This window comes from Thalia democratica, chromosome 4 (genome assembly GCF_965202585.1).
Source record: "Thalia democratica chromosome 4, ktThaDemo2.hap1.1, whole genome shotgun sequence".
NCBI lineage: Eukaryota > Metazoa > Chordata > Thaliacea > Salpida > Salpidae > Thalia > Thalia democratica.
The window spans coordinates 3,399,343-3,471,431 of NC_139168.1; the positions used below are offsets into that span (position 1 = coordinate 3,399,343).

The 72,089-nt window shown below is 24.6% G+C and overlaps 1 protein-coding gene across 6 annotated transcripts; it reads right to left on the reverse strand.

Moving 5' to 3' along the window:
* Positions 1-13,625: 13,625 nt before the first annotated feature.
* Positions 13,626-49,435, reverse strand: LOC145834674 (alpha-actinin-1-like). Of its 6 annotated transcripts, none has more exons than XM_082942165.1 (23): positions 49,331-49,435; positions 44,803-44,907; positions 44,125-44,254; positions 43,786-43,872; positions 42,922-43,009; positions 41,362-41,440; positions 40,954-41,035; positions 37,942-38,027; positions 31,983-32,075; positions 31,561-31,686; positions 28,714-28,895; positions 26,884-27,013; positions 25,738-25,829; positions 25,328-25,436; positions 24,568-24,708; positions 22,912-23,073; positions 22,459-22,617; positions 21,488-21,613; positions 19,856-20,056; positions 17,178-17,243; positions 15,040-15,198; positions 14,641-14,717; positions 13,626-14,229 (listed from the first exon to the last, which is right to left on the reverse strand). In XM_082942165.1, the coding sequence occupies exons 1-23, from the start codon at positions 49,415-49,417 to the stop codon at positions 14,148-14,150; spliced, it is 2,649 nt and encodes an 882-aa protein (XP_082798291.1). In that variant the 5' UTR covers positions 49,418-49,435; the 3' UTR covers positions 13,626-14,147. The 6 variants fall into 6 exon arrangements, with proteins under 6 accessions (XP_082798291.1, XP_082798289.1, XP_082798292.1 ...); XM_082942163.1 differs by lacking the exon at positions 17,178-17,243 and adding an exon at positions 18,574-18,657; XM_082942166.1 differs by lacking the exon at positions 37,942-38,027 and adding an exon at positions 38,709-38,794.
* Between the last annotated feature and the right edge of the window lie 22,654 nt (positions 49,436-72,089).

The window sequence follows — 72,089 nt, forward strand, 5'->3', positions numbered from 1 at the left end:
TAACTAAAATCTCTGCAATTTTTATTTACTTGTACATTATAATCACAAGACAGTAGTAACTACTTTTGTCAACGGTAGAAAAATGTAATTTATTTAATATATTGCAATTAAAACTGGCTGTAAAAATATAGCTAGCATTTATTACTGTTTTTCAGTATTTATATCAAACTTTGATTATTCTTTATGAAATTAAAACATTTTTTTACAGTAGATATTGTTGATAAAAGATAGTTTGAAATAGTGATATTATTATGGCTAAAGTTGAAAGTGAAAGTGAAAAAGGAATAAGACTTGGTATACAGTACTCTGGGGTTAGTAAATTAAATAATACTTAAAAATAAGTCTAGTGTTTTTACAACTTTTTTGTTGAGTTTTGAAACGGTTTATAATTTTTGTAGTTTAAAAACATTTGTTTATACTTCTTTAATTTTTGTAAAAAGCTTAGTATCATTCTAATTTAAACTTTAAGTATTTTCATTTAAATAGACGAAATTAATTATAAAAATAAGACAAAATTTAAATTTTCTTGCACCAAATTACAGTGTAACTTTTGTTAAACTTTTCAGACGGCACTCTTTGCGTTTTGCGTGTTTATACTGGGTGTGGAGTCTGCCAAAAGTCTTATACTAGGAGTGAAAAATGATGCGTATGTCAATAACAATGTTTCATTTTGGCTTCTACTGCTGGTTGGTTGTTTGTTTTCTGTTTTTAAAGTAAGCACTCTTGGTTTTTATTTATAAACTTATAACTATGCTTCTTGATTGAGACTTTTATAAGTGCTTTATTAAATAAATAAAAAGTAATACAATTATAAACAATTTCAGTCTTATATGTTATAATCATTTTATCATAGCCAATTATAATCATTTTGGCTTCTACTGCTGGTTGGTTTTTGTTCATTTTTTATTTGCTAAACTAAATATTGCTTTTTTTTGTTAATAAACTCATAACTATAATTCATCGAGAGATTGTTAAATTTAAAAGTACATTATTAGATAAATAAAAAGTAATACAATTATAAACAATTTCAGCCATTTCTAGTTGGGTTTTTTTCTTACATTATTGGAAAGGAAAAGTGCACTAGTTCTTTGGTTAGTTTTGTTTAATAAAAAATTAATAAAACTCAAACTACAGTTAGTATTAGTTTTAATATAAAGTTATTTTAACTTCAAATAAAAATATATTCTTTACGATAGCTTTGTTTTACTACTATTTATTAGTTACAAGCAGTTATAATTGTTCTGCAATTTTTTTTTTAATTTTTTTCTTAAAGGCAAGAGCAACCGCTTGGATCAGTATATTTAGCACAATTCCGATGGGATTTTACATGAAATTCGTGCTGTGGGCTTTGCAAGCCCTTGAAGTAAGTACTTATATATTTTTTTGTAACTTTAATGAACCTGGTTTTTATACTATTGTGTTGTAATTCGTAGTTTTATAGTTAAAACCAAAGTTAGATAAATTTATTACAACTTTTAAAACTGAGTTGTACTGATAGCGTTTACTTTCAATCGAAACTAGACTACCTGTTTATTATATATTTTTATGAAGTTTGTAGATTTTTAGTTAAAATTTAGTTTAAATTAATTTATTTTTATACGAAAACCTTTGAAGTTAGTTATAAAGTAAGTAAAACATTTGATATTTTATTATTAACCTAGCTTAATACTTACCAATTGGTAATAAGAACTTGTGTTAGTAGGTAAATGGATGTAGTAATTCTAAAAAGTATAAATGGCTACAACTACCACAGTTGCAATTTGAAATACTAATTGTGTTTCAGATCACAAGTTTAATAAAAAATGTTAAGACAGTATAAAATAAATAAAAATAATTATAATAAACTTTTTTATAAAATCTAACTAGTTTATGAAATATTAAGCAAACTAAAAATTGTGGCTGTTACGTAAAAGTTTCAACTTAATATTACTAAAATTAAGTTTTTAAAGTTGCTTTAGTTTTAGAAATATGGAAAAGTAACTTCCTCTTCTGCTAAAGGCTATACGATAAGTGAATAAATATTGACATAAGTATGCATTTTTATACAAAATATAATAAGATGTAGTTAACCAAATAAATTTTTACCTATCCCACTGAGAAGGGCGTTTAATACGTCATAATATCTTTAGTGGTTGTGGCAAAAAAGCTGCATGAAAAATATGCAAATACTTTCTTAAATTTTTCAAACAAATTGTATCGTATGTTGTATAATATATATTATTTTACATATTCTTATCATAAAATAAAGCAACAGCTAGTTTTCAAACGTTTTTGTGTGTATGCTTGTAATTTGGTTTTTATTGAGTAGGTTTTTTGTTAAAGAACTCGACTAAACGATGATACAGTTGTAAACCAAAAAAACCAAGTATGTTTTACGTACTTAATTCATGATAGTATTGTTTTACTTAATTAAAATTTTTAGGACAAGCCCTTTCCGGCCATGCACAGGTTTTTGTTTTTCTGCGGGCTTATTTGTGAAATTCTGATGACTGCAATAACAGTTTTGTGTTGCTTGATTACAAGAGTTTGCCTCTGCCAAGACGTTAGTTTGTATGTTATTGAAATAAAATAGAAATTATAAATGTTATCATTTTTTTTTAAGTTAAGCGTTTAGCAGACATTTCTATGAACTTACATAATCATTTTCATTATAACTAAATTTTATTTGTTAATGTTAGTTGTATTTGTTGATTTGTTCAGTTGCATAAAATTACTAATTTAATGTAGGTTTTTCTAACAACTTTTACTTTGTTTAAGGTTTGAGCAAATAAGACTTATACTGATAGTTTTGAGTAAATATTTTTTATCATTATAAAAACTAAATATATAATATGTTCTAATGTAAAATGCTTAAACTTATAGTTTATTATCACTTTTTAATTGCAAACGAATTACTTTTAAGTGCAGAATAAAAACATTAAAATAGTTTAAACGTGCAAAAAACAATAATCAAAATTGTTGTGTTTAAACCAACTAAGTAAAAACTCTCTTTAAAATCAATTTGCTGTTTTTATGAGTCTCATGATTTTAAAGCAATAAAAATAAAACTTTTAAATTTTTACAGAAAGTCATGTGAAAATTTTATTATACATTAATTGTTTTAATTTAACTTTGTAACTTAAACTGTTATACTAGTTTGTAGTTGTTAACATCATGTGGCTTTTTATGTAACACATCTAACACCTTTAAATTTGAAATTCAAAAGTCATATGCTATTAATATTGAAACAAAATTATTTTGTTTACACAACCATACATTGTGAGTTTATTTATAATAATAACTTCCTAAAAATATAATACTGCACAGTAAAAAATGTAAAGTTTAAACACAATTAGTGTTTTGTAAACAACATATTCATTCATAACAGATTTTTGGTAATTGTATTATATTTTTTGGATATAAAATATTTAATTTTTTATTATATTTTTTGTTTAGGTCGAGGCTAACATGACGGAAAATTCAAATGAAAACAATGAGTCGTAAAGTTCGTTTCAGAATAATTATTGTTTTTGAAAAACTATTCTTAATTTTTTTTGTACTACACTATGTTCTACTTTATTTCGACTTAAGTTTAAAGTATACCAAAATAAGTTTAAAAAGTTTTTACGTTTTGTTCTGTATTATAGCATTCAGGATTTTTGACTTAAACTAAATCTATTTTATATAATGAATAAAAGGTATATATATAGTTTACCGAGTTGTAAAGCTATATAATTATAATGACTAAACTTTTAAACAATTTATTGTTTTTTATACTTTTGTAATGTTTTAATTCATCATAACAAAAATGTATAGTTAATTTAAACTTATTAAAAACGAAATGATTCCATTAAATATTCGTAAAACCAACTGTTGTTTATAATTTTAAAAAACGATAGTTTCTTAATAAATATTTAACAAGTAAAAACCTTTATAAGAAAAGAAATACTTAAAATGATAGAAACATCTAAAATAAGAAAACAAACCTGTATAAAATATATAGTTGTTTGTATTTATTTTATTTTGTTTTTTTTACCTGTTAGTATTTAAAAATATTTTATGTATTTTAAAGTATCTACAGTTAACTATAAAAACAAGTTGTACAGCTAAGTTTATTTTAACTTAATTGTTAATTGAGCTTTTAGTAATCACTTTATAATTTAAGCAAGTAGCTGTCAAACAACTTTAAACTTAAACTCCACCAACATAACTTGAACAAACTTTTAATTTTTAGGTTGATGGGGACTTTTCATTACCAGCGGAGCCTTGTGACGAAAACGTTTATATTTAAAATAAAAAACACAGCTTCTTTTCACTAGTTTACAGCACATTTAGACTATATTTGTGAATATTTTTTGTCGTTACTCAAAGCTTCACTTTAACTTTACTTATTTTCATGTTTTGATTTTTCTTAATAAGTGTGTGATATTTTTAGTCTTTTTAAATACAACTTAATAACTAATTGACAATATTACATATACATACTGTTTGTCGAATAAGTATTAATTTGTGGAATTATATTAAACTTCTAAAACTTGGTAGCAAAATTATAACAAGTATTTTTTAATTATGTTTATTAACTTGAAACTAATTTCAATCACACTAGCTATTAGGCAAAATTTAGCACTGTTTGGTACGTCGACAAACAATGAGTTAAAAAAAAACTTTAAATATTATCTATTGAAAAGTTCATACCTTGTTATTCCATTATGTAACAATAACATTTAATATTCTAAACTAGGAATGGGCAACGTTTTTAGTTGGCGGGCCAGATAAAAAATGTTCTTATTCGGCCGGAGACTTAAGTTTTACTAAATAAACGAAAATTACTCTACTATCCAAACTAATTCCGACAAACGACTAATTCTTCGGGACATTTTTTCTTACATCTAATTAAAGTTTCGAACATTTCTTAAATTTTACGCAAAAAATTTTTTGCATTTATTTAATTATTAAAAAATCTAATGTAAATTTTAAATTTTAATTTAGCGTTCCAGACTTAAGTGGGCAGCAGCTTCAACTTACGCGGGCCGGATTCCACTTAAATTTTGAAGGAAAAATGATAAGCTAGTTATTTTCTTTTCTTGGGCCAAATAAAGACCGCGGACCGTACGTAACCCGCCCCTATTCTAAACTAACAAATAAACTTTATTTAAATTTGAAAGGAAACCAGTGTTTTATGTTACATTTATAGAGTTTTGTTATTATTTACAATGTTGTTTTGTAAAATATTGTAAATTGATTGCTGAAGAAGAGTTTGGTTAAAAATAAATGATTAGCTTATCAGCTGTGGTAATAACAGCGTTAAAGTTGTTCAACTACTTCTCAATAAAAGAAATGTTCACTTCCAAGTTGATGCTATTCATATATATTTTGAAGTCGCGATGTTATTTTGAACTTGTTTTGCAGTTGAGGAGTGCTTGGGCACAAAACTAGAGTTCTGCAAGTTTTTACGTTTTCAATAAACTCTAAAGCCGTTTAGGTGGGCTCTGTGTTAAAAACTTAATTTATTAAGTAAATTAACTTAATTCTATATATATGGAAATTTATGTGTTAGTTGAATTTTTTTATTAAGAATTTGGTTTTGTATAATTTGAACAAACTAAACTGACTGTCGTGGAAGCTCGTTGCATTTGTTTAAAAAGCGATAATATTTATCAGCTGTGGTAATAACAGCTTTAAAACGAACCCGAATGAGACTATGCGTACATTAACATACTTTATTGTTTCAGAATGTAAATAACCACACGCGCACGAGCGATCGCTGGTACAGCAGCATGACGTCACCACGGGTTTTTTATCGGAATTCGGTAAGCTTGATTGAAAATGCGATGTTTTTTTTTAAATGCGTCAATCTCATATGCAGCTCAATCATCTCACTTTAAGTTTTTACGGCGTTTTTTATTTAACGATGTAAGTATACTCAGCATAATATAAAAAATACTTGATTCTTTTTTATTTTTTGAAACTAACATGAAGCGTTAGTTAGATTTAGCTGTTTATTCATTTTTAGATATTTTAAAGGGGATCGAGTATAAATTGAACAAAGCCAAAATTACACGAGGGAACAAAATTGCACGAAGACGATTTTGCACCAAGGGACAATTTTGCACAAGTTAAATTTTAACACGAGATTAAAAAACAAAATTAAAAAAAATAAAAATAACAGATAAAAAAGGTGAGAAAGTTATTGACCGAGGGTAAGGGTTAGGGGTAACGAGAATAGTAAGAGCAAAAATAAAAAAATATCAAATGAAAACTAAAAAAAAATAAAAATAAATTAAATAAAAGCTACCGACTGAGGGTAAAGGTTAGGTGTAACAATTATAGCAAAAAAATAAAAATAATAGATTAAACAAAAAAAGTTTTAAAAAAAGTTAAAATATTTAAAAAAAAAAAGAAAATAACTAAAAAAAAGACTTACTGACCGAGGGTAAGAGTTAGGGGCAACAGTTAAAGTAAAAAACAAAAAAAAATTAAAAAAGAAACTAAAATTAAAATTGTTAAAAAAATATAAATATAATCAAAACATTTTTTGTGAAAAATTGTCTGCTCGTGCAAAAAAACCTTTCGTGCAATTTTATCTCCCTGCAATTTTATCCTCTCGTGCAAAAATGTCTTCGTGCAATTTTGTACACTCGTGCAATGTTGTAGACTCGTGTAAATTTGATAGGTACCCATTTTAGAGTATATGAGAGACATTTAAACAAAAATTAATAGTAAAACTTTATGGACTCTGCACTTGTAGTTAAGTAACAAATCCTCATTGTTGGTGAAAATAACGAAAATTGTGGAAAAAACTAAAAATAATTAAAATAATCTGTTACTTTAACATCAGGTGCTAAAATACTTGACAACACAATTTGTTTAATTAAGAACTTGTGTGTGTGTAAATAATGTTTTGTCAACTAAGTTACTTGCAATATTAAGAATACTAGAAGCGCCAAATAGATATGCAAAAAAAAAACTATTTAACCATTATTATTACATTATATAACTATAATTAACTCATGATTACCTTATTCGGTCATATACAAAACATGATTACCTTATTTCGTCATATTTGAAACGTTATTAGTTTGAACGGTACTTCTTTAAGATTAGTATTTATTTTTCATCTGAGTAGGTATTTATATTTTTTGAGTATAATAATTGGGCTTCAATAGCATTGGTGCAGTCTAGTTTATAGAAAGTTTTAATATGTGTATTTCTTTCTGTTTATAGTTTGTTAGTGTATTATTTATTAAATTTGTACAGTCCACATTTCATCTATGTAAATAAAGTAATTAATCTCTATATATATTTTTGCTAAAAAAAAAAAGAAGTTTTGAGCCTTAAGCTTAATTTAGAGATAAAGTTTGAAACTAGTAATAGGTTGACTTATTGAATGATTATAATTGTTTTTTCATTTTATTTTTTAATTTTTTTTAAACTTATTAATTATTGTAAATGTTATTTTATTTTTGTTTATATTATTATTTTGATATAATTAAACTCTTGTATTTAGGAGTTTGTTCAAACTTGTAAAAACTGATAGTTCTAATAAAAAGGATATATTTATTTTATACTTATTGTTTACATTAAGAAAAAAAAAATATTTTATTGGATACAGCTTTGTTTTGCTGTTTTTTTGTTGAATATTGCAGTTTTATATACCTTTTTATGTTAAATTTTTATTTTATTGTTACTTATTTTAATAAGTTAAGTATATTAGAATATATATTATATATTAAATAAATAATGTATTAGAATCCAAATTCTTCAACATACTAATTAAAAATTCATATTTATCTATTTATCTGAATTAATTTTTTTAAACGTCATATAAAAGTTTAAATTGTTTGGTAAACTTATTGACAAATTAAAAATTTAAAACATTTCAATTTAAAACTTCACCTTTTAATGTAGAGCTCAATATATGTTCAATATGTTTTATGTGTGTGTAATGTTAGATACTTTTATATAAAAGTTATTTATCCTTCGTTGGATATTTTTGTTTAGAATTAAATTTAATGTTGTAAAGTTTTTAAGTCTCATTTTTAATAGAGTTTTTCGTTTCAGAGTTTAAATTTTGACTGTTAAGTTGTATTTTTCATTTTTAGCTCACTATAATTTTGATTAAGTTGGGTATACAACTCGATGACCGGGTGTCTTTTTGTGTATCCAGGTCCTTGAACCAAAAAAATTTTTGAGCAATTTTTTGTTTTTGTTCAATAAACCTCAAGATATACATTATATTATTTACTTAACTCAGCAAACCGTCGTAAATTTAAATTTAATATGATTGCTTTTTAAACTTGAGTCTAAATAAAAACAAATGTTCGCATGATATGAACAAAAACTACTTATTCAAAAACTAAAAAAAATATGTAAACGAACATGTTAATTCTTTATGAATGTTAAATCATCACACTTATGCTAAAGGCATAAGTAAATTTTCGGATAAAAAAGTATTTTTTTATTATAAGCAGAGTACAAATATAAATACATCAAAGTTTTGAATTATATGGTTTGTAGAACACGTTTTTATGTGCGATTTTAGAACACTAACAGCTCTCTACTAAAAACTACTATAAGAAATAACATATACATATTACTTTTATATAAAAGTAAAACAATAGTTTTAGTTTTACAGATTTAAAGAAACAAAGTTTTTCATCTTTCAGTTTATTTGTTCTGAATTTTAGAAACGACTAACGTTTTACTGTATTTTATGCTAAAAAGTACTTCAAACTAGTTACGCTGAACAATCTCTAATACAAAAAAAAACTTATTATTTATATTTTGTAAAATTAAGTTTCAATAAGTTTTAGTTCTTACTACTCTTGTAAAACTTTGATAGATAAAATAAAAATTTTGTTTGTTTAAATTGTAAAAAACAATTTGTATGCTTGACAAAACTTAACCAAAAATGTTTTATTAAAACTTTGTAAAAGTTAAAGAAAGTTAAGTATGGAAAGTTATATAGAGCTTGTGTAATTATTAGCAAGTTTTAGTCTTTTTTTTTAAAGTTCTTAATCTTTTTAAAATGTAAAAAAAACAAGTTCTTGTGTTAATTAATACGGTATATGACTAATATTAATAAGTTCGTAACAGTGTATATTGTAACACCCAGTAGGGACATCGATAAGATGCACACCTTGAACACAAACATATATGAATCTCAGTTAAAAAGTGCAGTTTTGAGGAAAAATTAAAAATTTTACACTAAATAACAGCTAATATCTAAAAGAAAATAAGATTTCTTTAAAAGTTACTAGATTTATCTTTAAATTTATTTTTATTTGCATAAGCTATATAAAATTATGTTTTTGTCTATTTACGTTGACTTAATAAATAAAACATCATAAACTTTTATTCAAAACATTTTTATCACTTTTATTTCAAGGTCTATTACGTAAATATTAAAGTATGTATGACTTAATTGCACTGTAGTAAACTAATATTTTTATACTTTTTAAAACAAAACTTACGTCTATAAAACATGTAAAAAAATAAATAAAGTTTGATAAAAGAAAGTTAATTCAAGATAAAGATATGTTTTCTTTATTAACAGTGAAGTAAAATAACGAACTGTTTTAAGAGTAATTGCAATTAACATATAGTTATAGCTAAGTGTTGATTAGTAAAGTGTTATACAGGGTTTTTAATATTGCAATTCAAAAATAGCTCACATAATACGAGATATTATTGGTGTAATACATTTGTATTAATCAAACCTGTTTTTTAAATATTTAAGCAATAATCTTCAAAAGTTTATAAATATATATACCACTTTTAGTTGATATAGTAGAAAATACCATAGCTTTCATTTAACAATTCAAAATTAACTTGCTAGCTTTATTGTTATAGTAATTTAAGTCGCAATTTATCTTAGAACTAAATTGGTGGTTAAGGTTATTTAAACTTTCTTTAGTTATAAAATTAGCACGTGTCGTTTGAATAAATATAAATATGGCGTTAAAAATTTCTAAAAATTGTGTAAATTGTTTAATTAAGTTATACAACTATTTTCAGTTGTTGTTCAACAAGTTGTTCAAACTTACTTCTAGACTTAATGAAAAACGATTACATTACCTTCATTAAATCTTCATGTAGTTAACTAATAAAGATAATATATGTAAACAGTTCTAACAGACCATGCTAATTTCAGTTGTTGTGAAAATTACAAAATGAAGTTCTTGTTATTTCTTGCTTCGTTCTGCTTTCTGGTGACAAACTTATGTTCTGCTAATGGACCAAGTGTAAGTTTTACATTTTACATTAAAAGTTAATTTTTTTTTGTTTTTCAACCATAATAATATGTTTTTTTTCTAGTAATAACATAAAAAGAATATTGTAACTGTTCAATTATTTTATTTTAGCAGGTTAATAAGTACGCTGAGAAAAAATCATTTTGTTAGTTTTCTTAAGTATTTGTATAATATGTTGTTACATATTTTGTAAAAAGAGCTGTCAAAACTTTAAGTTTTTTCGATTTATTAAAGTTCGATTTTTTTAACTGGTATTAAAATATGAAAAAAAATATAAAAATAATTTTCAGTGATGTTAAACGTCATTTTGTTAATTCAGTTAGTATTTGTACAGTATATAATTACATATAGTCTTTTATCAGCTGTCAAAAATTTTTCAGAAAAAAAACGTTATACTTTATAATTTTTTATTAAAACATTTATACATATAAATTAAATTAAAATAACTTTCAGTGATGTACCAAGCTTGTCCTGGTAACAAAGTTGATGGAAATTGTATCAATGCGAACATGGTTCCATATGGTAAATTATTTCAATTGTTAATCTTAACGATAACTATAGTTTAAAAAATTATAATTCTTTTTTATATTGTAAAAAGGAAATAAGTAATGTTATTTTTTAACATTAATAATAGCTAATTTGTTTAATATACATTTTTAGTATACTGCAAGGAGAAACCTGCTAAAAACGATGATCCTCAAATTTGCCTTATGATGAAAAAAGATGGAAATTATGAATACAAATTGGGAGTTGCGTTTGAAATTCAAATTTTTGAAGGTTATTTATGTTTGATGATTGCTAAGAAAGTTACAGGCTGTTAAGTAGCCTCACTTAATATTATACTCAGTTTTTTTTTAATAGAAATTTGACCTATTTGACCATAAAAATAGTACAATATTAATCTGTTATTAATGATTAGTACAATGCAAATTGTAAAAATAGTGATAATTTTTTTATAAAGTTTTAAATACTGATTAAAAAATCAGATAACTATTATGTATGCCTACTTATATGTAACACTAATAATTAAGGCGAAAACGTTTTTTAAGGTAGAGTAAATTACTTTTATAATAATTAAATCAAAAAATTACTAAACTAAAAAATATTTAGAAATATCCTGTTTTTAATATAACGTTCATAGCTTCTTGATTAGTGTGGAAATTAAGAACAGCGAATTTTTGAAAAATTTGACTGAAGATAGTTCTGAGGAAGATGATGTTAAAGATGGTAAGTTTTAACGTATTTAAAAAAAGTTGTATACTAAAATTTAGTTATTATTTGTTTTCTATATTTATTTATTAAATAAAAAAAAGGTAAACTAAACAAATAAAATAAAAATAAAAACTAAAGCTTAGCTATTAGTTTTATGGTCCGAAATTTTTTTCAATGCTAATGCAACAAAAGAAGATTTTGCATTTCCGGAACTACTTAAAATTTTACTTTAATATGTTTCGTAATATTTTTAACCAAGTTAACTAACAAGTAACTTGCTAATAAGAAAATAATTTTACAGAGTTGTAACGAGATGACAGAACTTCTGTTTTTCTTTCTTCAGCAACTAAACTGTTTTTGTTTTGAGTGTTCTGCTGACTAAATATTTAAGTTATAAATTTATTTAAATTGCAATAAGTTGTTAGTAATTTATTTTATGTGTCAGTTTTGTATGTACTTGTCTACTTATGTTGTTTATACGTTGCTTAATAAATTTCAAATCACAATGTTTCGTTGTATTTAACTTCTAGTGATACTTTAATTTCAATGGTTTAGAAAACCAGTTTAGTTTTATTATTAATAAATGATTATTCTAAATTTATTATATCACTAGTGCTTGTTATCTAAGTGTAGAAACAACCCATACAAGTATTACATAATTGAGTGAAAATAAAATCTAGTTGTTATATCAGCTAAATTAAAAGACATGATGATACTAATTATGTTGATATAAAATTTTAAATTAAAAAACGTATTTACCTTAACTATAATAAGAATATAATTTAACTTGATCTAACTCGATAGAATTCGCAATGGCTTGATTTTATTAGCTTGGTTAATGATTATGTGTTTTGATATAAAAGCTACTTATACATGGATTAACAAATTGTTGCTAGTTTTGGAAAAAGTCTACAGCTTTCGACTTTTCAGCAAAATAAATACCTTTTATAAACATAAATTTATGTACTAAAAAACTTATAGTTGGGTCTTAATATGTTTCAAAAAAGTACTTAATGATTAGTTACTTGAATAAGTAAAAGAAAGAATTTGTTATTCGGTCTATAAATTTTTTCAAGGATGATTGATCTATTGTTCAAAAAGGCTACCAATACTTAATCTATTAGTATTTTACCATACATTTTAGTGGCTGATTTTAACTAGTTTCAGATAGTAGCCCTTAAGTTAGTTTGTTGTAAAATTTTAACAATGACCTGAATAATACTTATTTCATAATAGTATAAATATTAACACAATAAATAGTATTTTGAAATTAGTGTCTTATATATGGTTAGCTGTCAAATTTGCACGAGCGTACAAAATTGCACGAGGGGACAAAATTACTATAGTGCGCAAAGAAACTTTTGCACGAGCAGACAATTTTGAACGGGCTTAATTTTTATTATTCTTAATTTAGTTTTTAACTATCACTGTTACCCCTAAATTTCGGTCGGTAAGTTTTTCTTTTATGAACTTTTTTTTTAATATTATTTTCTTTAGTTATTTTTACAATCACTGTTACTCCTAGTACTTTACCTTCGGTCTGTAACTTTTTTTTTCTTTTATTAAATTATCTTAGAGTGTTTTATTTCTGTTTTGTTTTACTCTCGTGCAAAATTGATCCTTGGTACAAAATCGTCTTGGTGCAATAGACCCGTTTCCTTATATATCGGTATCAACATAAACTGGTAAGTTAAGGGCCCACTTTGGTGATAACATAATTAGACTGTTAAAGTAACATTTAGTTGAGAACAATTGTTTGTAGATTTGAGCTTCAGAATTTGCCATTGTTATCATTTAGTATTGTGAATGTTTAAAACACTAAGGTTCGATCAAATCCAGTAATCAAATTAAATTAATTAAAGGGAAATATATTATATGTTAAAGTTTAATTTCAACTGGCTTGAGGTATCATAACATAAAAAACATCAGCTTAATTTATCTACTAGTAAACATATCAATGCTTTATTTAATGTCTACTTATGGTTTTTAAACAATCTGTTGTTAAAGTCTAAAAAATAGGATTTTGACAAATATCTATAACTTACAGATAAAACAAGTACAAAAACTAATCGCTTTAACTTAATGTCTTCTATTTACTAGCAGTGTTCTTTTTTATTACGCCTCTTTCTATTGAATTTTTTTACTTATTTAACATTATTATTTACACACAAAACAAATAAACAAAAACTAATCGAATTTATTTCCATGCGCTCTGTAAAGGCACTGTATATCACGATCAAAAAAATTATGTCACAACTACTGTTAGTCTGTAATAAATAATCATGCAAATTAAATTAATTTTTATTCAGAAGCATGAGAAAAGTGACACAAATATAGAAAAAATGGATTCGAGCGTCTTGTATATATGTAAACTCACTTGTATAATTTCATTTCGTAAAATAATAGAAAAAAAAGGGGGTCGAGAAAAACAAAAACTAGTTTGAAAATAATTTCTATTTAAAAAGAGGACCCACACGCGAAGAAATTTAAAAAATAAACCAAACTTTTCAAGAAAAATCCAGAATTTTTAAGAGAGTTTTGTTTCAACTCGAACCCTAAATAGTAGCAAGTTTAAGAAGAATCGGAAAATTTAATTTTTACTAAAAAGTCTTGAAATTTTAACCCTAAAACTACATTTTATAAATTTGCCCTCACAACAAGAATCCCCCGTATTGAGAGTTGTACTGTGGGGTAATTCCCGGTTTAGAGATCGGATTCTCCGTAGAGGGAGGAGGCGAGGGAGTGGTAATCTAGTGCGTCCTCCGGAGCGTTCGGACCCTCGTACCTGTAAAAATATAAAAATTAATTACATATTCATGTATATATATATATATACACAAATTTAAAAATAAGAAAAGTTGAAAGTCGTCAGATCCAGAGCTTACGGTTACGACTGAAAGATATTTGAATTTCAATCAGAAAGCTTAAATCTGATGATCCAACTACTATGACTAAAACTAGTTTATATTATATTAGTACTATTTATTTATTTATTACAGCTTATATTATTTATGATATCTTATGTTATGATTATTTTTAATTAATAAGAAAGAAGCGAAAGTCTTTAGATCAAAAATTTAAATAAAACCTAGGACACCAAGAAATTGTGATCTGACGATCTAAGTCAATATGAACAATACATTTTTTAATTATATTAAATGTATACATTGGTATTTATTCATCTATTACAGCTTACTTTGACATCCTAGAGATGCAGTATTCAGCCTGATCTGCTGGAAGTTCTTTGCGAAGTTCAGCTGGGGTGATGTAAGGCTGTTGAGAGGAAATAAATGTTAACTAAAAAGTTAGGATATTGGATAATTCTATAAGTATTAAATAGAGATGTTAATAAATATAAAGCAGATCGTTTAGTAACAAATTATTTATTGGAAAAATTATAAGTGATCTTTTGAGGATAAAATTCATTTACAAAAACTTTATGTTCTATCGATATTTGTCGCAGTTAAAAATATTACAAAGAAACAGCTTTTATATTTAAAATTACATCTATCACACAAACCTTATTATCAGCTTAATTTTTTTGCAAACCTTATTATCAGCTTAATTCAATAAATATGATTTTTTTTTTGCAAACCTTGTTATCAGCGAGAACGGTGAACGAATCGACGATCTGCTGTTTGGTATCGGTGTCGGTGTTTTCCCTGGTCATGAAATCTATGAAAGATTGGAAGGTGACGGTACCGGTGCCAGCCGGATCCACCATCGACATTATGCGCTGGAATTCCGCCTCGCCCTATTTATTTATCATAAATATTTAAACTAAATAAATTGCTTAAATTTGCAGTTTTTTAAGATTTTCAATGTGAGCGCTTCTTTTTCCTTATTTTAAAAATTTCGAAAAATAAGGGTTTCTATTGGCAGAGGACATCACAGGTAAATCAACTTTAATACGTTTAACAATTTGAGTTTTTTAAAGCCTTCTACCAATAAAACCGTTTATTTTTACAGATTTTTAAAATTTGAAAAAAAAGCTATCATTTAAGTAATTATACAAAAGTTGAAACTTAGTTTAAAAAGCAGGTTGAAAAGTTAAAACCTTATCTTTCTTTTTTTTTAAGTTTTTAATTCTGATTAGTTTTGAAATAAAATGTTGAAGGTAAGATACGTTAAAATAGAACTTATGATTTCAAAAATTTGAAACTAAAAAACCTTTGTAAATTTTAAAGTTTTATAAGGTTATATAAGGCGCTGTCAACTTGCTTATATTGTTATAAGTTTAAGGCGCAATAGTTATTTACAAATATAATTGGTTTAAAATGCAAACCTTTAAAAAAAAACTATAATGTTTTTGAAATTAAATAAGAAGTTTTGTTAATTTTTTTTATAAAAACTAACTGATTTAAAGTTTTTTCAATTGTTTTACTTTAATCTTTTTATACAATTTCAGTAATTTTCTTTAACTTTAGTATTTTTATTAGGGTTTGCATTTTTGTAAACTTTGCATAAAAAACTTTTAATAACACTCTAAACTCCACTAAAAACACTCATTTGATGCAAAAAACATTTATTACTAATTCAAGCTTAGTTTGTAAGTTCTAATAAATTTTAATGTTTAGTTATTAAAAGCATTCATGAGAGTATATTTCAACTGTTAGCTTACTTTTTTTAGTTTAGAAGCTCTGGAAAGTTTGTAGATAAAGTATTTTTAAAGTTTCAAAAAAAAAAACAAAGTAAGTATAAAGTCATGCTGAGAAATTTATTATTTAAATTTTTAAATTTGAGTTAAAATTGAGTAGACTGAAGAAAAAAAGATACAAAACATTTCATAGAATTTAAAATCATTATCCAGTTATCATTTAGACAAAACAGAGAAAGCTTGCAAGGAAGCCAATTTTTTTACAAAACGTTTTATATCACTTTAGTTAGAAATAATAAAGTCTAGAGAACAAAAGATCACAAATTCATTTCAAAAACACACACTCTACTCAAAGTGCAATAAGTATACAAGTTTGAGATTCAGCATATAAACAGGTCGAGTGTAAAGTAACCACTGAACAGTATATATCAACCGATTTCCGTTGGTTTGTATTGATTAAAAGATTTTGAGCTGCAACTAAAACAGCTATAAATTGAGACGATTTCATTGTAAAATGACAGTAATCAGTTGTTATTTATGTATCGCTTGTATTATAACTTTCATCGAAATTTATTCGTGACGTCATTACAACCCTTAAATGAAATCTCAATAATTTTTAAACTTTATCTTAACACAAAATATTTACATAAAACTTTTTTTTTTGGTTTTAAGAGAAAATTTTTAAGGAGGTGATTAAAACGTACTTAACAAATAAAGTTAAAATAAACTACAAATATGCATAAATAAGAGAAAAAGCTTTTTAAATTTTGCAGAAACATTAAAAAACGGGAGAGAAAAATGATAAGTAGCATAAATGCACTAAACACATTCAAGAAATCACAGCAAAGTAAGAACACATTAAGTGAGAAAGGGAAAAAATTGAACACACAAGTTCAGAACTCAATAAAAGTGTAAAAGCCAAACGTAAAAAGATAAAAAAATTACCAAACGATAGCTTATAGAATAATACACACTCTCTGTATTTCAAAATAATCAATGAGTAAGCACAGCAAAGAAAAATTACTTAAGCTTGAAAGAAAAGTGAAAAGTCAAACACACGTTCAGAACTAAATAAAATTGAAAGTTCAGATGCACTAAAGACAAGCTCAGTACTCAAGAAAGAATTAAAAAATTACCAAACGATAGCCCATAGAAATAAGCACCGCAGCGAAATCGTCAGGTTCTAAATATCCCTTGCGTTTCTAGAAACAATTATTATAAGTAGTCAAAAGGAAAAAGTTTTAAAGATAAGAGATACTATGATATAGAAAAACAAACAAACCTTTGAAGAAACCTGTAAAGAAATAGACAAAAAAAGATGTCGTATATACCAAGTTGAAATGGTATGGGAAAAAAAGAAATGAGATAACAGAGAAGAAATAAGAGGGAAGGAATCAGAGCTTCAGAAAGTTTTTATAAATTGTTTCAATGTTTTTATTTGTCGTTTAACCTTGCTTGCAAGTAAATTGTAGGAAGAATTAATCTACTTTATTTTTCTAATCATTTTATTTCGGTAAAAAACACATTTAAATAAATAAACTTTTTCAAAAAAATATACTTGCAAGCAATTTCAATGGACAAATAAAACCAACGTAATAATATGAATGTTTCATATTAAAACTTTTTTGTTATTGTTTCAAACCTTTTGCTTTTTAAGGTCGCATTCGTAGCCTAACGAGAGAAGACAACCGTTGAACTCTTCTCTGTTGAGTTGGCCACTGTTGTCCTATTATGACGTCATATTAAGTTAATAAAAGAGCATGCAAAATGTTACAAGTTGTTTTTCAAACGTCTATTATGTAAGTTTGATTTACAATTATTTCGGGGGTTCAATGAAAACTTTGTAAATAATACTTTTTTGAAATTGTAATAATAAATTTTCTGCAGTCGAAAAGTTTTTTTTTATAAACCTTTTTTAGTTTAAGTCGCATTCAAAATAAAAGATATTTTAAACGCAAGTCAATTGAAAAACTTAAGTTAAGATTGTTAACTTTTATTATTACAACCAAAACATTATTTAACAAGTTTTTAAAGAACCCATTTAATAATATAAGTAGGTATAAGTATAACATGCCAAGTTAATATTTCAGCACATTTAGTTTCCACAGTCTTTTTGCAGCATCGCAGCAAACTGTCAAGCTACGGAGACAATTTGTGTGTCTCTTTTTTACATTTCCCATTTAAAACCTTTCAGTTTATATTGAAACTACAAAATCAATTTAATAAGCCACCATAACAGCTTGGATTTGTACTAAAAAATCTAAAAAAGAGCTTCACACAAGTATTTAGTAGAACTTTCATGCCTAGTAATTCACCATATTTACATTCTAAATAAAAATTCACAGAAAACCAATGTTGGTAACAAATATGCCTTTTTGAAATATAGTCATTAAATTAATATATATTGCAGTTTTTTAAAGATTAATAGTGCTTTTATTAGCAAACATGGTTTTCAAGGAATTTCAATTTAGAATATCAATATGGATCTTTTTATTAATGGAGCCACTGTTCATGCACAGTTTTTCATTTCACCTCTTTCTGATCAGTGACGTCTAACAATCCCTGTGTTATCAGCACTCCTCTGAAATTCTCTGAACTTATCGTACCGTTCTCATCCTTTCATTAGTACAATATATATTTGATTAATTTAAATTGTTATTTAAATATGAATACTAATTTTTCTTATTATTTGTAATTTCAATTGTTAACTGAAAAAATTTAAAAATTTATGATTACATATTATTTTGATAAAATCAGATTGATTTAATGATTTAAAAGTTTAACTTTTAGAAATTTCGAATTAAAAAAACTTTATCTTATGTAAATATTTAAGGCAATTATTAATAAAACTTATTGTTGATTGAAAAAAACCAGTAAATTTTTATTTAATATTATCTAAGCGTGCAATTTTATACAAGTTCAACCTAGGGTGACTAAACATGAATAGAAAATCTTTATTTAACATTTTAAACTATTTTAACATTTCTATAAAAAGCTTAAGAGTAATTTAAATTAATCTATTACTGTATTTTACTTACTGCTTAATTGTTTTGTTAAATATAAACTTTCTTAAACCCTTATTTTATAGATAGTAATTCTTAAGTAGTTTTTAAATAGTAAGTCAAGATTGTATATGACAAACAGTAAGTGTTAACTACATTTTAGTAAATTTTTGTAAACCTTTTAAGATGTATTACTTAGTAAAATATAAATACAAATTAAAAATAAGCTTTCTTGTTATTTAAAAGTTTGCTTTAATGAGCTTTAAAAATATTCAATAAGAAAAATAAAGTTTTATTTAAGGTTAAAATTAAACAACTTGAATTTAGTCACCACCTCTAAACTCTTACAGTATTTTTCACATAAAATAAAAGAAAACTTTGTGGGTAATAAAATAAAAAAACAGAGAATTTTTATCGTCAAATCCCCCTAACTCTGGTGAAATGTTAAAATACTTCTAATTGAAAAATACATTTAGCAAGAGTTTAAAACTAGTGACTTAAATGCTGATTTCAAATCAATGTTTAGTTTATTTTAATAAAACTTTTTAAACTGACTCAAGTTAATTTTAAAACTCTTTTAGCATTAATTTTTTAATTTCATTTTATTCTACTAAATTTCAAACCCTGGAACAATATTAAGATATTTTTCATTGAAAAAATACATACAGTAAGATTTAAGAAGGAATGACTGAAGTATAGCATTTCGAATATATTTTTTATTAGTTTTAGCTAAAATATATTAAACTCTTACTTAAATTTTTATTTTTTTTACTGATTATTTAATTTAATATATATCAAACAAATTTTCTAACCCTGTCGAAATGCTGGAATGAGTTCCTGTACTCGTTCATCTGGTCCTTGGTCAGTCCCTTGGCGTCCCTCATCAGGATCTGGTTCTCCACCTCGTTGATGGTCTGCGCCACCGTCTGCTTCAGGTGCTCCCAACCCACCCTCAGGTGCTCCATCGTGTACGCGGTCAGGTGGTTGTCGAACACCAGCGATTCTTGCAGTTGCTAGAAAATAATTATTTTTTCAAAGCATTTACATGGCATATACGGTGGTTTTGGAATGACAAGGGTTCTTGCGGTTGCTGTTTGAATATTTTAATTAGTTTCTACTTATGTAAACAGTTAAGTTATTGTAAAATACAAGTGATTATTGAATTGCTAGAATATATTTATTTATATTAATATTTTTTATTCGTGTAAACGGTGGTTGTCGGATACCAAGGATTCTTGCAATTGTTGTTTGTTTATTATTTAGTTTATTATTAATCTGTATACTTATTTTGCTGTAAGGTTGTTTATTTAATATCTCAATTTTACAATGTTATTTTTATTATTCTTTGTAAACTAGTTGCAGTTTTTTGATTACTAAAATAATAAAAGGATTACATCATTAATATATAAAACTATGCACAATTTGTTAAAGAACTGAATCTCGACTAAACTGATCATAATTATATCAATATTGTAATATATTTATACGTTGTGTAACCTACATGTAGGTTCATTAATTGTACAAGAAAAACTTTGTTAGCTGTGGTAACAACAACTTCTAAATTATCCTTCTGATCAAATGGAACTAAATCTTATGTACATATATTTAAATTTCAGTTTGAATTTATAGTAAAACAGTATACAAGTGTTTGTTAATAAACAAGATGACGTCACTACGAGTTTTAGAAGCAGTCCATGTGGGTATTAAAAGAACTTTTAAGAAACTTAACAACTGGTAAACTTGTTTGAGAAGGGTTACCAGCTTTGATGTAAAACAAAAGTTTATAAGCTGTGTAACATCAGCTTTAAAATTGGAGTACAGAAGAATTGCACATGAAATACTGCCTTAATTTTCAATTTCAGGCTGTATTTATAGTAAAATAATATACGAGTGTTTGTTGGAAAGCAATTTGATGTGACCACGAGCTTCAGAAGCAATCTAAACTTTGACATTCTTAAATTTTTCAAACTATTAAACGTTTTATAAATTTAAGCTTTTCATAATAATATAAAACAAAAATTTATTGTGTTGAACTCAATACGTAGAGTTCTAAATATTTAGTTTAGGGGCTTAATTTTAGCATGGTACGGACATGTTTAAAAACTGATATTAATAAACTTAAATCAGGGTTTTCCAGGACGAACATTGTTTTCTACATTGTTTAAAAATAACTAAACAAGCTACTATTGTTTCTAAATAAACTGAATAATAAAATTTGTTGCTTAAATCAATAACTTATACAGTGATTTTAAATCATTTATATGTTTTTATAAACCTGATTATATCCTTCCAATTCGTCCATTTTAGGCTTGTATTAAGACTTTTACATAAAATTTTTAATTATTTATATTTATTAAGCTGGTAATATTATTCTAACGCGTCCATTTTAGGCTGACAAGAATATTTTTGTACAAATATATACTAATTATTTTATGTTTATTAACCTGATTGTATCCTTCCAATTCGTCCATTTTAGGCTTGTAAGCGTCCATTCTCTGTTGGAATTCCTTGAGTTGGTTGACGACATTTTCCAAGGTTCCTGACAAATCCATGGCAACAGTTGAAATTTCCTGTGAAAATTTATTTGATTAATTTCACGAATTACTAGCTATTAAGATTATTCCTCAAAAACCAGTTTGATTAATTAATTAATGATTTATAACAATTTAATAAGTCTTACTAATACATATAAATATTCAACTAACATGAAATATTTAATATAAAACAAACTTATAAATAAATAAACAAACACGAGTCTTATCCTTAGTAGATATTAATCTGAGTACAAACAAACAACCAACATGAGTTTATATTTAAATCATATACCTAAGAATTGGGTTTAAATACTTAATATAAAACAACTAACATGAGTTTTATCTTTGATAGATATTTAACAAAATAAAAATACTCATTATAAACAACCAACATGAGTTTTATCCTTGATCCAGGGACCGAGTTCGTTGGCGAGTTATAATAAATACTATTTTATTATTAAATATAATAAAACAAACATGAGTTTTATCCTTGATCCAGGGACCGAGTTCGTTGGCGAGTTATATTAAATACTATTTATTATTAAATATAATAAAACAAACATGAGTTTTATCCTTGATCCAGGGACCGAGTTCGTTGGCGAGTTATATTAAATACTATTTATTATTAAATATAATAAAACCAACATGAGTTTTATCCTTGATCCAGGGACCGAGTTCGTTGGCGAGTTATATTAAATACTATTTTATTATTAAACATAATAAAACAAACATGAGTTTTATCCTTGATCCAGGGACCGAGTTCGTTGGCGAGTTATAATAAATACTATTTTATTATTAAATATAATAAAACAAACATGAGTTTTATATTAAATTCATATACCTAGGAATTGGGTTGAAATATTTTATATAATAAAACAAACATGAGTTTTATCCTTGATCCAGGGACCGAGTTCGTTTGCGAGCACCGCGAACTGAGATCTCAATCTGTCGTGGTTCTGCTGCTTGGTGAGTTCCTGCTGAAGCGACTGGTCTCTCTTCGGGACGAGTTCGCACACTGCGTTCCATTTCGATTCGAGTTCCTAATAAAGGTTGTACTTTTTAATTTATTTGCCTTTAAACATGTTTATAAACGATTATATACCAAGTTATATATTAACGAAGCTAAGTTTATAAATTTTTAAGAACACTTATTCAAAATATTTCTACCTAACTAAAAGAGAAATAGTTTGAAAAATAGTAAAAATATTTTTGATCATACTTTTTTTTTTGTTTCTTAATGATGCATTCAAGTAAATAAACTTCATAATGTCAGAACTGGATAAAACTTGAACAGCATATATTTCATTCATAATCAATATATAACAAACTTATACCTCAGGGTTGATAGAAGAGTAAGCGTTTTCAAGAACGGCGTCACTCAAGTTGTATTGTTCCTGAACTTTCTTGATATTGTTCAAGATTCCAATTATTCCTTCTTTTTCCTGTCTGGCGTCAGGAAGTGTTTGCTTGAAACTGTCGTGAGCCAAGATCAGGTCCTGTAGAGTATTAATAACAACATTTATTTTTATTATTATTATTTATATATAAAACTAAATGAAATTACCAAAAGCAGACTCTGTTTGAGGAGAAATGTTTATATTTTTAATTAATCACTTTAATTACTACTTTTAAGATATAACTATACAAATTACAAATTTAACACAATTTAAATACTTAGCAGTAAAGTTTTAAGCCCTTTTAATTTGCTTTCATATAAATTTTATTATTAGAGATTGCATTTAGTTTAATACTAAATTATCAAAAATACTTTGGATCCTTTATTTAGATACAGACAAGTGTTTTTTAATAAAAAAGTTTTTAACATTTTATTTTGGTGCAATAACATTCAGTTTACTTTTAAATTATAAAATAAATTCAATTTTAAAAAAACCAGTTTAACAACTAAAACTTCATTATATTATAAATTAAAAGTTGAGGTTTTAGTGCAGAAGTGTTAATCAATAAAAATTAAAATTAGTCTTAAAAATTCAATAAATCAATAAACTTAAGTGCGAAGTAGTTACAAGAAAGATTACTTGTTTAGCTTAATTGTCAAACTAAACCTCTTTTTATGTTAAAAAACCAATTCAAAAAATATAAATCAAGGTTATTTTAAGTTTTGTGGTTAAAGAACTTTTAATAAATGTATACAATAACCAATATGTATTGTAAACTAACAAAAATCAGTACTCATTTAATTATGCAAAGATATACCAATTTAATCACTAAAACATTTCCTGATTAACAACTACCATAGCTACTACAAACAAAAAATTTAAATATTAAGTATTTTAAAAACTTTATTTTACCAGTATAACTATTTCATTATTTTTAACTTTATTGAACAAGATTTAAAATAGTTAAAACAATTATACAAAGTACTAAGTTTTTTTTTTCTAGACCTACTCATTCTAAATTTGTACTTTTTAAACAAACAAATAAGAGTATATAAAATAAATGAATAAAACTTTCTTGCAAATAATTTCTTTTGGTAATTTTGCTTTCTCTTTTATTCAACTTGAAATACTTTTTCTTGCAAATCTTTCTAAAATATTTCTGTAATAAATAAAAACTAGTTCTATCTAAACTATTCCTGTAACGAAAAAAAAAATTAAGTTATTCTGCTTATTCTGTTAAGTCCATAACAAAAAAACATTATTTTATACTAGTAATCAACAAAGTATACTTCACTATCTAATTCTTGTGAACTATTTTGGTATTTATCCATTTTTTTAAATATACTATTTATCAACTTAAATAACTCAATAATCTAATTACAAATAACACTAAATTCAAAAAATTAAATAAATAAACTGATTCTTTTATAACTTCTCAGAAACTTTTAAATTAAAACTAAATTTTCTGGATCAGATAACGAAATTTTCTCAACCTGTTGTAAAACTCTAAAATTATGTCGCAGGTTTAATTTAACTTGTAAATAAAATATAATCAATTAAAATTTAAAGATGTAAAGAAAACATTTTACTTACCTTAATTTCTTTAATGGTGTGAACAATGAACATGTCTTCCAAGTCCTCCATAGCTGAATCCATCCAGTTGTTGAAGGGAGCTGCTCTCTTGGCAAAGTCCAAATGCTGGGTTTCAATAGACTCCAAGATTTGCTCCATGTTCTAATTGGATTTAATATGTTACACATGTATTTATTTATAACTATAATATATTTTTATTATTTAATTGCAACCAAAGATGATATAAAAGGTGTTGTTTTATTTAAATTTTTCTATTTGTATTTGCTAAATGTTGTATTAATGTGCTTAAACTGTTTGATAACAAAATTTTAGTACATAAGTCTCTTTTATGATAAATTTATTACTTTTTCTTCTACACAGCAATTTAGTTTTGTTAAACACTTTACTACATAACTATATTTATGTATTTTTAAGAAAAATGTTTAACAAGTTGTTCTATTTTTAATAAACACTTCAGTTTTTGAACAATTTGATAATTAAAACTAATGTAAGATCTGGCCGCCAAGTACTAAATACTTGAAACATCAAACAAATTATGAAGTGACTTCAATTTTTAGAGTGTAATTGAATGTTTATTATGTACAATTGATGTATTAAAATTGAAATTTAACACGTCTTTGAAGTTATTTGACAATGTACCTTGATTATATTATGCAAGAATTAACAAATTTATACCTAGTATACTACTCTTATATTTCAAAACTTGCACGATGTTAAAAATTCTTTCAAACATATCTAAATATATATTAGAAGAACAAACTTCGAGGTTGAATCTTCTCTTTTGGGTGGCGTCTCCCAAAGTTGACCATTCCTGACAAATGTTGTCGCAAATTTCACGAATTTTCATTGAATCATGGTGCTCCAATTCACTATAAGTATTGATATTCTTATTATTAAATAAAATAATTTAAAAAATATTCTAACTATTAAAAGTACTGAATAACATTTCCGATAATATTAATACTTTTATCAAACATTATTAACTATAAGAAAATTCAATCTAAATTTAATTAATATTGATTAAATTAATTTGTTGTACTTTAATTTACATCAGTTTTACATTTTATATTTTTTAAGAAAAATTGGCTTTTACAAAAACTATTTTGTAAATTTTTAAAATCATTAAAACAAAATTTGTTCAACTTATGTTATAATTATTAAACAACTAACTAAAGTTCCTGGGCAATCTGAACAATTTGTTCAACTCTGTCTTGATGGGCGGCCAAATCTGATTCGAATGCTTCGTGTTTCTTCTTAAGAGCCTGGAAAAATTATCTAAAATTAGTTTGTGAATTTTTTCATCATTGTAAAGTTTCGCATGTAGACAGCTTAGTCTTTAAAAGAAAAGTTACACCTTGTAATTTATAAGTTTCAAATTATTTGAATGTTTATGTTTGCATTTACTTTTGTGCAAACTAAATAAATTAATAAAAATTAAAAAACACAGTTTACGAAATATTATAAGCTTTTTATAAAACTAAATGATATTTCAAAATGCGCACACAAGTTGTTTATAATGCGTAATGTTTACGTTTGTTACAAGAATGTTGAACTTTTTATTGCGTCATAAATACACGCTTTAATGTATACCAATGCAAGGTTATTTTCCGTATATACTGTAAATATTACTTATAAAATATTAGTTTTGCTATTTTGAAATTACCAACGCAAGGTGATGTTAAACTTAAGTCCGTTATACTTTGTGTAAAAAAATTTATATTGCAAAATAAAATTTTCTAAATATTAGTACGATTGTACATATTTACTTATATTTAAAAATACTTATGTATTTTAGTATTATTTAGCTGTATATTCGGTAATGTTAAACTTAAGTCTGTTTTACTTTCTGTGAAAAATTTTCTATAGCAAAAAATTAAAAAAGAGCTAAGATTATACATATTTACTTATTTTAAATAATGTTATTGTAATTTAATTGTATACGCGGATAGCCTCATTAAACAAAACGTTTTTAATATCATAAAATTTTGAAAAACAAATATCAATACACATTTACATCAACTCAAGTGTAAAATTAATAAAATGGTACTTAGAATCTCATTCAACTGTTAAGAGCAATTCTTATAACTTTTGTATATACATTTTTTTTTGCTATTTACCTTCAATTGCGTAAATGATCAAGTTTTGTAATCATACTTATTATATATATATATATATATATTTAATACTTACCTTCAATTGCATGAGCGAGCAAGTTTTGTAATTAATATTTTTTACTCATTTGTTTAACACTTACTTTCAATTGCGTAAATGATCAAGTTTTGTAATCATATTATATATATGTTTTTTAATACTTACCTTCAATTGCATTAGTGAGCAAGTTTTGTAATCTTCATCTTCCAGCATGGCAACTTTACCGTCAGTCCAAGTTTCGTGGATCTTCGCTTTGTGGTAAAACTTCTTGGCGAGATGGTCCAATCTTTCCAATCTGTAAAAAATACATAAAGATTAATTTAACGAAAATATAAATTGTAAATAGCAATACTTTTTAAGCTTAGTAACATCTAGCATAAATCTACATTTCATATTTCAGATCTCTCCAATCTGTATGGAGAAAAAAATAATATCAAGCCCAGCTATTTTAATCTCAACAATTTGTATAGTATGAAAAAACTCTTTTTGTTTTAACAATTAAAAATAGAAACATATTTTTAAGACAGTGTTATCTAGCGTGTATCTACATTTCTTGTTTTACGATGATTTTTTTGAGTATTTGACATAATATTAGTTGTCCATTAAAAAGTTTCAGAGTTATTCTTATTGACCACACATTACGAATATGCATTAATATGTTCTTCTTAATTTAAGCTTCATTTATTTTTAGCTGAGGATGCGAAATAATACGTATTGCTTGTATGGAGCCTTCTAATCTTACTTTAGATTTCACATAAGTTTATTTAATAATTTTTTTAAGTAATGTAAACCATTTTTAAGCACATGAAAAAATTATATCTAAACAGATAATCTTAAATATAAACATATTATAATCGCTTCAATCTGTTACAGCAGTATATATTTAAATAAAGAGTATAAATTTAATATTTTTAATCTGTAATTACATTCGTTTTAAATACTAATTAAAGTCTTTTTATATGACTAACTTCGTAGATATATGTTTATTACATGGTTTATGTCACTTATCATACTTAAGTACATAAACCATGATTAGTTGTCTAATAAAACAAAAATATTCAACTCGAAGTAAGTTTAAACAAATGCAATAAATGTACAAAAATTAAATATTAAAAACATAAAAAGAAATTGTTTATTGAAATCATATTTAACGCATACCATTTTTCTGAGAATTTTAATTCCTTAGAAAGGCGCAAATAACAAATTTAAGTTTAAATTTTGCCCGAGGACAAATTTATTTAATTTGATGACAATTTGAATTTGCGGTTTCAATTATATTGGAAGGAAAATAAATAAACTTTTACTGCATTTTTTATGTATTTGGTAAACTTAATTAAATGAATACCAGTACATACTTTAGTAGTATGTTACATGATTGATGATATTTAAAAAGGTTTATGTGCATTGTAAAAGCTAAAAGCAAAATCATTTATCACTATATTTTTCATCTATTAAAAATTCATTACCTGAACATTTTTACCAGTGTCTGTAAAGTACATTTATCTTCATTAAGCAATTGTAGTTTTGTAAAAAACGAAAAGGTTGCTAACTATTACAAAAATTACTAGTCTTTTTTTCAATAATATTAAAACGAGCTCTTTTTCAACTAATTTGAACATGCGATGTTTGGTGATCTTAATATTTTAGTTAGCTATTCAAATGACAAGTATTTCAGTTTATTTCTGCAGTTCATTCAAACCTAAAAGTAAACAAAACAATGCCTAGAGTTTGAGGATTGTCTGCAACAAAGTGCTTATTTATTGCTAACTACTTTAGCATTTCAATTTTAAATAAAACTTACAAAAACCTCATCATTTTACTGAGCAACCACTCTTCGTATAATAACTTTTTAAAAATGACATAACTACTTATTTTACAAAAAAAAATATTATTTTACCTCCTCATTTCACTGAGCAGCCACTCTTCGTAAAATAATATTCAAAATGATTTCTTAATTACTTATTTCACAAAAAAACATATACATATTTATTTTACCTCCTCATTTCACTGAGCAGCCACTCTTCGTATCCCTTCTCGGATTCCTCCAGTCCGTTCCACGCGTTCTGCACGTCTTGCACCAGTATTCCGTTGTGGGGGTTGAAAGCCGGCCTGTTGGACAATCGCAATTTGGTCTGGAGGGTGTTGTATGCGGATTCCAAGTTTCCCTTGTCGTCGGCCTGTATAAACAATAAGATCTGTTGAAGGAAAGAATGAAGAAAAAATTAGGAATTTTAAATAATTATCATTATTATCATATTGTTACTTATTAATATCTGTATGCTGATTCCATTTTGATTCCCTTGTCGTCGGCCTGTAAATACAATAAGGTCCGTGTAGGGGGTAAAAAGTTTACAAAATAGTATTGAGTTTTTATTTATTCACAACTGAATATTGTTATTTTTATTTTTATGACTTTTTGCTATTTGTAAGCAGATTCAAAGTTTCCTTTGTACATAATAACAATAAGGTATGTCGATAAGGTATGTGGATGAAAAAAAAATTCAAAGTATATAATGTTGAAATGCATTTATTGAGGTCTTTATAGTTTTTTTTTGGTGTAAGCCTATTTATATCTTATAAACGATTTTTTGGTTATTAAAAAATTTTAGAGAACACTTTTTGGAGTATTTAATTCGACACATTTACTTTAAACTTATTGAAAAGTAAAGCTATGATTTGTATTATAAGCACCTAACAAATTACAGTTTAAATTACTATTTTAACAAAGCAAATATTAGTTAGTCTAAAAAAAAAACTAGATGTTTACGAAAACAAAATGGCAATAAAAGCTGAGGTATTCATAGGAAGTTTTACTACCTTTAAATTTGCTTTACTAACTTTTTTTACTAACTTTACTTTACTAACTTTAAGGAGTACCTTAGTTTTTACAACTGTTGACAATATGAGCTTAAAGTTTAATACTCAGAAATACTACTGGTACCCATGGAAAACTATTAGCTTTTATTGATAACTACACTAATTACGTATAAGCTTCTGTATGTCAAATTTGCATGGAGTTCTATTTTTTATTTTGAAAATAACAATGGTAGCCTAGAAAGTTCCTCTATTAATAATCCTGCAATTTCTGTCGTTTAAGCTCAAAAGTATGATTAACAATAAGTTATTTAGAATTTTAATCATAACATATAAACAATAAGCTTTATTTGACATAACTTTAAAATTTTAAGATTTTTCACTATTTTTGTTAAATACATATTGAAGAAAGAAAATGTTAAAACACTTACACGTTTTTTAACAAACTTTTCCTATTTTGGAAATTCAAAATGACAGACATAAAATATTTGAGAAATAAACATTATTTTTATATTTAAATCGCAGATATAATACATATTAACGTCAAAAATCGGGAGAATTTTAAAATAATTACTACAACCTTTTCACTCAAGGTATGCGAAAAATAAACAAAACTAACAATGGTACTGTTTGCGCTACATTTATACACATGAATTTTCGTAAGTCGTAAATTTAAGTTGTTTGTTTAACGGTGTTTTTTTAATATTAAAATGTAAAAACAAGTCTATAAATTATTTATTTTTGTTGTAAAGTAAACAGCTGTTTATTATTGATGTGGTTGTTAAAAATACCCACTATAAAAACAATTTTTTATTATTTTAGCCTTGATTTTAAATTGTTTTACTGTGAATTTAAGACATTTGTAAAAACAGCTGTCTTTCTTACTTTATTTTTTTGACGTTTAATTATCAAATAAAATAAGTCAATTAAATAATCATGATTATTGTAAACATTTATGATTTCAAATTATTTAATTTTCAACAATATCAAATAAAATTTTTGAGAGACATAAGAAACTATAAGTAACTCAATTTAATTGTAACATATAAATGTTGTTGAAAAACAATAAAGACTGAAGTATAAAAACAAAATTTTAATATTTTAGCCTTGATTTTAAAATGTTCAACTGTGAATTTAAGAAATTGTTAACTCTAAAAAGAGCATTTTATCTTATCAATTCATTTTACTTTCTTTTAATTATCTTAACCTTGATACAAGTTTGTTTATTTAAATGATTAATTCAGTTTGATTTTTGTTTGTTCAATGTATCGTTTCTGTTTGTCAGTACTTCAATATTCTAAACTGATTTTATTTTGAACTGCTTAAACACTTAAAACTACACTTATTTTAGCTTCAAAGTATTTCTTATCGTATTTATTTTCATAACACAGTTTTTCTTTGTATTTTTGTTTTTAGTTTCACATAAACATAGAAATAAACATTTTTGAGTACAAAACAAAACCTGGTATAAAAGAAATAAACATTTAAAGTTTACTGTGTAAACTTTTAATGATTATTTGTTTTTTTCAGTGTATATTTAATAAACAAATTTTCTGTAAAAGTTTATTGAAGTGTAAATATAGTGTATATAAATACTTTTAAATATGAGAAGCAGTTAAAGGATTCCAATAAAACTTGTTATGTTTTCTTAGCTAAATTGATAACTTTTTTTCATAAATAGTACCCTAGTGCATATTACATTTGTATATAAACTTATGTCGGATATTCTTAGTTTATCTTCTTTTTTTTTTACTTTTAGCTTGATTTGATACTACCACAAAGTAAAATACCTTAAGGTTTGTTAATGTTTTGGTTTTTTCGCAAATTAATTATATTAACTTACTCCTTATCGGTATACTTTTAAACACCAATATTTTTATTTATTATATTTTTACTATTTTAGTCTGTACACGTGAAATACTTTTCTACACTTACGATATTCGTGTCTGTTTATAGAGCACCTGTTATCTCAAAAAAAAAGTATTTTATGTAATCTATTATAAATATCAGATTTTCCATTTCTCTTACCTTTGGCGGTTTCTCGTGTCTCCTGTAGTCCCTGAAACCGTTCAGCTGTTTCTGAACTCCGTCCATGGTATTGTCGGTTGTCCTGTCTTCCAACCATGGCTTCTTCTTTGCAATCCACTCGAGCAGCTACAATATGAGTAATTTGATAACAATGCTTGACAAATATTTAATATATACAGTTTAATATGAGTAATGTTGTTAGCTTGTAAAAGCTTTTTATTTAAAATTCACTCAAAAAACTACATATTTGATAAAATGTATCTTAAAAAAACATAATATCACTAAAAGTTTTGTTGTAAAGTATTAAGATTTAGAAACAACTAAGAATTCAACTTAAAACTACAGATTAAACTATTATTAAATTACTAAATAAAAGTGCAAATAATTTATGATATGAATTACTTAAAATCTAAATAACTAACATCAGATGCAAGCCTTTCATACTCGTCCATGAGTTTTTCATTGTCCTGGTTGACTTTCAATGCTTTCACAATCCTGTTAGCTGCTGTCTCAGCCTATATTATACATTTATTATTTAAAATTATCATATGAACTATAAATACTTTGACAGAAAAATTATTTATATAGTACCTAAAAAAATTTAAATTTGGAAACTTTTGAAATTTTTTAGATTTATAATTTATAAAAATTAATTAAAACTTTATTAGTTTACAAAATTTTTATTAATAAATAAAATGAAGCAAACACATTGAGTCACAAAGAGAAATGTTTACAATGAAAAAGAAAAAATTTACAAAAAAGTTGATAAAAAAAAAGAAATCATGAGATATATAAAAACAATGATAGGAAAACATATAAAAACAGGAATGAATAAAAATGAGAACAAATATTTTAAAAGAAATTAAACAAAGAAAGAAAAAGAACCTGAGTAGTAGATGACAAAGCATGATAGCAAGCAGCTAAATAAGTCATTACAGATCTTTCATCTGGCCTTGGTAAGTCAGTAAAATCTGACAATTATGAAATATATAGTATAAACGAAATGCATTGTACGTATATATTCGATGTTGGTGTGTGTTGTTAGTTGTGGAAACAAACTAGTGTAAAACAGTTTAAACAGTGTAAAACTCATAAAGAATAAACATCATAAAAGAATAATTAGTAATAAAGAAACTGTGTTAGTGTGTTTTGTAGTTGACACAAAAATGTGAGTAAACTTGTGGAAGCACAAAAAATCAAACCTAAGTATTATAAAATATAATAACTTCATTTCGTATAATACTAAAGAATATTACACAATTACAAATTTTAAGTATCAAACTAACTAGAAGTTGTAATATTTTATGAGATAAATGAGAAATAGTTATAAAGAAAGTTTCAATTCAGTAAAAGGTGATACAATTTTCTAAACATAACTTAGTATATAAACAATAAACTTTCGCTATGGTTGAAAAACAAAACGTCTAGCATATGAAAACATTGTTATTTGTTATGAAAGATAAAAAGAGCAAGATATATAAAAACAATTTTATAAATAAGTTTTTGAAGAACTACTAATAACAAATAAATACATGGACAACTACTTATTGGACTAATTCATACTTTAATTACGTAAGTATAAATAATTCAGCTAAGAAATTATATATAACTATTTATGAATTATTTAGAATTTCTAAATTGTCAAAATTTTATATCTGTTATTTTTTTAAGAATTTCCTTTACTAAAATTTTAAAAATATACAAAAACTTTTTTTTTTGCAGACAATCAAGTTATTTTTTTTAAAACAATCAAACTTGGTTAACATTTAAATAAATCTTGGTTATAACTGCATAGCTATATTGTCTATCACATTGTAATATGGCAGTTAAATGAGTCATACATTTTGTTCTATTTAGGCATTTGTTTTATTGTTTTAAAACATTTACACAATATTACAATGTAACGAAATCTTAAAAATAGAACTAAATTTAATCAGGTTAGAGTTCATTATATTGAATACTAATATTAATTTGTTTTTTTTTAGTAAAATGAATACAAAAAACGTTTATCAATATTTTTTTTACTATTGCATTTGTCATTTTAAAAATAAAAACCAACAAAACAACCTCATTCCAGTAGAGTCATTCCATAATTAATAAATTTAACAAATTTTTTAGCAAGCAAGACTTGAAACCACCACAAAGTAAATCATTAATAAAACTAAAACACACCAAATAAATTTACACAACACATGCTAGACTATTCTTATTATTTTAAACAATTTTAAATATATCTAATCATAGCATTTTATACAACCACGAAAACTCATAATAACAGAAAAGTCTATTTCATTCAAACAAGTATATCTAAACAACAAAGATATTACTTATAGCTTGGTACAAGTAAAAACAACATCTTCTCAATAAAACCGCAAGTATTTTCGACAAAGGTGTCAACAGTACGGCTGGTATAAAATGAATGAGTTCGTCAACTTATATCTGTCAACATGTTGTTACGTCATAATGAAAATAATTTATGTTGTTGAAAAACGATACGCCTTAATATTAGTGTGCTGCATATAATATTATTATGTCTTGGTAAAATTATTCTGGCTATGATTATCTAACCGTTAAAAATTATTTGGGTTTTACTATGTACTAACTTTGGAGTCTTAAAACGTGATAGATTTTCACTAAGTTTTAAAACATTATCTAAAATTTTATACTTTAAAATCATATATATATTAAAAATATTATAAAATATTTAAAAAGGGTATTCAAATTCTTTTCTAAGCTTGCAAGTACCATTTAAACTCACTGAAAAAAAAACTATTTAAAAAGGAAATTAGATCAGATGATGTAAAGTATTAGTCATTTAACTTCAACCATAATATAGTAAAAAATATGAAAGTTATTTGAAGTGGAAAATTTTGCTATTAAATTAGCTATCAAGTAAGTAATTTTTTTAAATTTTGTGACAATTTTTATCAGGTATAAATTAAAATATTTTATTAAACAGACCGGCTATTCATAACAAATAAAACCGAATGCTGTTTTATTTTTTAATTCTTGTAGTGAAATAGGAAATACGAAATTTTATCGTGACCTGATAAGGAAATATTTCATCAAAAATAAAAATATTCTTATAAATTCTACTATTGTTGTTAAGGAAAAATATGCTTTTTGGAATTTTATTTTAAAATATTTCAAGTTTTATGTTTTTATATCCTAAATAATTTGTACACAAATTTATTAACATAAAGAACAGTCATTATTATAAAATACACAGCAAAGCCGAGCAACAATTACAAAAACAACAAATTCGTAAAAATAACAGTAATTATATTCAAGTGGTCGACTTCAAAGTTACAACTGAGCAGGTGAATTTCACGGATGAACGGTTTCGAACAAAATACTTTGTTATGATTGGACGAAAAACTCGAGGCTAATTCAAAAGTTAAGTTTTCAGTTCGTGTGTGAATTATTGCATTGAAACCACCGATTTTTCAAAAGTGACAACTTAAATTTAACTTTTATGTGAGTTTTTCTTTTTTTACCTTATTTTATTTATGTTTGAGTAATTTTAAAGTACTCGAAGCCAACATGACTATAACTTTCAACATATTTACGAAGATATTTTATTAAGTTAAAGCTGATTATAATCAAATTATTTAAAATATTATGTAAAGAACTTTTTAACAACTTTATCAATGTTATGAATTTTAATCAAGTTTTTGAATAAACTAAACACGTGTTGGTGTGTAAAAGTATTTACATTCAAACAACTAGATCAATATCTTTTTCTTGATTCCAGGTTTTGAAACGTCAATGAAATATCAGAAAAAAGTTTTGTCTTATCAATTATAACAGATGCTTTTCCCGTGAGACAAAGTAAAAGAATCAATACAAAAACTTTTACAACTGAAGAAATTGTGTGAAAGTTTTCCATAAAAACACCATCAATCAACCAACAATAACCGCAGAAATTTCTCACTTAATTACTTTGTAAACAAAAAAAGTTTCTTTTAAAAAGTCACATAAATATTTGATATACAGTAATGAAAAGTTTACTCTCAAAAATAACAAAATTAAACAAACTTTAACTTCTTAAAAATACTTTTAAACTAAGAGGACATATAATTAAATTTAGTATAGACTATCATTTAAAATAAATAGAATGTTTTTTAAGAGATTTTATTACACAATCAGAACAGCCTTAACTTTATTAATTTTATTTTATTTTAATTTATTTTAATTTTTCATGCTTTAAACTTTTTCCATATACAGTACTTATAAACTATTAAGCAGAAAATTGAGTTTAACAAAAAACTAAATCCCCAAGGTAACAGAATTTTATATTCCCAAAAGTGAATACTTTTTAATTAAAATGAAGAATTCTCAAATAACTCGAATTTTATTGAGACCGCAACAATTTGCGAAGTTCAAAATACTTCAGATTAAACCGCAGATTGAGGAAACTTTCAAACTGAATTTGACAAGCACTTGAAAAATTGTTCGCAGGAATTTATGAGATTTTTATGTTTTTATTTGATACATGATTATATTGTACACACTACTCAACAAAATCTAAAACATAGAGTATAAGATTAAATTCTTAATAAAATTAATGATGCTGTTGCTTTCAATACCTAAACAATAGTTATTAACAATAACTAAGCTTATATGCATCAGTTTTATTAACAGGAAATTTAAATATGCATTTTAAATATGCTAAAACAATTATAAGTACTAAACAAGTACATTAAACTTAAAATAAACTTTAGAAAAGAGTAATTTCATTTTCAGCCACACAGAGAAAAACAAAACTATTTTAAGGAAAGCAACACACTCTAAAAAAACACTTGAGTTTTCAGAAAAGAAAAACTCTTAGCAAAGTGACAAAAACGCTGGAAAAGAATTCAGCAAATTGAACGAGCTTTTTGTCAGAATTTTTGACAAAACTGCCTTGCGGACGACACTTAGTCACGGTCGAATTAGTTTTCAACACTTTGAAAGATAATTTGTGGGTTGATAATATATTTTGCTCAACTTTAAAGAGATGATGTTTTTTAAAAAACCAACAAGTAATTCATTAAACTTTAAGTAAAATAACTTATTAAATAAAGTAAATACAGAATATAAATCTTAATTTAAATTGAATGTTATGACTTCACCACAAAACACGTTTTAGATCGGTAATCTGCGAATTGAAAAGATGAAAAGCAAACAAAAAATGAGGGGATTTAAAATAAAAGTTGTTTTAAGACGGTTTTGCCGGCGTTGTAAGAAAAGTTGAAAGAAAAATATTCGAAGAAAGGAACAAGGTTATTAGTACAAAATCCAAACATTAACCTCTAGGCGGAACAAATAAAAAGTTAAAGTTTTTTTTTTAAATACAAGTATGAGAATTCAAACGACCGGCAAAATGTTTCATTCACTGTTCGGCATAACAGCTTAATAAAACAGTTTTATGTACACAAGCAATTTACATTAAGGCCATAGGGGGGGGGTAGAAGCCATTTTTTGACCAAAAATAACATATAGACTTATATTATAGTAAATTTCATAATCTTTCAGATGCTTTTTTTAGATTTTAAAAATATAAAGTAACTTTTTTTTTATGACCGGTTATATAATGGGTTGTCTTTATAAAGGGTATATAAAGAGTAACTTTAAAGCCGTTTTTCTCGAGTTTTTAAAAATGGGCTTTAAAATCTATCTTCTCCTTTATTTTTCAAGCAATCTTCTTCAAATTTTCAGGAAATGTTCCTTACATTATGAGAAAAAAACGTTATTTGTGAATTTTAATAATTTTAAAAAATAAAAATTTTATGACAAAAATTAAAAAAAAAAAGTGATTTTTTATCAAAAAAAAATTTTTTTTTTCAAAAAAAAGGTATTTTTACTTGAAATTTTTTAAAGTCACAAATAACGTTTTTTTGTTATTGTATAAAGAATAGACTGTGAAAGTTTAAAGAAGATTGCTCAAAAAATGAAGGAGGAGATAGATTTTGAATGCATTAGTCTTTTTTTGCCGTTTTAGTTTTTCCTTCCCCATAAGGAACCTGTTATGCGGCCCGATTTTGGCCGGTCATATCTCAAAAACTAATTCGAATTTTTAAAAACGGTAAAAAGCAACTTGAAGCTTGGTAAAAACTCTATAAAATAAGATCAACTTGTAAAAAACATGGCCTACCCCCCCCTATGGCCTTAACCAAAGAAATTGTGAAAAATGTTTAATCTTTGAAAAAATTACATGGGCTCAACAGGTAGACAAATGATTTGAAACAAAAAATGAACATCAAATAACAAAAAAGCAAGATTTACCTAAATTTTGCATCATATTTCCACGTGTAAGCAACGATGATATGTTTACCACAATTAATATACAAAATGATAACAACAGGTAAGCAAGATATTATATCTTTTGTTTATAATTACCGGTTTTTGGTCAGCAAAGGCATGGTAGAAACAAGAAACGTAAGTCATAACAGCTTTCTCATCGGGGTACGGTAAATCAACTAGATCTATGTAAGATAAAAAAGTGGTAAATTTAATCTCAAGTAAAGAAGTCATTAAACATGTAAATTTATTATATTTAGAGTAAGTCATTACAGCTTTCTCATCAGGGTAGGGTAAATCAACTAGATCTATAAGTGGGAGAAAATATTATTAGAACATAAGTGAGGGGTTGAGCAAATAAAGCTTTCAATAGAAAATAAAAAGTATAATAAAACAGCTTGGTGTATTTGTCCCCAAACTCAGGACATCGCCTGCTAAGAAACAACTGGTTTTTAAGTTGGTTCTGCATGAGTGATTTTCGCCCAAAATTTGTTGATTCCTTTTGGGAATACCTGATACGGTGCAAATTACTATCAAGAAGTTTATTAACATCTTCGGATGATTGTAAAAACAATTTTCTAAATATTAACTGAGACAAACAGAATTCTTGAGGCAACAAGGGTTCATATTTAGAATATGCCAGAATACTCGGAAAAGAAATATTTGCAGAAGAAGTATTAGAATTAGGAAAAGTAGATAGAGTTAAGCCGAATAGATAGAGTTCTTAGTAAAACTCCAGATATTTAGAACAGAAAAAAACCAAAAGTGAGATCAAAAGAGCATCAGAAAGATTCAATGAAGAATAAGAAAAGACGAGAAAATGTTAGAAGAATATACAGAAGGTCCATTTATTAACATGTTTTTACCTTTTGCAGGCCACTGAATGCGTGGTAGTAGCAAGAAACGTAAGTCATGACGGCTCTCTCATCTGGTTTGGCCATATCTACAATCTCTGTACAAATTTGTAAAATACACACATTAAATATTAGTATTATCTACAAAATCTGTTTATATTTGTTAATATACAAATTAAATAATAGTCATATCTACAGTCTCTGTGGAATACTACTAATATACATATTTAATATTAATTATGATATTAAAACATCTACAATCTCTGTATAAACTTGAACTTTATTAAGCCAACAATTATAAAATACATATAACCTATGTAAAATCACGTTATGTATTGTTAATTATCCTTAAGAAATTACCATTTTATTAAAACGTTTTCTATTATTTGTGTATAAGATTTGAATATATAAATTATGCTGATTACTATTAAACACACTACCAGATTACAAAAGTAAACATGAGTTGAGAAATTAAACTAAAATGACTTATTTAAGTTATACAAAATATATTAAGTCATTTGCATTTTATCTAAATCTTGTATTTACTAGCACAAAAAAATATTTTTTTAGTAAAAAAGTGCATTTAATCATGCAACAAACAGTTCAAACAGGTGCGAAATAAATTATTAGAAAGTTTATTAAAGTGTGATGTATGTTAACCAGATTTACCAGAATAAGTGCAAAACCACACGAAACATTTTAAACTTTTAATCTAGAAATTGCTACGTTTGAAAATATTTTTTCTCTGTAATTTACGAACGTGTATTAAACTTAATCACTTAATTATACGTTATTGTATTAAATTTCAACCATGCTTATTGAGTTGGTAGATACTTATTTTATTTTATAATTCTTTATTGGACTTGTTACAAACTTGAGTTCGATATTTATTCAAAGTTGTATTTAGTTAAATTTCGATCATTTATTAAAATTTGGTCACCATAAGCAATACTAAGTTTTTGAATAAAACACTGTTTTTCATTAAAATTACTTCTTTAAACACTTTTTCATGCTATCTTTTTTTTTTCTGTATGTATAAACTTTTTAAATTATTTTAAAATTACGAGTCATCTTAAACTAGGTGAAGAATTTCACATAAAACTAAAAATAGAATAAGGAAAAAACTTTAACAACAATTTTATAAGAACTTTTTGTTAAGCCGGCTAAATATCCATACATAGCGAAACTTTCTTTTTAACCATGTCTATTGAGAAATATTCTCAGAATGCGGAAGCTTTGCATGCCCTTATATGGTCATTTCATGTTTGTTTGAAAACTTTATGTTTGTTAACATTTCTGTTGTTATTTTTCTTTTTCTCTGGGTAAGCAACTGCTTTTAATTTGTAATAAACATTGTTTTAGATAATTTGTGTTATAACACTCAAACTTATGTTAAATTTACTTAAATTCATTTTTGAAACTTTTATTTTTTGGCAACATTTGTGTTTTATTGTTGATAATTTGTGTTACGACGTTTTAAGCTTTTATTTGTTTAATCTCCATTGTTGGTACTTAAATTTTATATTTTTTAACTTTCAAAATGCTTGAGAGTTCAAAAAGTATTTCGTTTTAAACATTGTAAAACAACTTGTACTAAATTTTTCAACTGTTTATAGCAACTTTTGCTTCTACATATACAATAAAAAAGACACAAAACTTTAATTTTTTATCGGTAAAACTTTCTTTTTGACAATGTGACGCGTAGCTGTAAAACTTAAAACTTTAATTTTTAATGCCAATTTTATTTTACCCGGTATTTTGTGACATCTACTGAATTTACACGGTAATTCTTCAGTTAAATTATTAATTATATAAATGTTTAAAACAAACTTGTTTTTTGTATAGTCTTAAATTAAATTTGGTGTACAATTGTCATTTATGTTTTTAAAACTATAGTTTTAGAATACATGTTCAAGAAACAAAAATTTTAAATGTTGGTAAATAACATGTTTTTTGACATTTAATAAATGTGGATGTTGCAACATTTTAGTTGTAAGCTTTAAAATGTAAACCCAAAATTTTGTGTATTTAAATCCTAGTTGAAGTTTATACGTCAAATTAGACATAAACTGAAAGCTAATACTTTTTTAAAGTAGTTTTTAATTACAAAATGTTCTTTTTAATGTTACTTAATTTTTTATTTATATACCTTGCACATCTAACTTTTGAAGATGTCGATACTTAATACCCTTGTACATATTAGCTTAATATTTATTACCCTTGTAGTGTTAAATAATTATATTATAATATAATATACCTTGAGCGTCCAACATTTGAGGAATGTCGAGATGTTTCTCAGCAACTTCGAATGCAGTTTGCAAGTTGGTCAGGGGGTCGTCCTAGAAATATTAAAATAAACCCATAAAATATATTGATTCAAAGTGAAAGTTCATTGCTTATTATATAAAGGGGGTCGTCCTACAATTTAATAAAAATTTATTCAAAATGAAGTTTGTAGTTACAAAATGTTTTAAGATTCTAACATTTGTTTGAAAATTATAAAGTATATACTATGTGTGTTCAAGATACTAATTATTTCTAAAGTTTTTCTTATTAGTTTAATATACCTTCTGATAAATATAGTTAATACTTATTTGTGCTGAACATAGTGATTATTTCTGAAATTTTCAATATTTACTTAATTTAATATATAGTTATTACTTACCTTCCTCAATTTATCGTAGTCGATAAGTTCAGGCCTGTGGCGATGGATTAGAGCACAGAAGGCAAGACCGTCTTTCCAACTAAAAAAAATATTTATTTTATTATTTTGTTTATTTAAAGCAGTTTATTTAACTTATTGTTTAATAAAACGAATCACAGAAGGCAAGACTATTTTTCCAAATTAAAAATAATACATACTATTTTTTAATGAGCTTGTTTACTTTTTAATAATAACTCTTTTATAAACACTGCCGTAGTAAACTATTTTAACTCATTAGTACAATACATACTTCAAATTTTAATTCTTATACATATTGGAACATCTTTTTGGTAAACATAAAAATAAATAATGCACTTTTTTTATATAATAGTATTTTTACATAGGTATACTTAAAACATTAGGTCATTTAAACCGGTTTTACAAGCCAGCAACTTGTAGCTTTAATATATTTTGACATTTTAAATTGGCCAATTTAACACTTACATTTACTTTAGATCATTTTAATCTCAAATTGTAGCGGATTTACAGAATATCAATTTAGATTGAAACTTAAGAAATGTGAAATACTCAACTTTAAATAAAAGTTTACACATAACATTTAAACAAACTTAATGTAGGTTTTAAACATGATTTTTAATTAATAACTTTATTGACTTTAATTTTGTTTTAAAGCATGTTATATAACTTGATAACTTTGTGGTATTAAGTTTCCTTAACGTTTTAGGTTAGTCATTTTATTTGAATAATTTTGCATCTTAACGTCATGTGTACTTAAAAAAAATATTGATAATTTTTAATATAATTCTGTTTTTTTCTTTTTGGTAAGTAAAACACAACCTTGATTTTTTTTCAATGTTATTGTTGTATAGGAATTTTAATAAAATCTATTGAGAATTATTTTTTATTCATTTTCTCCAACTATTTACCGGTGAATGTAAGAAATATTTCATAGTATTAACACAATGGCTTATTATTTGCGTTTGATATTAAACAATTAACACATTGTTCAAATAAAACTATTATATTTTTGTTCAAACACTATTAAAAATGTTTGACTTATTTCAAAGGGGGTTGATTGAATAAATAAACATAAACTCATAAGTAGGTTAAATGCTAAGTTATGACTAAAATTTAAAATGAAGTTTCTGAGATGCTATTTTAAATATTAACTTTGTAAATAAAAAGTCGTTTTAGATTTCTATCTTTTCCAGAAACTTGACTTCAATGTACTACATTTGCTACATTTACTAGTATACTTAATTACAAACTTAATTTATGTAATAAATCTTGTTATACTTAGTATGGAAACTTTTCAAAATGACATTGTTGTAAGAAAATAATTAACAATTATTTTTATCACATTATAAATATCAGGTGTGCAAATTTTGCCTATCGACATTTTTGTAGGGACTTATTTTTGTTTAATCTTATACTTAATAGTATGTTAATTCTTATTTACCTGGTATGGAAATTTTGCACGTTGACGTTCTTGTAGGGAATTAAGTTAATAATCAGGAATATTTTTATTTTATGATATAATTATTATTTTACTATATTTACCTGGTATGGAAATTTTGCACGTTGACGTTCTTGTAGGGAGCAGTTTTCCTTTGACACCACAAAAGCAGACCTTCTTTGGCAGAAGATTCTAAAGTATTGATTGAAATATTACCAAAAATGTCAATTAAATTATTTAAATGACTTATCAACTAAAATAAAATATGAAACTTTTGAGAGCATGTTTTTGTAATAAACGTGTTTCTAATTAACATAAATGCAAATAAAAATACAGCTTCTATAAAACATTAAAGTTTATTTTTATATAAACAGTGTTGTATTAGTTTTATAAAACTAGAATACTTTTTTGCAACTAAAAAATAGTTGGTTTTAAAACTTTATTTGTGAAAACCAATGTTTTGTGTATGTTTTTGACAAAAAGTAGGATGTCAAATTAGCTAATGTTTTTCATAAAAGAACTTTTTATGAGAAAATGCAATTAAAGTATCACTTTTGTTTTATAATTGCTTTTTAATTGATTGGCTTGTTAAGAGACTTCCCATTACAATATAATAACACTTTTTATGCACTACAAAACTTTTTCTTTCAAAAACACAAACTGTATTAATCATTACCTAATCATATTTTCATAAAGCCTGTATTAATTTTGAAACATTCAGTTTCCAAGTAATTTATAAATCAAACATAAAAAACCTATATTTTAGAACATTATATTGGCTTATTGAACACTTCTACTATCTAAAATTTCTTAGATATTTAAATGTTATTATCACATAGTTATAAATATGTTTCATAAAATATGCATTTTATATAGCTCAATAAATAAATAATCCATACAAATTCAAATATGAATTAATTTCATTTTTGAACAGGTGTTTTAGTATATTTTGCAAATAAATTTCTAACCTTCGACTGAGATGTCTTGGATGGCAAACCTCAAAATGATTGTCCAGATCATTCCCAGGGTCATCTTCAGGTTTCCATCGCAAATTTCTGTGAATTACAAATTAAATATAATAAAACTTTAACATCACAATTTTTTTGTAATACAAACAATGAACTAGCTAAATTATATTTTGCAAAAAAAAACTTATTTAAATATACCTAATAATCTTTAATATTTATCAGCAATAATTTTAAAACTAGTAAATAATGTATTATACTTAGCTGAATAATCTTAATTAGTACAATTTTAATACCTTTATAGTACTGATTAAGAAATAATTTAAATAACAAATTAAAAACCTTCAGCGCCAATACTGACAAGCTTAACTCCCTTGTCATTGATGAACTCCAGGGCCTTGTTGACGTTGGCGATTTTGTGGAAACGCATTTTGCCTCTCTCTGGGCGAGACAGATGTTCTCCAGAGATCACCTTAAAACATTAAAATATAATGAAAAACCATCTGAGAAAAAATCACCTGTTGTTGTGAAAATTTACATGTGAAATTGTTATGTGAAAAAATATTTTCATGTTTGTGTGAAAAATATAAACTAGCAAAAATTAAAGTATGGTATAAGTGGATTGTGAAAAAATGTAGTATAAAAATATGCAGACACCTATACTGCAAAAGTAGGCTGTAGAAAGTTTTTAACACTTGCAAAATATTTAAAAATAAGACCTGTGAGAAAAAGTAGTAGAGTGTTAAAATTAAATAAGATGTTTTAATTTTACAAGTACTATTTTTTATTTTAGAAGAAGTATTTTGTAACAGTACAAATGAAAGCCAAAACAAGAATAAGTGCATAACTAATTTTGTTAATTAATACTATTAACAGTTTCCAAGGAAAAAGAAAACTAATTTTAAATTTAATTATGATTGAAGTTTAAATTATATCAAACCTCCAATAGAAGCATAAGTTTCAGACCATCTTTATAATATCATTAATATTATTTATTATTTATTTAATTTATCATATTACCTCAAGAAGAAGCATCAGTTTCAGTCCATTCTTGAAGTCTTCCTCAATCAGCTCAATTTGGGTTCCGGCTTTCCTCAAATGCGAGTTGCACCACGCGGTGAAGGTCTGTTGAAAATATTTAAAATGAAATTTATGAAAATGTGTTGTAACAAATACTTAAACAACTGTATTATTTACGATGCCTGTGAAACTAGTTAGTATTTTGTTTTCATAAAAAAAGGTATTTAACAAAACTGGGGTTTTGAAATTCATGTTAAATTTATGGCGGAAAAATATACCACAAAGTTTTATTTTCTCATGATATGATTAGAGATTGAATATCATAAACATTATAAGAATTTTCTACAAATTAAAGATAAAATAATTACTCTTACATATCACATGTTTAAGGGTTTCCGTTGAGGTTTGGTGGTTTTAAATTAACCAATACTTTGATTTTAGAAAACATAAAAATGACTTAAGAAAATATTTACTATATAACTTGTTTAAATGCTTTTAAATAAACAGCTTGCAAAAAGGAGGTGTTCTTACTTTTCTGATTCACAAATTTCTTTTAAATTTCAAATAACCAACATTTTAAAACTTGTTTGTCAAAACCAGCGAACTTGCAATATTTTAAAAGATCAAATAACTTATGAGTCAGTAAATTGCAGGATACAGTTTATCTTATCAGCAGAAATAATTTATTACACTTCAAAACTATCTGCTGTGCTTGTTTGCTTTTAATATATCTTATGTAAACTTAATGCTTACATGGAGATATTTTTTAAGAGTGTTAAACTGTTTAAATACTTTTTAATATTATACTTGACAAATTAAAAAGTATTTCCACACACACATATTGATACTACGCTTTAACGTTTGTTTTGATCGGAACTAAATGTTAAAATTTCGTCTTAAACAATTTACACTAAAAAAGCACTTGGCTAAATAAGTAGGTATGCTCAAACACTCAAAATTGTTAAGTACTAACAAACTGCAGTTTGAATTTCAGCACCAAAGTTAGTATTTTTAGTTTCCTGCAGCAGAAAAATCTTAAAATTGCAGAAGCTTGGACTATATAGTTTATTTCTAAATATAATTAAACGGTAATACTTTATAGTTTCATTTAATGAATAAATGTATTTTTAAATAGTGTTAAACAATATTTCTAAATAGTGCACTAAGTTGTTAAAACTTAAAATAAATTTAAATTTATGATTTATATTTGTAAATATCAAAAAAATATTATTGAAAGGACAAAATAAAAGTACGGAAAATTACAAGATTAAGTATTAAGTTGTAAAACATGTTGTAAATAATTAACTAACATCACGACTAAGGGAAGTTTGTTTTACTTATTTGTTTATTTTGCAAAATTTTATATTAAAATAACTTTTAAGTCAAACTTTTTGTTAGTTTAATACTGAAATTAAGATCTTTGCTCAATCTCATTCACAAAATTTGTACTTAATTTATAATTATCAATTTAACCAAAATTAAGACAGTTTTTAAACTTTATTTCACTGAATACTTAAACTTTTTTATACATTAACTTCTATTTTTTTTTCATTAATGTGACAATATCTGCTTATTACAAGTAACATTTTAAACATATAAATGTTAATTATCACGTTTTTAAACTTACAACAAAACTTACACCTTGTGTAAAAGACAATTTTTAAACAAAGACAACGTTTGTAGTAAATTAAAAATTGATGAAAACTTTAAAAAGTAAATATTAGCAATTACGCACAATTTATATTACAAAAATTAGTAAAAATACATTTAAAAACTGCAACTTTGTAACAAACATACAATTGTGCAACTGCAGTCGGTTATAGCGAAGCGAACAGCTACCAAAGATGATTATGACGTAGTTATAAGTTTGTCACATTCTTTTTATAGATTTAATCGCTACCTTCAAGCCTTCGAATACTTAACATGTGTTTTTAAAGAATACCCACGTATTGCCAATTGATGCTTTTTACCAAAATTTTAACATTAAATTATGATATCTTATAAAACTTTCTACATTGTTCTTTTGTACTAAAAATTATTTCATTAGTTTGTAAAATGTAATTGTAGTTGTAAAATGTATATAAAACTTGGTGTTTTATTTAAGCATCTTTATGACTTTGAACTTAAGTGCTCAGTATAATTAAATGTATTTGAAACCAATTATTCTTTAAGAAGAAAGTATTATTGACACTTTTACACTCACATATATCCTAAAGAAAATTGCTTGGAATAAAAATATAACAGAACCTTATACATGTTTATTTCAACATTTATATATATTATATTTAAGTTACCAACTGTAATAAAATTTTTAAGGATCAGTATTATTTACAAAAGTCATTGTTTAATAAACTAAAGTACAAAATATAATTTACAGAACATAAACCAAAACATAAGTAAAGCTTATAAGTATTATTTGTATCGATACAGCTTTTGACCTAGGAGCCTTACAAATTGGAAGCTTAAGTAACTTGTTTTCACAGCTACAAAAACAAACTGTCTGAAGAAAGGAAAACATATTTCTTAAATGTTTCAAAAAAAAAGTTTTTAAAATACTTTTAATTTTAGCTAAAAAATATGTCAATAGATTAAAGTATGATAAATAAAATTGTTTATAGATATTAAAAAAATAATTCAAATTCTAACCATTGTTATATATGTTATAAATTGTGTTTATAAAACTTGAATTTTTTATATCAATTTTTAGTTGTTTATATTCTAAACTATTAAGAAATTAATTTACCTAATACTTCTATTGTTACTTTTGCTTTTTAAACTTCTGATACTTAAACTAATAGTATTCAAAACTCAGTCCAAAAAACAGCTTATATTATGAAGAATCGTTCAACCAAGATGGAAATAATAAATACTCATTGATAATTTAACATTAATCACATCAAATTCACTACACTTTCTACAATTTCAGATTTTTGTAATTTATTCAAGAGATAGTTATAAATATTAAAATATCAAATATATGTATTTCTGTTAGTGCCAACTTAAAAAAAAAACTTAGAAATAATTGTACGACCTACTAAAAATTATAACTCGAACTTTTAAAAGCTCTGATTTACTTAGTCAACAAACCTTATTCAAAACATATCATTATTATAATACTATTTAATCATTGATACTTTTACATTAATCACATCAAGTTTTATTGCTTTTAATATGTTTTATTAAGGTCAGGATTTTACAATTTATTCACTAGACATTAACGAATTTTAATTATATATACAAAGTTTTATGCAAATTCAAAGAAACTTACAAACCATTGTACTCCCTACTAAAAAGGTTTACTTGAACTGGTAAAAGCCTTTATTTACTCATTTGGCTGAACTAACAAACCTTATTCAAAATATATTATCATGCAGCACTGCTTTTGACTAAAACAACTAATGATTGTATTGAACTAATGTTAAAAGATGTGGCAAAAATTACCAGTGGTCTTATTTTAATTTATTAGTCACAATATTTTTTTGTTTTAGTTTTGACTGATTATCTTAAATATTGCAAGTAACTTTTTCTGAAAACTTGAAGTCAATTACTTTTTGTAAACTTTGATAAATTCAAGAAAGTGGCAGATTAAAAAAGTGCTTGGTCATAAGGGGTGCATGACTATTGAAATTCTGACAATACATGTTTTAATAATACTGAGTTATAGTTATTTTTTATTGAACCAAAGTATTAAAAAACAAAATATTTAACCATCATATCTTATTAATTACACGTAGATAAGAATTTTTAGCTTTCTAAAAAGTTTAACAATTTTTTGAGATGTGGCTAGATATTTTTTTTTTTCTGAAACATAGTAATTTGTAATAACTTATAAGTTTTCTGTTTTTTTTTTTAGATTTAATTTATCATTATATTAATATTATTTAGACCTACAAGAAAATTTTCAATTTATAAATAGAAAGTTTCAGAATTTGAACTGTCAGAATTTTAGATCTCATGTAACTAGTTTTAGGTCCATTTTGAGAAAAAACAAAAATTATTTATATTATAAGTTATTCTATTATAAGTTATTATTTTAGTAATTATTTTGACAATTCTATATCCTATAAAAGCTGATTAATAGTTCATCCTCCAAATTTTTAACCAAAGTTAATTTTAGTAATACAAATTATGTAAAAAGTAAAAATAAACTTTTTTCCCTCAATTCATTAGATCAAAGTACTAAAACTTGAGGTTAATACATTAAGTGAAATGAAAAATTAAGTTTAAAATGAAATTAAACGTTCTCCCAGGCTGGGTCAAGCAAATAAAAATTAATTAATACTACTTGAACATTAAATTATTATTTTTGTTTAATTAATTTACTTTCTTCTGCAGAATCAAGGAGACTAAATACAACAATTAATATAGTAACAATATTTTTTTTTTCAACAATTAATATTATTTTTTTTTTTTTGAAATTACCATCTTCTGCTGTCTCTCCCAGGTGGGATTGAGCAAATAAGAACCACATAATAAATAACTAATACTAATAAATAATTTAATTTGTAATTTTATTATATTAATTTACCTTCTTCTGCTGTCTCTCCCAGGCGGGATCGAGGAGACCTTGTCGGTCCCAATCCTCCTCTTGCTGCATGTAGTTTTGTTCCTCCATATTATTAATAATTAGAAACTATCTGTAATATTTATTAGTTAGTTTTGTTTGTTCCTCCATATTATTAATAATTAGAAACTATCTGTAATAATTATTAATCAGTTTTGTTCCTCCATATTATTAATAATTAGAAACTATCTGTAATAATTATTAGTTAGTTTTGTTCCTCCATATTATTAATAATTAGAAACTATCTGTAATATTTATTAACTAGTTTTGTTCCTCCATATTATTAATAATTAGAAACTATCTGTAATAATTATTCATTAGTTTTGTTCCTCCATATTATTAATAATTAGAAACTATCTGTAATAATTATTAGTTTTGTTTCTCCATATTATTAATAATTAGAAACTATCTGTAATAACTAACAATTAGTTTTGTTGCTTCATATTATTAATAATTAGAAACTATCTGTAATATTTATTAGTTAGTTTTGTTCCTCCATATTGTTAATAATTAGAAACTATCTGTAATAATTAATGTATTGTATTTTGCCAGTTGAAGGTTTTTTTTTGTTTTTACTTAAATCCCACGATTACAAAACAACAAACAAAAAATGTACATGAACATTTTTTAAGTGCAACAATTTTAAGATCAAGCCACACCCAAAGTTTATTGGAGCTTTCTTTTGGAAAGTAGTTTCAGTCAATACACTTAAATAAGCCATATTTCACCAAACAAAATTCTTAACCTTTCAATTTTATTCATTAGGCCTTGCTTTAATTTTTTCAACTGATTTGTTATATTGAAAGCTTACATTTTTAACTTTCCAAACAATATTGCCATAGCTCACAAAGATTCAATTGTACAGATGAGTTTAAAACAACACACTATTTTTTTAAATATTGAACTAAAATTCTTAATTACAAACTAATAAACTTTGAAAAAAAAATTATTACCACACAAGGAATTTAAATGTATGTCGCACTACTCTATTTACTCCAGGTCTAAATAAACAAAGCTTAAAATGTTATAATAAGATTAAAACCATATATGTATATTAAATGACAATCTTTAGCAAATATTTGGTTGTTTTCTAAAGATAAATCACATATTTAATCTTAATTCTCAGCTCTAAAGTTTTAAAAGACACCAGTTTTGAACAAAGTGACTGCCAACATGACACAAAAGTTAAGTATTGAAAGCTAACTTCCTTGTACAAGCTCTATGAAGCTTTATAATACAGTGCATAATTGGTGAAATTTTATGTAATTATTCACTGTTTAACAAACAACTTGGTATTAAATTTTATGTAATTAGCTTTTTATTGTTCAATTTTGTGTTCTATTGTCAAGCTTAAATTTTCTCAAATTTAAGTTAATTTAAAACGATTAGAGCAAATTAAGTAACATTTAATCTACTTCAGACACTGTTTTAAGTGAAGCTAATTATAAGTATTCTATTGTAAGATTAACTTTATACTAGTTTACAAATTAACTGAAACTTAAAATAACTAAAATTATTTTCAATTTAATAACTGTTTAACTAATCTAATAAGAACATTTTAAAATTAAAAAATTAAAAGTTAACCTTTTATTTAAAAAACTTAAACTATGCAAAAGCTAATTTTCCTAAGGTATATTACTATCTTTTTCTATAATACTTTCCTAACATCGTCTATTATATTTGTTCTCATCAAAAAACAATTTAATTTTACAGAAAATTTTAAAACTAAACAAAAATAAAATAAAAATTTACAAACTAATTTTCAATAGAGGAGAAAACTAAACTTTAGCTGAGAAAATCAAATTGATGAAAGTTTTCAAGGAGAATGAAATTTTACTGTAGCCCCAGGCGTTTTTCAAGTAACATTTTAAGCCAAGAACATTCTATTCTATTTTTGGTATATTTAAAATCATTCGATCTTATTCTAATTTCGTCATCAAATTTAAAAAACTTTATTTATATATTTGTTTTTTATCGAATAGTTCAAAACTTGCAAAAAAAAAACACTTAGTTCTGCATCAAAATAATAAGTTAATCACCAGTTTATACCAACATAACAAACAAAACAAAAAGTTATATTAAAGTAAATGAGCTACTTGATTGATGTTCTTTTTAAATTTTAAAAATCAACACATTATCATTTTTCATGAAAAAAATGCATTTAATTCAATGCTTAAGTAGTGGAGCAAAAAGTTTTTAACCATTGGTGTTGAATAAAATAAAACAGTGTCTGCTCAGGCATTTAAAAATATAAACAACTTTTCTAAAGCTTTAGGTATTAAAGTGTATCCCAAAAATATACATATCAAACTATTATTAGTTTTTAACAGTTTAAAATGCATACAATTTATATTTTAAATTTTTGACAACATTTAAACAATAAATACACTTTTACAGAATCAGTACAAACTAAAACAAGAAAAGCTTTGCAAGATTAAGTTTTAACTTTTTAGTTTAACATTCACAAATAAATCAGCTGTATAAAATTATAAATTTTTTTTATCTTATACAAAAACCAAACCATCATTTATATATATACCTGAACAAGTAAATTTTAATCATGAAAAAAGGAAGTGCAAAGTGATAGTGTTAGGCAGCTGCTAAGCATGAAATTCAAACTCAAAAATCACATTATTCATAAAAATCACACTACTTGTAAAAATCTCATGCATACCAGATTTTACTCATAAAAAACCTTGTGTTAAATTAAATTTTAATTATGTGTCAACACTTCGGTAACATAAATTAATTATTAGCAATGTATTTAAAATACATTTTCTAAAAAAATTGATTTATTTCATTATTGTGCACAAGAGAAACTTTAGTTAGTTTGACAAAAGTTGCAAATAAAAGGATTATTTATCATATTTTATTTTTAAATCATTACACAAAACCAAATTTTGTATACTTGTCTATTTTACACTTTTTATCAACTAAAAGATGTTTAACTTTCTTACATTTTAATCTAACATACCATAACAAAGCTGACCAATCAATTAATATGAGTAGCTGATTTAGAAGCCTTAAAAATTAGCCTCATACTTATGGAAGGAATCTAATTTAGCAAAAGTATTACAAACAAAAAATTAACTAGACTGAGTTTCTAAATAAACTTGAATAATTAAAACTAGCATGAATAGCCGGAGTGTCTAGCGACCCTATTAAACTATATTTTTATTAAATGATCAAAAAAATATGAACAAGAAATCTCAAGTTAAGACTTTACTATCAGTTAAGTTAAATGACTTAATGATATAAAACTTCATTAAAATGTCATTGGTCAACATTTGTCAAGCACTAACAAAATTTGCATAGTATTTAAACAGATGCTAAAAACACAACAATAAAAAATTTATAAATTTTTGAAACAAATACATAAGTTATGCATAATATAATAACTAAATACAAGAAGCAAGTGAGAACTTTTATCAAAAAATGTTACCTTACCACTGCAACCCAAGTTTTGATCGACTAACTAACAAGTGAAATGATGTGAGCATAAACTTGTGAAATTTAATCATGTGTAAATAAGTAATAACATTTCATCAGTGCAAAACTTGTAATTGAAAACTACTAAAAAAGAAAAAAATGAACAGCTTTAGTGTAAACAGATGATTCTTGAATTTTCTGCATACTTCTAGATAAAACTATAATTAGTACTTATTAACATTCTTTTGAAATAAAATTGAACAAAGTTGATAAATTAAAATAATAAATTGATAAACTAAAACTCACTTTATGAAACTAACATTAATAACTATTTTAAATGATAACTGGTGCATCATTATTTTTTTACATTAACAGTAATCTATTTAAGAAAAATTTTTGTTTCATTATGAAAAGTACACCAAAATATTACCAGTTAATGCATAACTTTAATTGTACAGTAAAAACCTGCTTAATTCATTTAACAGAAAAACTTTTTCTTGTAAACACAAAGTAAAAGTTTATGAAATAAATACAAGTTGAACAGCAGGTTTAAAAACAAAATCTAGTTAGTTTTAAAATTTAGTTCCGTTTTAATTCTCTGCTGCAAACCCAACTATTGCAGAATGAAATTAATGATAGTTTGTTGTAAACCAATTGAAAAATAAATTTAAAATGAAAGAGTAAAAACACTTGTTAGCAATTTTGCTAGTATAAATCAAGTACCAAATTTAAAAAAGGCTTCAATTTACAATAAAAATTTGCAAAGCAAAACTTAACATTTATGCATACTATTACAAATACGGATCACTCATTCCTAGAATAAATTTGACTGTGTACTGAAAACTGTGTACTGACAGAATCAGGTAGGAAAAATTATAATTGTTTTTTAAGAGAATAGTATGTCTACTATTATTTTTGAATTAAACTTTACATCTTTAATGTATAAAGTTTAACAACTTATTTATCTTAATATAGTACGCATGATTATTTAAACTAAGGTAATAAGTATTGATCATTAAAAATATCTTTGATATCTTATTAGGGTCAAGTATTATTAGTTAGTAATATCACTTACTTAGTCTAAGTTCATAACCATAGCTTGACAATACAATAAAAATATTTTGAATGAATCAATAAAACCCAATCACAACAAACTTTTGTATACAACTTTATATAAATTACAAAACAAAACACTTTAGTGTAAATTCACAAAATATATTTGTAAACATTTAAAATTTGTGAACAAGTTAATAGAAATGTAGTAAAACTGAATAAACATGTGAATAAGATGGATAAATATTTTTCATCATGTTTAGATGTTCAATATAAAAACATACTTACTAAAAGACTTACTGAAATAACCCTTATAGACTGGATATGCTTTTCACTACCATAAAACTTAAATATTAAAAAGCAGTTCTGTGATTAAAGCTGTTTTTTTATGACTTCAAAAAACTTCAGAAATTAAAATATCAACTTTTTTGTGTGTGATATATGGGTTAACAATCTTAAAGGCAAAAAATTAATTACCAGAAATATTTAGATTCAGCCTGAGTTTCTACTTAAATGGAAAAAAAAATAATAAATTATGAATAATATTTCTTTTAGTTCTATATTTCACATACTTTATACAAAATACTTTTAAATTACCAAAAACTAGCCTGATATTTATAAAAAATCCAAATACCCTGAGTTTTTTGATATACCTGAAAAAATTCAGACTAGCTCAATTGACCTGATTTTTTTCAACTAAATAAGATGAGTAACTTGAGTTTGTGACAACCATGTAGATTGATAAATTTAAAAAATTGAATGCTTGTCTTAAACTTTAGTTCAAAAAAAACACCATATAACACAGGTTAGCAACTTTGGAAGCATAAAATCTAATTATGCAAACAGAAAATAGCTTGAATTTCAAAACCAGCATGAGTCATCCTGAGTAAAAAAACAAAAATCAAAAAAAAAAGAATGACCCAAAAACTGACAAATTTAAATAAAGCTTGAGTATTGAAAAATTTGATTTGATGAGAAAAAATTTTTGTATAAAATACAGATGAAGACCATAAAAAAGAAAATGGTTTGATAGTCATTTTAAGAAAAATAATTTCATTTAAAAATGAAAAATATCCAAACTTGCTGGAGTTTTCAAAAACTTGAAACTACCCTGAATAGCTTGATATGTGACAACCATGTTATGTACTTTATACTTTAAAGATGACAATCAAAGTTTTCAACTTAAATAAAAGGAGAATGATCAACTATAAATTTTAAATTTTACTAACAATACAACAATGCTATAATTAAATTGACTAAACATTATTTATAAAAGTTTTAAAAACTTGCATAATTGATAATGACTTTAATAACACAATGTTTTTGTACAAATCCTGATAAAATTACATCTCATTTGCTGCAAAATTTTTAAAAAAATGTATCCAAACAGTATATTAACTGAAAGTCAACAAAATATTTAATTCATCTTTAATAAAATGTTTAATAAAAAAGTTCTATTCAAATAAGACTTAATCATTAACTAATGATTAATTTTTTATTGGAACAGTTTTTTGAAAATAAAAATCTAAACATTGGATATTTTTAATACTTTTTAGTAAAAACTTGAGTTAAATCAATTGAGTTTCTTAAATAGAAACTACTTAGAACTAAAAAATAATAATAATATATTGTGACTTAGATAACTCAATTCCAAACTATTAGTGGTAAAATGGGGTTGCCAATCTTTTGGGTAAAAAAGCCAGCCTGAGTGAACTTAATAACCAAATAACAAATTTTTAAAACTTGAAGCAATTAAAGTTGAATACATTTTGCTCCAAAAATTGGAAAAAAATTCAGCAGTTTTGTAAACTCTTGGAAAAATTGGTTAATTTTGTAAATAAACTTTACAAAATTTTGATTAATAAAACTAGACTAAGTTGGCTTAAGTTGATAAAATAAATTAAAAAATATTTGGGGTCAAACACTGAAAAATTTTGTAAATCAAACTTTAGTAACAATGAAAAAGAAAACAAAAACAAAAACACATAACTAAAATAGAATACTTAAGAAAACTTAATTTTTAAACTAACTAAAAATTTGTTTTTTAGAAAATAAACAAACACAAGTTTTTCAAAAAAATCCAACTAGCCTGAGTAGCAAGGTTGTAAAAACTAAGTTATAACATGAGCTTTTTAAGTTAAATTACAAAAAGAAATATTTATTTGAAAGTTTAAAAATTAAATGTTAAAAAACTCAACTATGCAATTTATAAATAATACTTTAAACAGATTATGAAACTGAGTTACTATAAAACTCAATTAAAAACAATTATTGACTATAATTTAGGAGTAAAAAAATAGTTTAATAACTAATTTTTGAACAACTAATAAAATGCAGTTAAAAGATTAAATTAAATCAACTTTTACTTTTCAAATCCTTTTATATTTTTTTTTATCTAAAAAATAAAAATAAAATTTTAACCAACAACAGTCTTCATCAGTTTCAAATTATAGTAACAAAATTTATAAAAAAATATTTATTCAAAATTTATTAAGTCTTAATATTCAAAATATAATTAGTTAACTTATATAAATATTTTTAAGTTTCCATAAAGATTATTTTCTTTTAATTTTAAACAATAATAAATATACTTTTATTAAAAACTCTAGTTTTTTCTTCTGTATCAATAACTTCCAGTTCGTTTTCAATGAATCTTACTAATTTTAAACATGATTCAAAAATAAACAAAAACAAAACTTTACTAATATTCCCTTTTTTATAAATCCATTAAAATAACTAAAGCTGCGAATGAAAGAAAAAAATTTATTATCTGTGATTTTGAGAAAGTAGTAAAAAAAGCAATAAAATATTTACGAAGTGCTGACAGTGGAGATACTTATCGTTTAACAGGGAAATAATTTCTATCACCGCGCCCTGAGGTTAAGCACGAAGTTTTATGTCGTCACTACTCTATAATCTGTCTAGCGGTTAATTTTATTTTAGTTTTTAAGTTTTTCGTTTTGCTGTTTGTGACGGTTTAGACAAAATTTACGCTAATTATCACAATAATTTTTCGAAAAAATTTGTAATGTAAAGTTCTTATTAAAATTCACAAGTATTGAGATAAAAAGTTTTGACAAAATTGAAACATAGCTAAAATAGTTGTCTAATAGTAATGACTGAGTTTTGTAGAACTAAAACTACCATTAACTATGTTTTCACTAAAATTTTTTTTAATTATCATATTCAAAGTAAAATTTTGTTCTTTTAATTTGTCCATCTTACATCAAAAAAAGTCAATTGCGGTCTATACAACCATTAACTTAAATAAATTCATATTCAGACGAGCATTACTTTTTGTTAAGAAACAAGAGGTCTCTTCTCTTTATGTTTATAATTTATTTTAAGTAGAAACTAATAGGTACTCGTATTAGATATAAAAGAGTACTAATTTGCGTTGAAATATTAGAAATACTTTGAGTTTGCAAGAAATTATAAAAACAAATGTTCAAAACGTCTTAATTTCGGCAAAAAAACTGTTTATAAACTTATTTTTTCAAGTTTTAAAGTTTACTAGTAGTTTTTTAAAAATCAAGTGACTATCTTTTATACCGACTGAAAAAACGAAGTTGAATAACAAAGGTTTTGTAGCTAATTTACATCGATAATATTTTATATACATAAGTATGTTTTAAATTTAAATTTTATTACAACGGTATGTTATTGTTGATTAACAAATCTAATGTTAGTTTCTTTACATTTTCCTATTAAATCAACTTTAGTGACTCGCTTTTGCTTAGAAATTGTTTATTGCTGCGAAAGGCAAAGTTAAACTGATGCTTTTTGCCATAAAAATATACTTCATGTAAAAATTCAGTTCATCAACGAAAAAAAGACTCTCAAAGTATTTTGTCGTAGGACCTGTTGCACAAGAAACTTTTCGGCTCTTCAACCAGAATGCTTTTATTATTACACTAATAACTAATACTACATTAATTCTTTTTAGATTATAAAAAAGAAAATTAGTATAAAGTTGATAATAAGTTTAAAAATATATTAAGTAAGTGTTATTCGACGCAGAAGTATTGATATCATTTTTTAACTAATTTTTTATTTTTGTGTATTTATATCAAAATAGTTTGTCAAAACAATAGCATCAAATATTTATACCCCACAACATATGTGATAAATAAAATACATTTTTAAAACACTATCTTTAGAACCAATCTATTGTGAAAGTGAATTCACTTACAAAACGTATTACAACAACAACATGTTGTAAACACTGAAACAAGTCTAAAAAAGCTGTTTTACATATAAAATCATTAAATTAATTGTTAATGCTAAATAAGTAAATAATAATTCAAATAATTTAGTATTTATTATCAGCTCATCAAAGCTCCTGTAGCGCAATCGGTCAGTGCGCTGGAGGTTGTGTCTTGCCGAAATAACATATATTGATATTATTGATTAGACAATAGATAATTTTTTCCTTTCAATGTTTTAGAAATAAGAAATTAAATAAGCAGTATAGTAAATAAAGTGAGTTCATAAATAAATAGTGTTTATTGAAAAGTATATTTGTTGTAAAGCTCTCCTTTATATTTTTACAGGTTCCTATAAAATAAGTCAAAAAAAAAAAACATTAACATATTCAAAAGAAGTACTTAAAAAGATTACGTCACAAAATAATGCAGAATAATTTTAAAATATTAAAGCATTGAGAAGTTAATCTTTGTTTGCAATCTCCCCTCTTATATAACAAAGAAATCAGTGAAGCATGTGGCAGTGTGTACATGTTTACTAAAGATAGTCTGTTAACATTTCTTTTTGTACATTAAACTAAAAACTATATTTTCACTTCTGTTTATTACAATGTTCCTATATAGTGTGAGAGATTTTTAAATCACTTACTGAATAAAACTAAAATGTTTTAATTAGTTTGATATGAACAAAGCTACGACAACTAATTTAAATTCTCTTTTAATAAAATGTTTTAGTATTTTCTATTTAAATCATTTCCTTATCTTTTTGAAAAATTTTGTTTAATTCATATATCCTAAAGGAAATATGGTTACAATTTAAATTTGAAATCTTTGTAAAAAAAAAAATTAGTAACTTAGAGTAAATATTTTCAATTAGTTAACTCGGTAGTTTTAAATAACTATGTGTTCCAATTGTTGTCTGTTTTAAAGAAATTTACGAAGTTTTAATGTCATGACTTTGCACTACTTATTTACTACGTTATTTGTTGGCCAATAAAACGTAACTTTAACTAAAATTTTTATCTATTCTTACCTAACAACACATTTAACCTTTAACTTGTAATTATTAATAAAAAAAAATACTCAAAAATACGAGTAACAGTCTTTTTTGCTCAAAACCTTTAAGTTTTAAATAATTCTAATATTTTACACTAAGTTAGATATTTTTAAAATAAGATGTATATCAATTATAAAAGTTAACAATTGCAACTAACAGTAACAAATAATAATTAGTTAAAATAAAAAGCAGTGTTTAAGCGAAAACTCATTTGTTAGACATGTTAGTATTTATATTATACAAATGAATTCTAGCTATTGTAATAACAATAAAATGTGTTTTTAATAATAAATTTTGAAATAAAAAATAGAAACAAAATATATCTTTAAAATTTACAGTACTTAGCTAGTTTTAATTTTATAATATTTGTTAGCTTAAAAAACAAAATGTTTATGCAAAGAAAGCTAACTGTCTTTACTGGACAGAAAAATATCAACTAAAAATAAAAGTTTTGTACAAACAACTATTTATTACTTCCAAAAATAAAAGTTATCAGTCGGTACGAATCCTTCATCACATACAAATGAAATTTTAAAGCTGATGAAAGCTTTTATAACAAATGATTAATTAGTTAAATTGTTTTTCAAATTAGGTTAGTGCACTTTATTTTCTACGTAGTATTTAGTTGTTTATTAAAACTATTGTTTATAAAAAAAATTTATTAACAGTTTAAAATAAAATTCGTATAATAAACTATTTATGTTCTGATTACTCGAGTAGTTTGTTTTTATTTTTTTTGTATTGTATTTCGTGTTTACAACAATATTTGGTTTCTATAAATTTAATAAATTAAAAATAGTTAGATATTTTATTTTACAAAAACTGTGTTTAGACAGTATAGTCTAGTAATTTTCTATATTTATATTGGGTAAATGTAAAAAAAAACACTTTCAAAAGATACTTAATTGTTTCAATAATTATTAAGAAAAATTAAAAAATTCACCGTATAAGTTTGTTAGAATTTTATTTATATTTAATAGTAAGTTTATAATGTTATAATACAGATAAATAAACTTTCTAATTTATAACATTATTCACATATAAGTATAAAAATTAAAAAAAAAAACAAAATTAATTTAATTTATTTGTTTAGTTTTTAAATCGAGCTAAGCAAAAATCGATAACAAAACTCATATTTCGTACTGTTTGGCCTTATTCCGGAATTAGGAATTATAGAACAAGGCTAAATGGTACAAAATATTAATTGTTGGAAAAAAAAGTGTTGTACAGAATTTATTTACTAATAAATACAAATATTAAAAGAAAAAAATTAATTTTGTTATTTATTTTATTTTTAAATTCGAGCTAAGTTAAAAATTGATAAAAAAAACTCATTTTTTCTAAGGAGCCCGACACTAAAAGTCAAGCCCCAATTCAATGGATCTTGTTTTGTATATTAAAGACAAAGAACTGCTCTCTAAAATAAAATAAATTTTTTTTATCTAGCTATTAAGATAAGGTAAATAATTGGATCTAAAGTTCGGAATTTTTTTTTAAGTTCTTGAAAAACGTAATCAAGTTAACTTAACACTCGTACTTCTAACTACGTATGTAATTTAAAAACGTAAATACTATATTTTAGTAAAAAACATTATAGAAATTTCAAGTGCTTTAGCGTTAATAAATTATGTTTGTACTCGATTTCAAATAAAAATAAATAAATGTCCTAAATACACTTATATGTATTATTTACTACAGTATTAGTTTTTTAACTTAAACAATATTATCCAGCGACCTAAAATGGTTTACAATGTAAATACTTTACAGTTTTTAAAATTAAACTAACTTAAACATTTTAACTTTATCTAACTACAGACACTAATGTTTTTTAACACATTGTTAGTCAATTTTATTCTTCAGCAAAATTAGTATATACTTAGATTAATTTAAATTTGAAACAATGTTTTACTTTTTTAAAATTCCATGCTTATTTTTTTGTGAAACAAACTTGCTAAAGTTGTGTATAATATTTTCCGTAAAAATTCTACATCTTTTGTAAGATTTTTTGTATTTTTTGAATATTACATTTATCTTGAGCATTGTCACATAAAAGTGCAGACTTTTGAAATACTGGTATAGTTAAAATAGTTCAAAAATTTAAGTAAGATTTTTTTAGTTATAAATTTAAAACAAAATAAAACTCACCAGTTTTAAAAAAATTCAAAGCACCTAAAACTTTTGTTAAGATAAATTGTAAATAGTTGATACAATAGTTCTTTAAATTTTAAGTTTTGTTAAGAATTTTTATAATTCATCAAGTGGCGTGTAACCAATATAGGAAGAAAGTAAAACAATCTAAAATTAACAAAAAAGTTTTTGTTTCAGTTTAGACAATTTTTATATTAGATTATCAAATTATATGAACAACAATACATGTGAATTTACATATATGTAAGTAAAAACACTATATTGCATATAATTGAATTTTATGTAAAATATGTTAAATTTTTAGTTATTGAAAATTAACTTTATATAATTTATTCAAAACTTTATTTAATTTGTTTTCAAACAGTCAGCTTTTTCACAAATATTCGTTTTTCACAGCAAGCAAAATTAAATTATTTTGCGATTTATATATTTATTATAAACATATATTAACAATTTTATTATATTTATATAAATTTAATATTTTAGAAAATTTCTATTTAACTTTAACTTAGGGACATGCAAGAAAATTGTTCACTCGTGATTTCTAAACTAAAACAAAAAGTACTAACCAAAAAAAAAAAAAACTTTTAAAATGACTACTAATTGGAAAAATCAAGAAATTAAGATTTACAGTATTGATTGCGATATAGTCAAATGAAAAACAACAATTAAAAGATTTTTTTTATGTTAAATCATATGTAAATTCATATTTTATACATTGACATAAACATTTTAAGCATCGGCAGATTCCTTATCAGCATCTTCTTTGATAGTGAGAGTAGCTTGCTTGCTTGAAACTGCTCCTTCAGTGTTTGTTGCATTGCATTGGTATTCACCTTAATTATTACGTCATCATAATAAATCAAATGATAATAATCACGCACTTTGAGTGTTACGTCATAATAGTAAATTAATTATAAATCGGTGTAACTCGTTTTAAACACGTTAAACCTGTGTTTTACCGGTTTACTATCATTTCTAACTCGCTATCATTTCTAACCTGATCATTTCTAACCCGATCACTTCTAACTCGATCATTTCTAACCCGATCACTTCTAACCCGATCACTTCTAACCCGATCACTTCTAGCCCGATCACTTCTAACCCGATCACTTCTACCCCGATCATTTCTAACCCGATCACTTCTAACCCGATCACTTGTAACCCGATCACTTCTAACCCGATCATTTCTAACCCGATCATTTCTAACCCGATCACTTCTAACCCGATCTTTTCTAACCCGATCATTTCTAACCTGATCACTTCTAGCCCGATCGTTTCTAACCTGATCACTTCTAACCCGATCAATTCTAACCCGATCACTTCTAACCCGGTCATTTCTAACCCGATCACTTCTAACCTGATCATTTCTAACAAGATCATTTCTAACCCAATCACTTCTAACCCAATTAAACCCGATCATTTCTAACCCGATCATTTCTAACCCGATCATTTCTAACCCGATCACTTCTAACCCGATCGTTTCTAACCCGATCATATCTAACCCGAAATTTGTTTAGTTGATCTGTATTAATATATAAATATATTTTTTTTTAAGATAAGGATTTGTTTTAAAAACAAATTAATCTCAACAAAATTGTTTTTTGTAAAGTTTAGTTTATTTTGTTTAAAATAAAACCTAATATTCAGATAGCTTTTGTTAAAATTTAATTGTTGATATTAATTGGTTTATTTATTGTTTTGACAATAAGATTTAAAATTGGATTATTAGTTAAGTGTAGTTAATTAGTTTTAAAAAGCATTAGGAAAAGTATAAGTCTTTCGTATTCTAAGGATTAAATATTAAGTTTTTATAGTCGTCAATGTAAGAAATATAATGAGTATCGCAGCGGTTAAAGTCTATTCTGTACTTTCTTTTGAAATGATTCTATATGGTTAATATATATATTTTAAAGTGTAGAAACCAGATTACCAATTTGCCTCCAAATTCAGGGAGAATTTATATGAAATACAACATTTTAAAAATATTAATATCAGCGTTTATGAAAATTTAAGTGATTATAATTATAACGGTGGTTTCATTTAAAGTTAATATCATTAAATTCTAAGTTCTTTAAACGAAAGTGTATACTGTTTAATACAAAGCCAAAAGTAGAGGTAGAAGGTTTTTTAAATATTCAGAGCTTGTCATTTACTCGAACTTTGATTTAATTTTAATTCTTAAATCAACTGGTAAATTGTACATAAATATTAACTGTAATTAAGTTATAATTAATTATAATAAACTTAACTATGAAAGTTTAGTGTCGAAAACTTATTATTACGCATTTTTCTTTTTCTTTTGAAATAAAATTTATGTAGGGCAAAATAAATTTACATTTTTCATAAAAATTTAAAAGTTTTCAAAATTTAAAATTGCAAATTTACGATTATTCTCACGATTAATAGTAGATATTTCTAAAATAATTTTATTGATATCTATTGAAAATTCTTGTTTTACAGGTTTTCAAAAACACAAAAACTTTAGATTATTTAGCGATTATTGATATGAAATGTAAGTATAAATTATTAGAGTAAACTATATAACTTAAAAACTTATAACAAAATAATAAAATCATTTTGTATTGTGAAACCTATTATATAGGTTTAACTTTTTAATAAAGAAAAAACTCATCATGTTTATAGAAATTTAGAGGTGCAAAAAACCACCGAGAATAAAGTCAATAGACTGTAAGCTGGCTTTACAGTAATGAATAAAAAATAAATATGTTTTGCGTAATAATCGTCTAAAAAAAAATTTGATTAAAAGAAACAAAGAACTTAATGGAGTTTTTATAAAATTCTGCTCCTAATTATACTTAATTTAACTATAATTAATTTATTGTTCTGTTTCAAAATGTTTTATTTTTAATTCTTATTTTGTTTTTACTTTCGTTATTTCAACTGCTTATAATAAAGTAATTTAAAAGAAATGTTTGTCAATTAAAGTACTAATTTAAATCGCAATTAAAACATAAGCGAGATTTAATTACTCTCGAACTTGTTATACAAATAAACTTGTCTGCTTAACTATTAGTGTTAAAATTTTTTTTTTTGCTCTAAAACTAAGTAGGAATTTATTAATGATGTGAAATCTAGACGGTCAATCGACATAACAATTTTTGCGGTTTAGTTATATGACAAAACTGTTTTAATAGCTAGTTTCTATTAAAAACCAGGCTTTTCCACTTAATATAACAAACGTTTTTAACTTCTCCTTATGCTTGTTTGAATTACATTATCTTAATAGGCCTATGCAAGTTGCATAACAATTTGAATAAGTTATTAAGATGAAACTTAAAACTATCCTACTATAAAAGGTTAATACATTAGTAAGAAATATTAAAACATTTACGTCAGACTTTCAATGTAGTTTTTAAACCGTAATATAAAAAAAGTTTGTATCTGAATATTACAATTGTAAGAGTTTACTTTTTAAAATTTGCTAATGTTAAAACTAATGTAGTCACGTTAATTACAATAAGATCCAATTAAAATATAATTATCACTGCTTATTTAAAAATCCTACAAAGAAGAGTTCAAAATACTTTAAAGTAAATTATTTAGTAAATTGCTAAATTTAGTGAATTGTATATGATTAACGAAAAACGTCTCTTAAAGTGTATTGAAAAAACAAAAAAAATAATAGAAAAAAACTAAAATTATGTGTAGGTAAAAAAATAAAAAAATGAGGTAAAAAAATATATTAAGATTATGTAAAGTTAATACTAAAATTAAAATTTATACTAAATTTACGTAACACATTAAAATCATTATGTTTTAAAGTAACTAAAAGTTTAATTTTTTTTATTATTTTAATAACTTCATTAAGACTAGTTTGTTTTTGCATGAAATCCAAATAAAAAAATTAAAACGTAACATAAGTAAACTGGGTTAGAAACGATCGGGTTAGAAATGATCGGGTTAGAAGTGATCAGGTTAGAAATGATCGGGTTAGAAATGATCGGGTTTAATTGGGTTAGAAGTGATTGGGTTAGAAATGATCTTGTTAGAAATGATCAGGTTAGAAGTGATCGGGTTAGAAATGATCGGGTTAGAAATGATAGGGTTAGAAGTGATCGGGTTAGAAGTGATCGGGTTAGAAGTGATCAGGTTAGAAGTGATCGGGTTAGAAATGATCGGGTTAGAAGTGATCGGGTTAGAAGTGATTGGGTTTGAAAAGATCGGGTTAGAAGTGATCGGGGTAGAAGTGATCGGGTTAGAAGTGATCGGGTTAGAAATGATCGGGTTAGAAGTGATCGGGTTAGAAGTGATCGGGTTAGAAGTGATCGGGTTAGAAGTGATCGGGTTAGAAATGATCGGGTTAGAAGTGATCGGGTTAGAAGTGATCGGGTTAGAAGTGATCGGGTTAGAAGTGATCGGGTTAGATATGATAGCGGGTTAGAAATGATCGGCTCCCGTTTTACCACATTAAAACTAGTACTCTTAGAAGAAACAATAAATTCTTTAATATTAGACTGACTTTCAAGTTTTAATAACTATTTAGCAAACAATTCCAATTATTTTTTGTTTATTAATTGTCATCGGTTTCTAAAATCATAAGGGCCTTGTTTAAACACTTAAATATTTTTTAATTTTCCGTATTCAATAAAGAACACTATCTAGTTAGTTTTAATTAAAGTAGTATGTTAAACAACAGAACAAAAATAAAAACACTTAAAAACCGTCTTGGTTAAATCAAATCTTAAATCTCAAATCTATTTTTTATAAACTTCATCTACATAACCTAAATTTTTGCCAGCTTAAACACAAAATTTATATAAAACTAGAATATATTTTAATAATAATCACCTCCGTCTTCGATCGTAATGTTTTTTATGCGCAAAGATCCACGTGAGATTTGTTTCCTATCGTCTAGTTGAAGCGGTTCTCTGTTTTAAGTAAAATTTTCAATTGTGAAGCTAATTATAAAAAATAGTTTTAGTAGTAATCTCTAAGCATATATCAACCAATTAGAAACAGTTTTAAGTTTGTATACTAAGAAAAAAAGTTGAAACGGTCTCTGTAAATGTTTTACATGTTTATTTGTTAATTATAAAGCTTGATATAAGACTAATATATAGTTTAGTTTCAAACTTATGTTAGATTATTGGCTAAAAAGACCCAACCTAATTTCTTACAAATACTTATAGAATTAATTTTTAAAATACTATAATACTTAAGTTAGGTAATCGATTTTTAGCTTTTTTGTATAATTGTACCTTTAAGTTGTTACAAGTATTGAAACAAATTCAAATTAACTATTATTGTTATAATAAACGGCTACAGTATTTATTAAAAATTCACAATAAAAAATTTAATATTTTGATGTAAAATATTTTAAACATTACCCGTTAAAATTCCATGAAATATTAGGAAATGGAACTCCAATAGCTTCACAATTCAACCTGATTTTTCCACCAACAAATGCTTCAGAATTATGAGGTTCTTTTCCCATTTGGGGTGAAACTTTAGAAATATAAAAGCTGTTTATTTTCTTTATTACTACAAACTGTACAATATTTACCAATTAAAATAAACAGTTTTTAATATCTGTAACGATTAAAAATACTGGCTACTTGCTATATTAAAACTTTTTTCCTTGCACTTTTTTTTCTTTCTTTCTTTTTTTGTTTTGATATTTCTACAAACCAAAACAATTCGATATCGTGCAAAAATTTAATAAAAAGTATCATTTCTAAGAATTTGTTGTTTAGTAACAACTACAATAGTGATGAAACAAAAATTGAAATCTTTAAGTTAATTTCACTATAAACATAAAGTAAAATTCTTAATAAGTGTAATTATTAAACAATGTTTAAAATAATTTTTATACATTAAATTTATAGTAGAATTAAATAAAAGAAATATTTTTTTCAGACTTAAAGCTAAATACCCTAAGTTTTCTTCAAACTAGTTTATTATTTAAATTCAAGTTAAGTTGCACATTAGTATTCATCTAAAATAACTATGAGGGTTATTATTCTTTAGCTTATTGTTAAAAAACACTGTACAATTAAAGCTTAAGTTTTCCTTGTTATAAAATTTTATATCAATCATTAACCTAGTGATGTTTTATTGGTAAAACTTGGTAAATTTAATGAAGGCTAAAAACAGTTTGATAGAAACTTGATAATATATTGATAAAAAATTGTCTAAAACTTAATAAAAATTTAAAAAAGCTTAGTTAGTTATGTAATAAAAACTTTTCGTATCCAATGTAAAGTAAAGTTAAAGACTTATTTTAATCTTAAACTCTACCTAAGAAGTCTTGAAAAAAAAGTTATAAATCCTAAACATACGTTAGCTTTTGTTTTATTTATGCGTAATATCTATAAAACATATAAGACTATAACGTGTACAGCATTAAAGCTTCAACAAGTTTTAGTTGCTAAATTAATAACTACTTTCAACTATTATTAAAATCAATATAAGCATTTTTGCGGTACTCACAGTTTTCCAAACTTGTAATTTTGTATATAGATTTAGTAAAAACAAGTTTCGCAAAGTTAAAAATGATATGTAGTTTTCATATAAAATCCTCATACCTCTACACTCCTCTTGCAGTTCTTTCCTGGTAAATGTACTATTAACAAGACAATGCCAGTCTCGCAGCTCTTTTGTTCTTATATCTTCGTTCGGATATATGAATGCGTTCAGGTAGAAGCTGCAATCGCAAACAACGGGGTTTTCGTCTAACCATCTGTTTAATTGAAAATTAAATAATAAAAAACAAGTTAAGACTTAGTGAGTTATGTTTGAATTGTTTTTTTTTGAATGACAAAAAAATCGCTCGAAATATTTGGTTCTGGGACCTGGGACGCAAAGAACCTTTCGGTTATCGGGTCACACGCCACGGGTACCTTTTAACGTCTTTCCAGGACAAAAAGTCCTTTTATATTGCTAACTTGATTTAAATTAATCTATTTTTCGACATAACAAAAATTTTTGTTGATCCAAAAAGTTTTTAACCATTTTTAGCAATTAATGTTTGTATTTAAATGAGTTTTTAATGTCATGTTAGGCATAGAGGTCGTTAGGCTACAGTTTGTTGCCCCTATAAATCTAGTGATTTTAAAATTGTTTAAGTCAGACACTTGACGGTTAAAAAGTGAAAAATCTGTAATCTTTCAAATGCTGAAGTTATAAATAATAAATTAACTAATGTCATGTGAGAAAATTCAAAAGATAGTTTTTTAAAGTCTAAGACAAAAAAACAACAGTTTTTTGAATTTAAGCATACAGTTTTTACTTCATGTTCTTTGCTGTTCGACTCTTACAAATTTTACAAAGTTGTAAACTAAGTTTCAACTGTATGACTTAAATAAACTGTTTTTCTAAACTTTAGATGAAACTTTTCTTAAAAAAAAGATTAAGTCTTAATTTACATTAAAGTAAATACAAAAACGTATGTGTATATACCTTGAATAAAACACATAAGTATTAACAGACTTTTTAAAACTAGTACTTATCAAGGTTCAAAACAAACTTCATAATAGTTGTTAGTTTTTTCATCAAAATATAAACTCACAAATCATGCAAACTGTTGAACCCAAAAAACCATCTATACGAAATTGTAGTAATGCTGTTGTTCGTTAGGTGCCTGCAAATAGTTTAATAGATTGAAATAATAATATAACAATATTTGGTCTAATTATGAAATAGTGTTTAAGTTTAATTTAGAACATAGTTTAGAAGTAGGTCAAAGCAAAATAAACTTAAAAACGAAAAAAAAGTGCTTTCAGTAAATTTCAAACTTAAAATTTTTTAGACAAATATTTTCAGATTTAAGGATATTAAACAAAAAATTCTTATTAACGTGTTTTAAATACATTTTTTACTTTTACAAATAACAATATCACTATTTTAATAAAACATGTTAATTAACGTACACAATACTTCATTTTGAAAAGTGATTTGTAATTTTAGTAACTTACTTCTATAAAAATAAACTTAATTTTGCGTAATCAAACCTAAAAATTTTTATATTTAAATAATTATTACATTGTCAAAATGAAAATAAAAAACAAAAACTAACAAAAATTCCAAATTCTTAAGAGAGTGAAAAGTTGTTGGTGATATAAAATTAATTTCATTGTTCGAAAGAAATCTAAAAATTATAAAAGTATGATTAAAACAACTAAAAAAAATAAATATCTTTACAGCTCGTTTAAACTGACTAATTTGTTATAAGTTTATGTAATACAACAAAGAGTTCATTATTTCTAAAATTAGTTTTAGATGTACTCAAAAATATTTACTTTTAAAAAGACACATATTGCTTGAATTTTTTGTAAAACTAAATAAGGAATACAAAATACTTATTTTAAAAAAACTTTAAGTTATTTTAAAACTAGTTTTTATGAGAATAAAATATGAAACGTTTATAAACTAACAGTCCTTCTAGATAATATAGATATTTAAACGCTCTTTTGTGAATATAATTTATTTTGTTGTCCATTAAGTACCTATATAAAAGTTGTTCATATTCAGAATTTATGTCTAGTTTGAGATTTTATTTTTATAACTTGTCTGTACTTTATTAAATGTTGTACTACTTAATGAACTTAAATGTTCAGATTTATTTACAATCATACTTTTTAGTTAATAGAACATGAAAAAATATGACAAGTATAATTTGGGTAAAAAAATCATTTTAATCAAGTTATATATTCTGGAAATTTATAACAGAAAACGAATACTAGTTATAAAACAAGTTTAATTTAATAAACGCTAAAATTTGTATAAACTAAAGTGAAACATAGAAAATATTAGAACGTTGAGTCTAACGTTTTCGTATAACTAGTTAAGTTATAGTTCTTAATGTTAATAAACTGTTTTAAATAAAAAACTAACAAAAATTGTAATCTTCTGAGACCATCAAAGGTATGTTCTTCTAACCTTCTTATTTTGTTGTTATGAAGAGCCCTACAAATTAAAGGTAAAAATAATTTTTGAACTAGCATTTGATCAAATTCTTACCAGAACAAAAAAAGTTTGTTTAAAATATGTAAAACATATGTAATGTGTGACTTTTTAATTTAATAATTTAAACTATTAGATTTAAAAACAGATTATGAAGTTTAATAAAATTTTAAATAAAAAAATTACTAGATATTTTAACGCTATTTTAATTTAATTCTTATTTGTTTTGTAAAATCAGAACTCTTAAATTATATCACTTTTAATCATAATAAAATGTTTAAACATGTTTTTTTTAGAATAAGTTTAAAGCATAAAATAATGTTTTAACCGCATTTAATAAACAAAGCTTGTTTTAATTGCTTTAATCAAAAAAAAAAAATTATCTATTGTAACAAAATCTCTAAAGTCAATATTTTTTTTTAAATGTAAAAATAAATGTTTTTGTTTGTTAAACCTTTTATTGTAGTGTAGTTTATATATTCCTTATACAATTCTTTTTTGAATATTTAGTCAATCTATTTAATTTTTAATCTGTTTTTTTTTTACGAATTCAACACAACAACTTTTATAAAAAAAATATATAGCTTAATTTTTGAAAAAATTATGTTTTCTGTATGAAAATTGTACGTTAATTTACGTTCAACTTTTTTTATATTAAAAACAATGTTATTCTAGCTACAGAAGTTATAAATAAATAAATAATAACTAAACATACAAATCTCCCAAGTCGTCTAATTTATTAGAAGTTAACGGCTCTATCTTTTCAATTTCGTTGTTGTTGAGTGAACTGTTATAAATAAAACATTGACCATAAAAAAAATTCTATATAAGTTTGCATTTAAAAAATGATTTCTTAAGGGCTTACTAAAAAATTTGTTACATTGTTAAATTTCTATAGTATCTGAGAAAAGTTTTATAATATTTTAAGTATTCTTAATTTTTTACGTGTTTAATATATTAAAGTTTTTAGATAGTTTTAATTTGAGTTATAGTTTTTGAAAACAAATTATATTAATATTTAACATATTATTGCAATTTACATTATTTTTTTAGTTGTACTTTATGTACATAACGACGTTTCGCTGAAAACAGCTCATTAAATACAAAAATATTGAAAACAAATACAAAGCGATGACGTAGAATTAAACGAAAAATAAAACATTGATACGCACTAATGTTTTGTGAAAGTAAGTGTTAATAAGATCAAGTGAGATAGCTTTCGGAATCTATCATTATAGTAAGATTGGAGTGTATTAAGAGAAATACCTAAACTTTTTGGAAAGTTGTAAAAGTTTAATTATGTTATGAATATCAACTTTGATTATATATCTCTATAATACTAGGCTCTAGGATACGTAATTGTTAGAAATCGGAAACGGACTTATTTTCAAAAATGGATTTTAAAGAAAAATTTTTGAGGTCAATTAAATACTACACCTTATGTACTTACCAAAAATACAAACTTGGTTTTTAAGATTTCGCTATAAAATTAGTACATTTTTACTATTGACACAATAAAATAAGTTGTACTTAATACTTCAAACTTTAAACTTATTACTTAAAGATTATTTAATTTTTAAACGAAAAAATAGTTTCGACGTTGAGAATTTTTAAACTTTTTACAACAGTCATAGTATTCGAAAAAAGTCAAATACATAATAAATATAACCGTAAACAGCAATTTATATATTTTTTTATTTGCATGAACTAGCTTCAAACTCTAAAAGTTATAGAAGTATGATATGTTTGGTAACCATAAAATAATAAATAAACAAATTTTTTTTTTTCAAAAAAAAAATTACAATTTTTCCAAAAAACCTACAGAAGTTTTAGCTTATTCAGTCCAGTGAAGGAATATTTCTCGATGAGTTTTATTTGATTGTGTTCTAGAGACCTGAAAAATTCA

Bases quoted from the DNA above. Each gene is read 5' to 3' on its own strand.
- LOC145834674 (XM_082942163.1), bottom strand. From the start codon at position 49,417: ATGGAGGAACAAAACTACATGCAGCAAGAGGAGGATTGGGACCGACAA. The intron at 25,830-26,883 runs GTAAGTATTAAA...TAATTTTTCCAG, and splicing joins GCTCACTAATGCAATTGAAG to GCTCTTAAGAAGAAACACGA. The intron at 25,437-25,737 runs GTTAGTTGTTTA...CAATACTTATAG, and splicing joins CAGATTGCCCAGGAACTTTA to TGAATTGGAGCACCATGATT.